Source organism: Jaculus jaculus, chromosome 3 (assembly GCF_020740685.1).
Source record: "Jaculus jaculus isolate mJacJac1 chromosome 3, mJacJac1.mat.Y.cur, whole genome shotgun sequence".
NCBI lineage: Eukaryota > Metazoa > Chordata > Mammalia > Rodentia > Dipodidae > Jaculus > Jaculus jaculus.
Genome location: NC_059104.1, coordinates 31,697,838 through 31,769,926, shown reverse-complemented (window position 1 = coordinate 31,769,926; position 72,089 = coordinate 31,697,838). Strand labels below are relative to the sequence as shown.

At 42.5% G+C, this 72,089-nt stretch overlaps 2 protein-coding genes across 3 annotated transcripts; both read right to left on the bottom strand.

The window, feature by feature from the left end:
• Positions 1–12,199: 12,199 nt before the first annotated feature.
• On the bottom strand, positions 12,200–14,256 carry Pou4f1 (POU class 4 homeobox 1). Its single transcript, XM_045146551.1, has 2 exons — positions 14,134–14,256; positions 12,200–13,351 (listed from the first exon to the last, which is right to left on the bottom strand). Exons 1-2 carry the CDS (start codon positions 14,254–14,256, stop codon positions 12,200–12,202), a joined length of 1,275 nt encoding a protein of 424 aa, XP_045002486.1.
• A 9,334-nt stretch (positions 14,257–23,590) lies between these two features.
• On the bottom strand, positions 23,591–68,434 carry Obi1 (ORC ubiquitin ligase 1). Of its 2 annotated transcripts, XM_045146473.1 has the most exons (7): positions 68,249–68,325; positions 67,796–67,867; positions 51,546–51,681; positions 49,657–49,748; positions 48,206–48,454; positions 44,213–44,301; positions 23,591–26,301 (listed from the first exon to the last, which is right to left on the bottom strand). In XM_045146473.1, exons 4-7 carry the CDS (start codon positions 49,723–49,725, stop codon positions 24,765–24,767), a joined length of 1,944 nt encoding a protein of 647 aa, XP_045002408.1. In that variant the 5' UTR covers positions 49,726–49,748; positions 51,546–51,681; positions 67,796–67,867; positions 68,249–68,325; the 3' UTR covers positions 23,591–24,764. The 2 variants fall into 2 exon arrangements, with proteins under 2 accessions (XP_045002408.1, XP_004651095.2); XM_004651038.2 differs by lacking the exon at positions 67,796–67,867 and having other exon boundaries at positions 68,249–68,434.
• Between the last annotated feature and the right edge of the window lie 3,655 nt (positions 68,435–72,089).

The window sequence follows — 72,089 nt, the reverse complement described above, 5'->3', positions numbered from 1 at the left end:
TAATTAGATATATTTTCCTTTTCTTTAAAAAAAAAAAAAAAGACAGACTAAGGGAAAAGGGCAATTGAGTTTCATCATAAATTTCTTCCTGACCTGAAGATCACTCACTATTAGATTGGAAGGAGAATGCACTGAATGTTTTTTTTTTTTTTCTTTCTTGTATTTAAGGCCTTATTTTAATTGAGAGTTTTGATTATATGCTGCCTCGTCTGTCCTCCCGATTTGATAAAACATTGCACTATGAAAGGTTTGAGGACATGGGTCCTGTCAGCATTCCACTCTCAGATTAGAACCCACTGCTAAATAATTAAATCGCCCACATAACTTCTGGAGCATGTTAGATGTCACCTCTCCCTTGTCACTGGCCACACACACACACACACACACACACACACACACACACAAAACTACATCTGGCGCTGGCCATGGTGCTGGAAATTTGACTTGCATCTTGTTAGATGGGCATCATTCAAGGAGGCTGTAGAGGAATTACTTATCTTTGCTCCTTAAATACTTGAGACCACATTGAAACATAAAATAATTCACCTCTGTTCTTTTCATTGAAGAAGAAACTAATCTACTCCTTGTGCGAAAACTTTTTACTTATTCTGTAGGGGACAACCTTATTGTGATGGAAGGGTGACTCAATTTCCATTTCAGTCCTATTGAGCCAGTCATGAATTCATTCCTTCCACTTATTGCATGATTTTCAAAGGTTGATTGACTTGCACTGTAGTTTATGGAACTTCTTGTTTCATAGAGGCAAATCTATTTGATTTTAAAGGTTCATCTAATTAAGGCATGAGCTAACTTCTCTTTGTAACTAGAAACTTGCTTTCTGGATAACCAATAAGAGATCAGTAGAGGTAACAAACTGGGACCAAATCTTTATTTAAATACAATAATTCCACTCTCTGAAATCTAGCACCCATTCAGACTTTTCCCCCAGTTTTCCATGCTCCCTTTCCATCCAAGCATGCAGCCCTAGCCTGTATATATGCTCTCATCATACTGGATTTTACACCCTATTGTGCAAGGTAAATGCACCTAGAAACCCAAAATTGTTGACTGTGTATTAGCAATAGATTCACTAAGTACCATAAAAATTTGACAGTCACCACTCACTGCATGAGGAGTAAATAACAATTTATGCAAATGGAGCCCTTCTATAAAGGAAGGTGTTCTTTTTCTTCTTTTTTAAAATAAATCGAATCATATCTTCAGTCCAAAATAATGCTTCTGTTTACTCATCTTTGGATTTATATTTCAACATGCTCTTTAGGATGCAAAATTCCTGTCAAATTAAAGAGTGCCTATGTCTTGCCCGCTTCCAGCAAATCACTTGCAGCTCCTAATAAATCCAGCTGAGGTTCCTTCCATGGCCGGATGCTGCTGAAGTCATTATTGTCCTGCCTTGTTTCATGTCAGAGGCCTCTTCGCCTCATCTGTCATGAAACCAATTTCACTTTATTTACATCCATTTGCTAGTTTAATTACTGTGCTGATGAATAGCCTGAAGGAATTAAGTTACGAGTCTTTGGAAACCCAAAGCGACAGATATATGGGCTACCTTTTAACTGCAGGGGAAGAAATAAAGGCTAGTGGCATGCACCAAAATTTAAAGATAATAAGGGATTCTCCCTACCTAGCTACTCTTGAATTTCAGGATGCTCCCTTCTTTATGCATTCATCATCTCCTGGATGAATTATACTGCTTCAATATCCCTCATATTTACAGTTGGCTTCATTTCTGTACAATGCAATTCTCTATTTAGGAATGAACCCCACTTTGTTTTGACTGTCATGGATGATTTTCCAGCCAAATCAAATAGTCTAAAGTAAAAAATCTTTAATTAAAGGCATGTACCCATGTTCATATCTCCCTTTATCTGAGAACTCCTTTTGGACAAAGCTAGATAAGTGCCTTTTCCAATGTATTTTTTAATTGATACCTCTAATCTAATATATAGTACAAAGTAATTCCCCTCTATACTATACATTCTGTAATAGCTCTAATATTATTTTTTTATCATTAAGTACAATTGCACCCTTGCGTTTAATGCAATTTTAAATCAGAAGCAAAGACATTCTGCTGCCTTTCTACTTTACACACCTAGCATAATGGAATATTGGAAGTGTATGTTCATGACAGTGGGCTGAAGACATAGTTGAACAATCTGTGCCTCCAAATATACATAGGTAATCAAGTATTTACACTTAAAGTCACTTAAAGCCTAAGGTCAATGGGTTTTTATTCAGTCCATTATCTATTACATTAATGTCTGCCGTATAAACTACTAATTATAATGATATTTTTTAATTCCAACAGAACTTCTCCCTTAGTTATATAACTGATGCATTTTTAATTTACAAGTCTTCATGTCATATCTTCATATCATAACTTTCAATTAAAACAAGTCCACCCAACCTGACTTTTGATTATGTTTTTTTTTATTCCCAGGCAGAATTGCACATAAAAATTTAACTTTTAAATTTAAATAACTAGGTGTTTTGGTCTTTTGTGGCTATTTCTTATATAGGTTTTTGACCTTTGAAAATCTACTCTCTCTCAAGTCCAGCCTTAGCTACAAATAGAGTATCAGGCCAGCCTGGTCTAGAGTGAGACCCTATAAATTAATTAATTAAAATTCTTGAATTTAACAGTAAACAAAATATGGAGTCTCATTTGATTTACCTAAGAATGACAAGTTTTAGCCACAGGACAAATGTATTCGTCACTTCAAAAAAACTTTAAATTTTTCCTTCATATTAGCATGTGTACACATTTATAACTTCTCCATGTTTAGTACATAGTTACTTCTAAGGCTCTTCAAACTTCCTTAACTAAATATCTAACAAAATTCTCTTTGAATATTAGAAAGCAAGAGATACATCAAAACAGAAATAAGAAATAGCAGTTTAAAGTGCTTTCTTATTTAGTGCTTTTGCCACCCTGAATATTCTGCAGTTTTATTCATTATAAAGCCAGCTTAGATGAAAGGACAAATTGCAAATGAGTTACATTTCCTACAAAAAGAAGTAAAGGTGATTAAAAACTCTGTTGCTCATATAGACATAAATTACTAAATTACAAATTCATTATAAAGCTGCCATGAAACCTCCCCTCCACCCCTCTCTTGCATCCCCAAAACATACGTGTCCCTATTCTCCTTCTCATTGCTTTTAATATAGCTCATCTATTTAAAAAAAAGCATCATAAAACTTCTTAGTATCAAAAGAGCCTTCTATAAAAGTTTTACAATAAAGAAATCCTTAAAAAGAAAGCTCCAGGTAAAATCTCCTTCTATTTAGTACAACCAGATACTATGCTAATTTTTAATACACATTTGGGTATCATCTTTAACATAATAGAATGGAAATCTGCATTGGGTTTGTCTTTTTCTGGTTTTTTTTTTATTCCTTTTCTTTTAAATAAAAGGAAGGGGAATGGTGGAGATTTTAAATGCGTTCTCTTTCCCTCCTCCCCTCCCCCATCTCCCTCTCCCCCCCCCCCATTTTCCAAGACCTTCTCCTCCCTCTCCAGCTCCTTTTGATTAATAGATCCATGTGGCTAACGGCCTGACATATGGTGTGCGAAGCAGCTTGAGATAGTACCTTAGGCATCCCCTACGGCCATTAACATATTAGGGGCTTATGTGCAGTCAGACAGTCAGACCTCATTGAGAGCCAGCATTTGCAGAAAGGCTGCACCCCAGAGCTGTTTGATAGAGAGTTTCAATAATGTACCACTCTTCCATTTTAAGAGAGCAGCTTCTGGTGTTGAAAAACTGAGACAGAATCGAGTGAAGTTTAGAACTAAGACTCGGTTACATTCAGCAACAATAGAAACAAAATGTGCTTACATCTGTTTGTATATGGATATTCACTTGGGGGCGGGATCTGAGCTCACAAACATAATGGCTCCTGAGTGTGATCAGCAAACACCCAGCATCAGCTGCCCGGATTTATTTTGTTTAAAGATTTATTTCGTTTAAAGTCTTCTTTATACCAGAAAATTAGCATTACAGTAGCAGTACGCTTGTTGATAGTGATGATTTTAAAAAAGCATAATTTTTCTAAAAGGAAGTTCTTCTGAATCAGAATGTAGCTTAATTTAATCCCAGGTAGAAGAAATAAGTGCAATTTTACATCGCTTACCTTTACAAAAGAAGAAAATAATAATAAAATAACTTTAAAGCATGTGAAAAATATTATAAATAGCTTGGTAGACCAAATCCCTGGAAAGGAATCCACCTTCCTAAACAAAAGCTGAAAGTTTACTAACAAACAAAAAAAGTCTTAACAATTCTGAAAGGTGGGGAAAGCCTTTAGGATACACACACACACACACACACACACACACACACACACGCACTGTGAGGGGTGAGGGAATGGTATTGCAAATCAAAGCATACATCTCATTGGAAGCTTGTTTCATCCACTTGAACCTCGGCAACTGAAGCTTGAAATTCACTTTGCCCACGTTCTTCTCCCAGCCTCCTGCTGATAAGCCACTACACCCCTTTTGAACTGTACCCTGCCTGTTTGCTTGGCAAATAAATGCTGTTCCACCCTATTAAACCTTTTAGATAGTTTCATCTCTGGATCTCTCAAATACAGAACTAATAAGGAGGTGCTTTGATGCTGTTTAACTTTCAAACTATAGCCCGGAGGCTTTAAGACGTGCAAGAGGTAGCTGGAAAAGTAAATTGCCAGAAGCGAGACGCGCCCTCCCTTTCAAAACCGCTCTGACCCTCCACCAGGCGCTGCGGTGGTCACCCAAAATGGTCCAGGTTCGGTGCAGAAGGAAGTTCCAGTTAGCGGTCCCTGGGGTTTTGAACAGGTGCCACCGTACCAGGGGAGTGGAGACTGGAGAAGAGTCACTTTTAAGTTTTAAAATCTCTGGTGTCCCCTGGGGGATGGCGAAAGACGGGTGGTAGAGGCCAAAAAGCTTTCCAGAAGTGGATGCTGGGCAAACAAGTGTCACGTAGGAGGTGAACATTCAGAACGGGCAGCACGTTTCAGCGACTTCTGCATGAGGCATGGCGCGGGGCTCACAAGCACTTAAGCTAATTTTAAACCTTGGATTCAGGTTACACTTTGGAGGGAAGAAACCCCCCCCCCCCTACTCTCAGAAGCCTGGAGTAAATACAGTTGTGCCCCCCTCTCTCCTGGTAGCAAGACCTCTCTTACAACCCCCTAAGTTTAATTTAAGCAAAGGAAACAAACACGTTTGATTTTCAAGTGGGATGAAAGCGCCTGCCGCCGCAGTTTGCCTCATTCAAGTACATCTTCCAAAGAAAAGCCCGTAAAATGCCTTCGCAACGTCAAAGGTGCCCTACCTGTCTACTTAAATGATCACATTTCCACGGTTAACCCATAAATCGCATTTTTTTTTTTTAAGATCTCTCAAAGCGCAGGAACGCAAGCTCCAGTGCCAGGCAGCCTCTGAGCGCCTCATCAGATTTCTTCTCTTTCTTTCGCTTTCTTTCATCACGACGATTTGGTAAAGTCGTATAAGTGATCAAAATTAACATAAATCATTATTAGTTATTAGGATTTGCTCTAAATTACATTGTGAATACATCGCACCAGCCCCATCTGCCGCCCCTGCTCGCTCAGCAATAGATTGCAGATAAAATAAATGTCCTTACCCCATTAGAAGGTTCCTGTCTCTGTAGCCAAAAGCCAAACAAAAGCAATAAATACCAGGCTTTTTCTCTCCACTATTCAGCTGTGACTCTTTTCATCAGCTCTTCCTCTAGAAAAAGCTCAATAGCAGCCTGAAAATATTGCATTTTATATCACCAAAGGGCGATTAATATTGCATTAACTGTATTTAACATTTTTTAAGCGCGAGTAATCTACAATGAGTTAGTTGCTATTAGGAAGTACGGGGAGGGGGGCATCAGGACTGCAGCAGATCGCTTAAGATATCTTTATGAACGGATTATTTGTCTCACACGTTTTTTCTTTCTTTTTTCCTTTTTTCTTTCTTTCTTTTTTTAAAAATAATGTAAGTAAGGCGTACCGCGTGCGATGTTTGAAGTGGAAGACGCCGTGCTAATGGTCTGCTTAAAGAATTCTGACACTGTCTGGAGACAGGCAGGTCTCTGCCTTCATTAAATGTTTATTGTCAACACTTGGCGGGGGTGGGGAGGAGGAGAATGAGGCCGGTGTAAGTGAATTTCCACGGCTGGAAATTGTCAGCACTTTTGTGTCATTCTGGACCATGTCTACAGAAGTTTGTACGCACTGAGGCTAGGCGGCAGAGTCATCAAACAAACTTTTGTTTGTAATTCGTTCATCAATGCAGAGCCCTAACCCCCACATCCTTCCCTCTCTTGGGCCAGCCTATCCCGTGTCCCCTCGCAGGCTCAGTCCAGATCCTTCTCTCCATCTGACTGAGGCCGGGAACCTCTCACCCCACCCAGGGTCCGTGGGCGAAGGACCCGAGATCCCCCACCTTCGCTTTGATATGTAACTTCCCGCTGAATTCCGCAGGACAAACTCCTCAGCATCCCACCATCCTTTGGCCCCTGGGAGGCAATTCTCAGCAGACTTCGGTGTAGTTTGCACTTTTGCAACAAAACAAGAGCAGAGGGCGCATCCCACCCCCATCTCGCCCCCATTTCTTCCCCAAACCCCGGAAAACAAACGAAAGTTTTGTGGCTTTGACATAGGAACCTTGTGTGGGGATGTGAAGGAGCATTTTTTAACTTCTGTTCCCTTCACACTGAGAAGATCCTTAAAACTACAGCAGCGCCTCATTTTGAGATGGTGGGGGTGGGGGCAGATACTGCGTCGGACACTCGGGGATGGTGAGTGGGGGGGGGTAGAGACTGGGCGCACTCAGTGCGCATGCTCGGGCTCGGCGCGCGCCCCATCCCCACCCGCCCGTTACCGGTGCGCACGCGCGCGGGACGCGGCGGCCTCGGACTATTAACCCGCTCGCGTCCTGCGGTGCCGGGCTGGCTGAGCGCTGGCCCCCCGGCCGGCGATCGGATCGGAGCTGCGACGTTGGCTGCCACTTTTGCAACAAAACACGAGCGAGGGTGCATCCCACCTGGGCCGAGTCTCCGGCCACGGTGGCACTTGGTGGCGCGGGGACCGCGCGTGGGTGGGCGGGGGCGCGGGGGAGGCGGGTCCTCTCCCAGCTGTGACAGTGCGACCCCGTTCGGCTTCACCTGAGGCTTGCTGGCCGAACAAGCCATCTCCCACTGGGGGAACCCAGGCAGCGGCCGGACCTCTCCCCCCACCCACCTGGTCCCCGTGCCCCCCGCGTGGCGCCCGCCGGGCATCGCCAACCGCCCTGCGCCCCCACGCGTTTTCAGGGGATGGGAGTTACCGTCACCGAGGGCTGTCTTCCCCATCAAGCTGACTAGACAACAATTAGGAAAGTTTTTAATTAGCTTCTGGTTATCATTCATTTTATTAATTTCCAGAAGTCTCAGGCCATGAATTATTGAGAGGGCAAAGCCAGCCCGAGCCTGGCGGCCGCGCGTCCCCACCGCACGTGCCCGGCTGGACTCGGGCCGCAGAGGCGCGAAGGTTTGATCAAATATTAAATCACGTAATTATTGCAACAAGGCTTATCGCGCAGGTGGAAAAGAGGCCCCCCGTGAGAACTAGATTTCAGCTGCTATTTTGGAAGAAAAAAAAAAAATCAATTAAGCTTGCGGTCTCCTTTGAAACAGCCCGCAAGGATAGTGTGACTGTCACGGTGGGACGAGAAATGTGGTGGCGGCAATAACGGTCGTGGCAACACAGTATTAATAACAGTTGCGGTGGTCCCCTTTATCATGCCTGTGGCCATCACCACGACCCTCAGAGTAAGGGGCGGAGAGCTGTTTTCTAGCAGGCAAGAAGCTCGAATTCCAGTTCTGAGGACACCCACTTGTGAGATGGAAGCAGGGGTCAAGGCAGGTGCCCAGGCCAGGGGCTGCGGCTGACCTGAAATTCAGGGCATCTGGTCCTCTAGTCACAGCGGCCACGTGTACGATCTGGACCCAAGGTATGTTAATACCTCAAGAAAGTAAAAATAAATAAATAATCAATAGAGCCAATGGAAGTGGGTGCCTACGGTTTATTTGTGAGCGTATAATCGAAGTTGAGAATAATTTAGGAACACGCATTAGACAAAAATCTACCCACAAGTTGAGTGGTGGATGTTGAGAACATCACTGATTAGACCCACAGAAGGAGCAGGACCCGCACCAGGACTGCGGAAAATACAATTTAACAGAGGGTGTGTGGGGTGGATGCACTTAATACTTTTCTCTTTGCCTTTCCTACTCTTGGGTTTCTTGAGAATCCAAAACTAGAGCCCAGTTCCACTCTCTTAAACTTGTCTTGCGATTCTTCTGTAAGAGCCCAGAGTCACACATTTTATTTCCACCCACTGGCAGGTATGGAAATCCGCTTAGCATGAAGTTCCAATCTTCAAAACCAGAGAACTTTGAAAGCGCAAACTACCATAGACCAGCAAGCTTTTGCATTCCCTCCAGGAGGATTTTCAAAACATTTCTTCATGGATGGAGAGAGCCTTCTTAGAACTATCTGCTTACTCCTTTCAGACTCCACCAAAATGCAGAACATCTTTTTGTTTTGCAGTTTCCTACTGTACAAAATAGGAAACTCTGCAAAGTATGTGTTTTCATGTTGTTTTATTAACATAATAAATAATAAAGTCTTTTACTGGGTAAGGATTTACTTATACAAAACAAATGCTTGAAATCTTAATACATTATCCATTATCATATAATACAAATGTATTTGCCTGCAACGTTTCCGTGTGAGTTTTTTTTTTTTTTTAGAAAAACCTTTGTAAATCTTTTTATTTGTTCATTCCTGGATCTCCAACAATGAAATCTGATCATACTTTTCTATAAAATAACGTGTATTTTTTTTACAAATGCATTTTATTAGAAACTCTGATGATATTTCAAGTCAATAACAACAGAAACAAATCAGTTTTGAAGGAAGAGATCTATTTTAAAAATACCTCTAGTGCTTCTTTTTAAACATTAACAACTGCTTAAAATCACAGCTTTTAAAATGTACTATTCCTTTTTGAACATCAGTTTTCTTTCACAGATTTGCCGGTGAAATTAAAACGATTTAGCTAAAATAGGATGACTTCAGAAGATATAACCCCAGCTAATAAGATACTTTGTACATTTGGCATTTGATCTGGTCCCGGGTCAACAAACAGAACCTCTGGTCACTCTGGGGCAATAGGTGGTATGTTAAATGTTCAAATGAACAGAGGCATTTGACAAGGTATCTGGACAGATCAGTGAATGGTTTTGAATTTTATTAACTGTCAATGAAAAGTCATTAGATATTACATTGCTAGAAGCAGTTTTAGAATACAACATATACAAACCCTCAAGTACCTCTGTCCCTGACCTCCAACTTAAAATGCTTTTTGGGTGCCTGGCTACTTACTACTTTCCACCACTCTGAAGGGAGAGCTGTGGTTTAAGAGTTTCTGTAGTGGAAAAAAAAAAAGAATTTTTTTTTTTTATAAACACAGGCAACTAATATATACAATTCATTTTTATTCAGTGCACTCTCTTTTATATGAGTTATCTAAAAGTTAATTGATTCTGTGAAAAACAACCTCCTTATTTAACCTTTCCTTTCTTTCCGGGTCCTTCTTGAACATCCCCTCCCCCTTTTGTGTGTTTGGCTGTTTTTAAATATGTATTTTTGTTGTTGTTGACTTTCCTCATTTGATGAATGGTTCTACCAGGATTTGGCCTGGTAAACACAAAATATAAACACAAAAATGCACCCAAATCATAAAACTGCTCTTCTTTCAGTCATGTTTTATTTTTAAGTGTGCTGGGACACATCCCCCTGTTGTATGTTGGCGCACAGAAGTGGTTCTAATAGAAGTGGGAGAGGCAGAAGGTAATAGAGTGACCACACAGCCAGGGAGAAAGGTCAGCAGACAGACATAGACAGGTAGATCAACCCCGTGAGACATTTCAGGATGAACACTGGCAGATTGTAACCACTGTGTGAGTGTGTGCATGAAATAAAATATTTACAATAATCTCCCTTTCTTCCTTTTCCTCTAAATACAAGAATAGGACGAGAATGTTGTGTTTTCAGTGGAAACAGGCAGTAGACTGTGAAATCACACTATCCACAAAACGGTCTACCAGAAAAAGCTAGCCCAGTTTAGTGCTCAGTTTCAAATGCATAGAATGTTTGCGTTGCAAACAATGATATACAACATAATTAAGTAAATAATGCCTATCCAGAGTGAGACCTAACTGTGTTTCTTTCTGCACCTTTCAAATCATGCATGTTTTCAGTCTTGTTAAACAGCAGGGATTTTCCCCCCTTCATTTGTTCTGTTATTGTCTTTAAAGTTATGGTTACATGATAGTAACAAACCACCTTTACATGAGCTCCAAACAGTGTTTTGTACACAAAGCAGGCATTTCACCAAACCACCTTCAACTGTCTTTCTCGTTTTTTGTTTTTTTGTTTTTTTTTTTGTTTTTTTGTTTTTTGTTTTTGAAAATCCATCAGCAGCTTATAAAGTACCTGGATTACTACTATGCAATACCATACATGATTTTCTATTTGGGAAACTCATAGTGCAAAATAAAGTTTTTGCTACCCAACATTTATTCCCAGTAATAAATGACCCTTGAATAACCATAGCAATAACAAAAAGGAAACAATTGTTCTGCTTTCCCAGGGAACATGCAGACCTCTTTGAAACGAACAGGATGGTGGGGGTGGGGGGGAGAGCCTTTAAATCTGTCTTCCTCTCTTCTGGGATTTTAGGTGATTTTCTCACAGCCAACGCCTGCCCCCAACAGAAAGCAGAAAAGTTCTAAGCATTTTAACAACTCCATGTTCTCCAAGAGAGGAGGAAAGGGGACTTTGAAGAGCAAGATGAGTCTTATTCAGTGGAGAAAACCAAAGATGGAAGTCTCTCTCCTAATACCTGCCACCCTATTTATAGTAATAAAAAAAAAATAAACCCCAGTAGGTATTTTGATGTTCGACTCTGAAAAAGGAAATGAAAGGACAAGCTAAGTTGAGGTCCTTTACATTTTTTTCCCTTCAATAAGCTTATTTTGAGTCTTTTCGAGATACTTTGTGTAAACACAGATGAAAAGAAAAATCTTACTATAATAGTCATACTTGGTTTATTTTGCTGGAGTACTTAAGAGATTCTGACTTTTGCCTTTGAGACAGCCCATGAACTCTAATTCTCACTTCCTAAGGATTCTCAACTGCCCAGGACCAGGCCACAATACTATAGTCACTGGGGCACTGGACAACTTGGACTTCATCTCAACAGGCAGCCCAGCCTCCCAAGACATTTTTGAGCTTGACCTACTCACTTCCCAGAGGGGGAACAAGGCCATTGGAGTCTCTTTGAGACAGAAGACATAAATCAAAGACCATAGGAATGGGGTGGACAAGAAATTTGTTTGGGTGGGGGGAGAATTAACCACTCCAAACTAGTTTTGTTCCACAGAATTTGACATTCTGGTTCATTTGGTTTTCGGTTTTTGACTCAGTTCCTGTGTTAGGTTAGGGCGGTGGTAATGGCATTGCTCTCTCGCTCTCTTCTCTCTCTCTCTCTCTCTTCCTTGTGGGTAAATGAAGCTGCAGGTTACTGCTCCCCAGAGTTCAATTTCTAAAGCATCTTTTTGCTTTTTATTCGTCCACTTTTTTAATGCTTTCTTTTTTGTAGTGGTTGGTTGTTTTTGTTTTTGTACATAGTTCCTTGGTCCCCAGAATATTTTAGCAAATGTTTCTGGTCAAAACAGTTCATTTTCCAGCCCTTCCCTCATCTTCCCTCCCACCCTAGCCCCCAGAACCATCCTGCTCCTCAAACCCTTGCTCCAGCCTTCCCTTTCTTTCCACCCACTCCCTGGTTCGACCAACCGCCTCGGCCTCCTCCTCCTCCCCAGTCATCCCGTCCCTTTTCCACACCCAGCACCCCAATCCTCTAGGCTGGGGAGAGGAAAAGGGTCAGGCTGACAGGGCACCGAGGAAGGGCAAGGAGGAGGTCCTCCAATGCAAGCAGGATAACGGACACTCTAAGTGCAAAGGGGAAGCAGGCCAGAGGAGACCCTCCCCCATCCCGCCCAAGAAACAGCACCCCTCCCCAATCAACTCCCCCGCTCTGCCCCACCCGACGCCTGGCCTCCCACCCTCCTCAGTAAGTGGCCGAGAATTTCATCCTTTTCTGCTTCTGTCTCTGGTTGCAAAACCACACCCGCACCACGTTCTTTTTGAGGTCCAGTTTCTCGGCGATGGCGGCGATCTTCTCGGACGAGGGCCGGGGTTGCACGGCAAAGTAGGCCTCGAGGGAGCGCTTCTCGGGCGCGGCGATGGAAGTCCGCTTGCGTTTCTTCTCTCCGCCGTTGAAGAGCTCGGGCTTGTTCATTTTCTCGCGCTGGGCGCCCTCGGCCTCCTCGAGCCACGCCTGCAGGATGGGCTTGAGCGCGATCATGTTGTTGTGCGACAGCGTGAGCGACTCGAACCTGCAGATGGTGCTCTGGCTGAGCGAGCCCACGCCCGGGATCTTGAGGTTGGCCAGCGCCGAGCCCACGTCGGCCTGCGTCACGCCCAGCTTGATGCGCCGCTGCTTGAAGCGCTCGGCGAACGCCTCGAGCTCGCGCGGGTCCGTGTCCGAGTCGCAGATGGACGCCAGGCCCGCCGCGCCCACCACCGCCGCCGCCGCCGACGCCGCCGCCACCTGCCCGGCCGCCGCCGCCGCCGCCGCCGCCGCCGCGCCGTGATGCGCGGCCGCCGCCACCAGCCCGGGATGCGGCAGCCCGGACGGCATGTTCATGGCCGCGGCCGCCGCCGGGTGCGACAGGTGGCCCAGGCCGTGCATGTGCGGATGCGGGTGCGCGGAGCCTCCTAGCAGCCCGCCACCGGGACCGCCGCCCCCCGGGCCGCCGCCGCCTCCGCCGCCGCCCCCGGGGCCGCCGCCGCCGCCGCCCGGGCCACCGCCGCCCCCCGGGCCACCGCCGCCGCCCGGGCCACCGCCCCCGGGACCGTCGTGGGCGCCGCCGCCGCCCGCCGCGCCCGCGCCCCCGGCCATGAGCGCGAGCGACGGCGACGAGATGTGGTCCAGCAGGTCGCCGGGCTCGAGCGCCTGGTGGTGGTGGTGGTGGTGGTGGTGGTGCGCCAGCGGCACGGTGGACGTGGACGTGCACGGCACGCTGTTCATCGTGTGGTACGTGGCGTCCGGCTTGAAAGGGTGGCTCTTGCCCTGGGACACCGCGATGTCCACGGCCGCCAGCGCCTCGGCCCGAGCCAGCAGCGTCTCGTCCAGGCTGGCGAAGAGGTTGCTCTGCAGCTGCAGGCGACACAAACCAAACCAAAAAGAAACAAAACAAAACAAAACCACAAAACCAAAAAACAACAACAACAAAAGGAAACAAAGCAAACAAAACAAAAACACACGCCAAGACAGCACAACGAGGATAGGTGACGGGGGGGGGGGCACAAAAAAAACACAACCAAAACAACACAAGGAGAGGGAGGGTGGGAAGAGCGGAGATGGGGGTGGATAAGGGATGGGGACACATTTGGGGGTACAAGCAGGTGGGACAGGAGAGAAGGGAAGGGGACAGGGGAGCACAGACGGGTAGAATGTGGGGGAAGACACATTCCGGAAAGGAGCATGGGAGACGAAAAAGGAGGGCAAAAAGAAGAAGAAGAAGAAACGGAGATGTCACTCGCAGCTGGGGACCCGTGTCACACACCCGAACACGCACAGAGAGCGCCTTTGCCAGGCGTGAAATTCACAGAGAAAGTGCAGGGAAGTCAAGAGTCACGGTCGGTCCTGAACTCCCCCACTGCTGCCTGCGCCCGACACACGCTCGCCGAGGCACCGGGCAGCAGGGACCACCACACTAAAGCGCCGCCGGACACAACACCGTGCCACCCAGTGGGCTTCCTCCAAAAAAAAAATAATAATAATAAATAAATAAATAAATAAATAATGAATAAATAAAAACTCCCGTCCGCAGCCGGCCGCAGGACCCGCAGCACGCCTGGCACCGGGCACCGGGGCACGGCGGCATGCAGCGTCTCGGACAGGGGGGGGCAGAGGAGGGGCGGGCGCGGGGCGCTTACCGGCGGCGTGGGCAGGCAGGCCCTCCGGATGGCCTCGGAGCTGGAGTGCAGCGACGGGTACTTGTGCTCAGGGAGGGTGGGATGCATGGCAAAGTGAGGCTGCTTGCTGTTCATGGACATCATCTTGACGGCTTGGCATGTAAATCCACAAACACTCCGAAAGTCCGCGGGAAAAGTGCGCGCGCCGGTGCCACCCCCGGGGGGCCTCTCTTCCGAGGCTGCCAGCCCGCGCGGATGGCCGCAGCCAGTGGCCGGTGCTTGGCCTTCGCCACGGGGCGGGGGGGTGGGTAGCAGCCAGCCGCTCGCGCAGCCCGCCCGCCCGCCCGCCGGCCGGCTGGCTGCCTGGGACCCGCGCCGCGCGCCGGCCTCGCCGCGCCGCTTCTCCGAGAGCTCTAGCCCTGCGCGCCGACGGGATGCACTCCTCTTTACACCTGAGCCTCACTTCTCGCGGCCGGCCCGGGGAGCTCTCGCGAGAGCTCGCGGCCCCGCCGCGCTGCCGGGCATCAGCTGTCTCCGTCTGTCTGGCGCGCGCTCCCCCGCCTCGGCCCGCGCCGGTGCGTCTGCGCGCTTCCCATCGCCCGCCCGTGCGCGCGTGCACGTCGGGCCGCGATCGGCGGGGCGCGTGGGAGCCGCTCTTAAGAGTGACCACCGGCAAGGACAACGCAGGTGATGCACCTGTAGCTGCCGGGGCATGCGCACTGCACCGCTGCTCCCTTCTGCTGAGGGTCTGGAAAGATCAGAAGGGCCCGGCTATTGTCTCTGCGCAGACAGACACCTTTTGGAACGAGGAAGAACTGGATGCACGCAAGCCCCCTCGGTGCGTGTCTTCCTCCCCCCCCTCTCCCGTCGCAAACCCTGAATATATGCGCATCACTTAGGCACACCTCCTCTTCCCAGATGCCTAACAAGCTGTTGTTATATAATGCATGCAGCTGGGCATTTGTATGTTAAATTATGCCCCGTGCATTCCTCTATATACGGAGAAAAATAACAACACAGACATGCATGCAACTGGGGAAGGTACTGTCGTTGGTTGCAAGAACCTATTTCTTTCAAGGTTTATAAATAGGGTTCCCGGAGAATAACAGCGGTGACAGACGTTTGTTTGAAGCAGTCAGACGCTATTGATTTCCACATAATTTAATTTCTCCGCATACTTTGTTGTCTCCGTGAATATAACTGTGTCAGGCACCGCCGGTGACAGTCACTTAGGAGTCACAAGGAGCGTGTGCTTTCTACTCTAGAAAAGCTGTTGAAATTGTGCATTTCGCTTATTGTTTGTCTCCTTTAACTGTGTACAAACCCACCTTTCAAACGAGAGCCTGGTGATCTGAGGGTTCGAGTAATCAAAAGGAAAAAATAGTTAACAGGGTGTATTGGGCTCTTTCCCTCTCCTCTCTCTCTCTCTCTCTCTCTCTCCCTCCCTCCTCTCTCTCTCTCTCTCTCTCTTCTCTGCACACACACACACACACACACACACACACACACGTGCTTGGGTTTTTTTTTTTTTTTTCTTTTTGCTGGAAACTCCAGGAAAATAAAACCGCTTCAGAGAAAAGAGAATAAGATGTCGAATAGAGTACTTTCTTTCCTATCGTTTTGGCTTTTTTGCCTTTTATCTTTGATGCCAATATACTTTTCTCTTCGATGGGATACAGGATGAAGCCAACCTACAGGAAATTGTGATTCAAAATATTCAAATCAATTTGAATTAACAGGCACATGGTCTGTTCCAGCCTTCAATTTAAAAAAAAAAATTACTGTGAATCAAGGCCTAAGAAGAAATCAATTAGCCAACCCGTGATATGGCCCTCGTGTAGCAGGAAGATCAAGGGGCCTCCCTGGGGAGCATCAGCTCAGGTGCAGGAGTCCCTAGGGATTTAGTGCCTGCCCAGGGTGATAATAACTGCCCAGATGTTATCACATCTGCCGCTAGAGAGCTGGGGTGCGGCAAGGGGCTGCTTATTGGAAGCCAAGATCAGATAAGTAATCTTTTTCAGCTCACTCCCACACCAAGGAGGTCTGTGTTTTCACCAAAGGGGAGATTTCATTTCTATCATCCTAAACCTGCTTCCCTGAAGATTGTGTTTTTCTTTGGCACAAACGCGTGTGTGCATTCAGCATACTCACCTATTCAGATTCCAAGAAGAGCCCACAGGCATCACCGTGGCCTTTTCTTTTATTCTTTTTTCCCCCTTTCTGCCCGCCCAACCCCTCCCTTTCGTCAAGCCCGAAAGAGAATCGAGAAGGATGTTCGCTTGCTGGTGAGAGGAGCAGCGTCTCCATCCATTATGTGGTCTCCTGGGAGCACTAAATGCAACTTTATCTCAGAGGGGAATGGACCAGGAGCGAGATGTCGCTGGAGGAAAAGAGTGAGTCCGAACGGTCATGCTCGCACCACCGGGTGTGCAGGCTTAATCTAATTCTTCCTGACACCCATGGGGTCCTGTGGGCTGTAAGACCCTCACCCCCAAAACAAGTACCAGCAGCCTGTACTGCACCTCTGGGAATACTTGCCTTTAGAGAACTTAAATGTTGCAGGACAGAGGAAAACAACATGGGTATGTGGCCAGATGGATGGATCCCCATGGGGGGAAGGGAAGTTCCTACCTACTTAAGGAAACCTCAGTTTACCCTTCTAACATGACAGACCCCTGCACGTGGCTGGGAGATGCGACGGCCTGGAGTCAAGAGTTTACCATTCCTCCAAGACTTTTCTTCCCAGCTCAGTGTATCTCTGGATGAGGCTAGACCTCTGCCCTGAATGTCTCCTGTTTTTGCCCCAGCTAGAAAGGCAGTCTTTCCTTTCCTCCTCTCATGTCTTGGCCACTTTTTTTTTTTTTTTAATATGCAAGGGCATTTGTAACATAGCATTATCAAACAGTACCTGTGTTTAGCAAAGAGCAGAGGAGAGCTGGCCAGGGCCAGAAGAAAAACACAAGGAGAATTCAACAAGCCAGGGGTTGGGGGGGGTCATTAAAAGAAGATCCATGGAGGGGGGATATTTCCTTAAGAAGAAGGTGGGGCCTGGGCAGAAGGAGTGTGCTAGCCCCAAGCCGATGAGTCCAGTCTAATGTTTTATAGAAACCCTTTATTTCACCTCTACTGCATTTACTTCCTTAAATGTGTGCTTGGCCTTAGTCTGAGGAGGCATAAGTCACTGGAGATGAAAGGAGATGAATGAGTAGTACTTGCCCACCATAAGGTGACATCTGTGAACAAGAAGAAGCCACAGGAAGAGGTATTTGTGGGGAGGGGCAGCCGATGTGGTGAGAGGGCAGTACAGAGACATGCTTAAAGAGCCATCCTTCACATAGCTGGGGGAGTCAGCCCCAGGCTAGCGTAAGGCGTCTTGTTGATTCTGCAGCCTGTACCCTATTCCTTATGATGGGTAAAAGGAAAGGGTTGCTGGTGGGCCTAGGTGCCCCGCTCCCATATGTCAGTGCATTGTTTCCCTGGCTTGGCAACTGCTGTAACTACTTTGGCCCCTGCCTGTGCTAATGGTACCCACATGGAGTCTGAGCCTTGGCACAGATTCCAGGGCAATTTTCTCGTACCTTCTTGTTTGATGACCAACACGGGTGCCTACTTCCAATCTCATAGCTTTGCATTTTATCAAGAGAGGGATAATGAATGCACAGCTATTGATTTCCAAGGAATTTCCGCCTCTAGGGACCAGGGAGTCTATCCTCTGGATCAGAGACACATTTTTCCCCCTCATTAATTAATTTTCTCCTACTCCTCTGGCAGCGCCCCTTTTCCCAAGCTAGAGTGTAGCCTGGTTAGCTGGAGTGAGAACCAGCGAGAGGGGTACTATGCAAAGGCTGGCTCAGTCCCGTGTGAACTCCCCTTGCCTAGCCCTCCAGGGAGTATGCGTCTGAAGGTGGCTGCCCGTGTGGCTCTTCCCTTCCAGTGGAACTTGGGAAAGTGAGCTAGCTGGCATAACAGTGACTATGCCCCTCTATGGGACGGGGGGGGGGGGGTTGATACCAGGAGCCACCTTGGTATGTGGAGTTTGTATATATACCAGAGGACCAGCTGTAGGTGCCCAGACAATCTAGCCCCACCTACAAGCTGGTTTACCGCCTCCCCAGGGTCTTGCCTGGCCTGCTTGGATCTCCCCCACTTTTCAGAGCTTCTCCCAGAGCATCCCAGTATCCTCGTGTGTATAAATCCAGGGTATGGCCACCGGGCTCCTTGCCCATCCAGCCTGGAGCTATGGATCTTTTCTAGCACCCCGGACTCCTTGTCTCTCAGTGCCCATTGCTGGGCAGAAGAAGCCTTGCCCTGTGCGGCCCAGCGCAGCCCCCAGTTGGAGCCCCACAGATCTAATTCGATCTCGGACGCTCCTAGAAGTCCTGGAGGTCACTCTCTTTGCCCACTATTCTGCACTGCCTCGTAGCAAGAGAAGCAGCAGCGGTGGCTGCTGACGACCTCCCTTGGCCTCTCGGGTCCAGAGGTGCGGTGTAGGTCCTCTGGGATCCCTTCTAGGTAGGTCCCTGGCTATGCACTCAGACTCCATTGGGTCCAGCAAAAGAAGTTCTCAAGTGAACCCGTATGTGTGTGTGTGGGGGGGGTGGTGGTGGGATAATCCACGTTTTGTCTCTCATGGCAGTTTAACTCAAGTGTAACTTCCTTTAGGAACATTTCTGGATGTGGACCACCCCACTCCAGAGTTGTCCCTCGTGGCCTTGCGACCCGGATGGCGCGTCCCACAAAGCTGTCTTGCCAGTCCTCATGCTGTTAGCGATAGATACATCTATGCATATTTGCGCATCTCTCCACTTGAATCCGTGGACATGAACCCCACCTACTTTGTGAAACCCTTCCGAGGGAGAGACCGGAAAGCGACCCTCACAGGAGCTGAGCCTCCCCTGCCAGACAATTGCCAGCACCACGTTCGCAGCCCAAGTGATGAGGGTTGCTCCTCCGCCACCCACTAACCTTTTCCCCAGGTGTCCTTGTGACTTAGGAGCAGAGACTCCGCAGCCCCGCCAGAGCCCAGTCCCTTCCAGGCTGGAAGAGTGAGCGGAGGGGAGGGGGAGCAAAGAAGGGGCGTCCAGATCCCTGGGGTTCAAATAATAACAAACCCACAAAACTCAGATATGTCAGCAGACCCGTGACCCCACACGACGAGACAGAAGTAAGTTCTGTCGCCTTCCTGCGTCCCTAGCCGGCCGCTGGTGTCCCAGATACGGACACACGCTGGCCCGGGTGGCCGGGCGCGGGGATCAACCACGGAGCATCCGCAGTGCAGCCCGCCCGGGGCCGCGGCGAGGAGCGCGGCTCGGGCGCTGACCTCCTCCGGCTCGGCTCGGACCTCCCCAGGCAGCATCCTCCCCCGGGAGCGCGTGCAAGCGGCGGAGGAAAGCACCGGGCGGCGAGTCCCAGCCCCGGGAGTGCAGAGCCGGGTCCTGTCGCCCGGGCTCCACCGCCCACAGCCAGCCGCCGCCCCTCCTCCCCACCGCCCGCACAAATCAAAGCCCCTTGCGAGGGACTGGGAAATAGTTGCCTTGTCATGTAACACATTGCCCTGATTTATTATAAAATTTTAACGAAATCATGCATATTTTAACAGCCTTTAATCACTGCATGAAAATTTAATTCATGGACTGTAGCGCGTTTAAATAAATGAAGTGTTAATTCATTAGGATTAATTAATTTGTTAAAGGATTGTGTGCAAGGTTAAGGTGGAAAGAAAAACTCTTTTGTTGGTTTCGCGTCTTAATCGCCAGGTTTCCCGAGTGATAATGAAATGAGAGGAAGGCGCCGCTGGAGCGCGGCCTGGCCGGGACCATCCGAGAGCGCGGGAAACTCCGGCGGCGGGGACCCCGCGGGTGGGTCCTCCCGGTGACTGGGAGGGACCGCGAGGGCGGAGGGGGACGCTGGCAGGAATCCCAGGGAGCTGACTTTCCCGGGACGCGAGGGATGGACTCGCTCAGAGCCCAGGCTGGCGGGCCAGACTCCACCCTCCTCAGCCTAAACGCTGAGATGAGATGACCCCTTCCAAACCCTCCGAGGGCCAAGTCTCCGCTTAATGGACAGTTGATGAGCCAGGCCTCGCCACCTCCTAAGCTTTCCAGCGCCTTGGGAGTCACTGTCTCGCCATCAGGCCGCCGGTCCGGCCAGCTAGGGCAAGACCTAGAGCCCCAGGGGACACTGATAGAAGGCGGAGCATAGCTCAATTTACAGGATCTGGCTGGAAACCTACGGGAAACCTTTTGCAGCCAGGGGCCTTGACTGTAGATCATGGCTCATTCAGCATCATTTTTCAAGAGCTGCTAACTAGGACCCCAATCCAGTATATACTGGCACACAGAAGAAATGACCTCCTTCTACGTCGAACTCTTACTCGTCCTTCAAGACCCAATGCAACAAACAAAACAAAACAAAAAACCACTTTCTCACTGCTAACTAACGCTAACCCCCAATTTGGACACTTCTGTTCACCAATGTTGTAAGACTCAAACAGGACCATCCTATCTCCTCACAATAGGTTCTAGCAAATGCCTGAAGCAAATCTTAGCCCCTTGGGAAATGGGTCTTTGCACTCACAATTTACAAACACACAACAATCCATGCATATGCACACCCATTAAATCCAACAACCCTTCATTCATGGGATGGACACTGCCAACCTATGCGTCAAAAGGCGGACCTGCAGGACCTGGAGTTGCACTCCAGGCGTTGTAGACCGCCTCAGTCACATAAAACTGAAGATCACCCTGCACTCCAGATAGATTCTTAAAAGAAATCTGTACCTTAATAGCCGCTTCCTCTCTATGAGCGGGGTTCCGAGAATTAGGCAATAAATGTTCACTTGTGCACTCTGAGATCATTGCTTAAAAGGTTTTCACTCTGCCAAGTATTATTAAAGGGATCGGGTTACATCATGATAGGCAAAGGCTGTATTGTAGGACTCCCACAAATAGGAATGGAAAACATGTGAGGCTTTGGGAAACTTCTCACAGGCTGCTCACCCTGGAGCTGTTCGTTTCATTTTGAAGTTCTACAAATATGACCCGCAGGTAGGAAAATAAGGGCAAGAACCTGCACGTGTCAAAGTTGGAATAAGTGAAAACACTCAGTCTAGAGAAACAGCAAGCTCCCTAGACATGTCATAGCCAGAGAACAAGGCCTTTTCTTGTGCAAGAGTGCCTTGGATGGAGATACCAATGAGAAGAGAGCAAAACAGATTTGAAATTAAAGGACTGTAAATACACTACTTTCAGCTTCTGTGTTAGCTGACTCATTAAAACAAGATTGTAACTTTTGGATGGGTTGAAAATTTTAAACATTGACAGGAATATGATGATATGACAAGTATCTCATTCCATCCTTGCATCCATAGCTTTTTAGACAGGTTAACAATCAAAGGCTATTTAAAAAACAAACAAACAAACATGAACTGTCTGATTAACTTACCACAGGAGTATGCTTTCCTCACACAGCCTCAGTAAAATGAACCAACAGGGAGATTAAATTTGTACTAGCGTCTGTTCGTGTGAACCTTTAAAGTGACACACACTGTAAATTCCATCCTTCAACTTGCAATTAACTAGTCAGAGCCAGGAAAACGTGCAGAAACTGAATGCTACTTAAAAGCGTGTGACTGCTCCCAAAATATTTTTGTAGAAATTAAGAAATTCCTAACCCATTCATCAATTTCTGGGACAAGTGAACTCATATACCTGGGAGACAAAGATCACAAGCTCTGGAGGCCCAGCTCCAAGTTACCCCTTTCAGATGTGCTGACATTAACCCTGTTCTCATTTTGGTTTCCCCAAACTGAGGATACCAGTTCTTTTCTCATAGGGATTGAAAAGTGGATTAGATGAGATAGGGGTGTGTGAGTGTGTACTGAGAGGTCTCATGTATCCCAAACTGGCTATGAACTCTGTTGCTCAATGACCTTGAACTTCTGATGGTCCCGTCTCTACCTCCCATGCCTTTGAGCATCACAGGCAAGCACTCTACCAACTGAGCTACAATTGAGTCCAGCCCACCCATAGTAGTTTTGGAGTATGTATTTTAAAATATGTCATGACATCAGAGGGAGAGTGAGAATATTTGACTAACACCCAATCCTACATCCTCCTCTTTACTAAGGAGGACAGGCTTATTTCTATTCATGTACAAAATGCTAGTTCAGGAAAGATGGGAGGATGTGTTGCTTTGGAAGGCAAAGAGCTGGAAAATGCTATAGCCCATGAGCAGGTCTTATAACTAGGCTAGTTATTGGTGAATCAGGCTACATAACTTCATGGCATAGTGACATTATCATTTGGATTAAAGATGGACACATCTTGGTTACAGAATTACTTTTCACACTTTTGTCTTAGTCCATTCAGGCTGTTGTAACACCTCACTTTAATAAGAACTTCGGTGTCACAGTTCTGGAGGCTAGAAAGACCAGGATCAGGGCACCAGCAGTGACAAGAGCATGATGAGGGCTTTTCCTCTGCTTCAGGCAGGGCTGGTGCCCACTAGCCATATCACCTGGAAGAAAAGCAAGGAAGCTCCTGAGACCTTTTTTCCATGGGCTCTCATGCTATTTATGTGGGCTTCGCCATTGGGACCTCATCTCTTTCTACAGGCCCCGCCTTTTAATACCATTACCTTGGGGGTTAGATTTCAACATATGTATTTGAGGGAACACATTTATCAGGTTATAGCACTCTTAAATTTACTGTAACAGGCATTTTCAGATTTCCATATTGTCGTTACAAATGTATATTATCAAATATATTTAAAGTGCTACTGGCCCTGAAAAATCCATTAGCTTCAACATAGCAAAGATAAAATAATAAATTATTGGAAAATATGTATGATAGATAAAACAAACGTTATGCTTTATGTTAGCTTTTCTGGCTATTATTAATTCTAAAAGTGGAGAACATGATTCTCTAGATCATAAAAATGATTTGTTATATCTTTATGGTTTCATTGAATCCTTAGAGCCTGTTATAACAAGGGTCAGCAAATTTTTCTGTAAAAGGCCAGACAGTACATATTTTAGGATCTGTGAATCTTATGGTCTCTATTATAGCCATGGAGTACTGCCACTGTAAGCAGTCATAGCCATGGACACTACGTAAACAAATGAGGGAGCTGTGTTCTCTAGAGACTTTAATAGAACAGGAAACTTAATTTCATACAATTTCCCTGTGAAAAGATGCATTATTCTTTTGACTTTTACAAGAAACTTTTGAGAATAGATAAACACCTTTTACTCACAGATATTTCAAATATAGATACAGAGCGAGGCTTAGCTCACTTGCCTAACATTCACTAGGCACTGGGTTCATGTCCAGCACCACAGAAAGAAAAACAAGCAGGTGTGGTCCAAATTTGGTCCATTGTTGGTCACCTGCTGTATTTTTAAAATAAATAAGTTGTCCTAATCTTTACAGGTTAATTCAAAATCTGAGACAATATCAAAGACATACACACACAATGCATATTGCATCCTTTATTCAATTCACATAGAAAAGCATGCAGTATTAATGTAAAACAATACAGTTTTAATGTAAAATGTTCAGTGCACATTAGATAAACAAGTTATTAGCATACAAACCCATGTTAAGGTCTATATAGGCATACCAATCATGTTTAGAATAATATGCTTTTTCAAAGACTAACTAGAAATTGTGCTTAGCTCTTAACTATTCTTAGCCCCCCCCCCAATTATTTTCCATGAAAAAAAAATGTCCTACACAACGGTATTCTGTTACCCAATTGGAATTCCTTATTCCTATGATGGAAAATGGAACAAGCAAAAATGTTATTATGCATACAATTTCCACAAAGAATTAATAACATGCAAACAAGACATTCAAAAAGCCTCTTTTTGTGATTTAAGTGGATCAAGACCTTCCACCTATTCTTGTGAAAAAATGAAGCTAGATGTTTAAGCTCCTCCAAACCCAAATGATTCATATCTTCCTTTCAACAAATACTCAATTTCTGACTTAACAAACACACATAAAAGTTGAATGTTTTCCTATAAGCATGTTCTTTAAAAGCTAGAACTGCACAAAGAACAATATTAAGATACACAGACATACACAAAATATAAAAAAAAATTTAATGTAAAAAAGTAAAATAGTAAAGGCCAAGAGTGCTATTTCTCCATCATGGCCTACCATAAGTGAGGCCATCACAAAATATAAATTCAAAAAAAGCACACAAAATAATCTCCCCTCTTGCAAACAACTTTAAAGAGACTCAAGTGTGCTGAGTGCTAATACAGACACAAATACTAACAATTTTATTCAAGAAGTCCCAGTTGTGACTCAACTGGACCTCATTCATAGGCCATGGTACTCAACAGTTAAATAAGATCTGGAAACACACACATAACAAAAACACCCAACCCAGATACATATAACATTCATTAAAAAAAAAAAAAAAAAAAACCAACCAACCAATCCTACCTTCTGTGGTCAAAAAGATTCCCAAAAGACAAGACCCACATCTTTTCAATCTGACTTAAGGACACTAGTTACAGGTAATCCCACAATTCTGACTTGACACAAGGGCCACACAGAACTTTTATGAAGTGAATAAAGACAGTAAAAACACTTATCCTCCTTTTAGGATAAAAACAGAAAGGACACATAACTAGTGAGTCAGCTTTTAGTTGCCTTTGACGGACTGGCGTTGGAAAGGCTACTCTGGATCTTTCTTTTCGTTGACTGATTCACACTTTTATTCCTCTTTTCAGGAACAAAGGAAGTAGACCAAGGAGACTGGAGGTGGTTATGAAGGCTGTGCACCTCTGAAGACACCTTAAACAGAGATGATCCGAACCTTTGATCTTCAAACAGTCGGTGGGAGCTGCTTAACAAAACATCCTGGGAGAACTCTGTCTGGAACAAACAGCTTGGGGGTTTGATTTCATTAGTTCCTGAACTAGAACTGGTATGAAGAAAAAAATCTTCATTCAGCTCATGGTCAGATGAAGAGAGGAGAAAAAAAGAAGTGGGTTTCCACTCATTTCCATTTTCTAACTCATCTGTAGTTAGAGAACTTTTAGAAAGATTCAGTTTAGTTCTCTCTTCCAACTTATCGGATTCCTCAAGAAATTCACTTGCTTGAGATGGCTTTGACAAGCCCTCCATATCCACTGACCTAAAACCATTATTATAAGGGCTCTTGCTATTGTCCGACTCTGACATCATGGAGTCTAACTCAGAGATTTTGTCAAGGTAAGCAGCATCCATTGATGCTTCACTGGATGTTCTTGTCCTGTTGATTTCAAAAGAGCGAATACAATTCAACCTCTTAGATAAGCATGAGCCTGGTTTCTCGCTCAATTTTGAAATTTCCCCAACAGAATTTGCTATTACATTCCCCTCTGAACTTTCAAAATCCAAGCTCTGGGCATAGCTTGTTGAGCAACAATCCCAAAATCCTGTCTTTGAGGAAGTAAAACATTCTGATTTCTTTTCATTTTCACTTCTGCTTACACTGTCCTCTGAAGAATCTTTACTACAGGCATTTGTAGAATCACAAAAGTCATCAAACACCAATTTTCTGAGATGGTTTGAGTGCTTTTTGGAGGTTCCTGCTTTGATTACAGAGGTCTCCCTATTTTCTGGAGTATTTAGGTGAAGGCAACTAAGGGACAAAGGAGTACATGGAGCTGGGAGATCATACAGCCCTTCATCTTTGTAGGGCACACAATCACTTGGCTTATTACCCCACTCTCCTTCCAAATAAGTATCCATGCTTGTCTCTGTGACATCTAACATTTCTACTTGCTTGGAGTACAGGTCGTTGTTCTCAGGACAGTCTGGCTCTGTCTTGCCATCACTTTCCTGTCTGACAGAACTGGTTTCAGAGAGCCGGCTGCTGGAGGGCATTTCCAGGAGAGGAGAACCAGAGGTAGCAGAGCCAGCCTGCTTTCTGGTGCTATCACTCTGACTCTGTGATGCCACAGTCTCCTCACTGCCTTTGTCCCTCTTGCCGTCTGCAGAAAGTACTCTCTGGCAAACTGCATCCATTTCTTCCTTCTCTTCACTTGACTGTTTGAGTTGTGCCACCTGAGACTCCAGTTCCTCTATATACTTGTCACTTCGTTCGAGAGCTTTCTTGAGGCGATTGGTTTCACGTTCATACTGTTCCACTTTAGACTGAAGTGCAGCAACTGTAAACCTTCCAAACCTACAAAGAATGAAAGGATGGTTAATCTTATAGCTTGGATTGTTTTCTTCTTAAAAGTTAAGAGTGTAAATTGTCCCAACCTGTGTAACAGTTAAAGAGTCCCAGTCACACAACAATGACATTTCAGATCACAATAGGAAAAAAAAAAACAAAACAAAAACCAAGTGTAGTATCTTCAGAAAGAGTATCCCACTGATAATAATAATAATAATAATCACAGGATAACAGTAATGATCTAATAGGATATTTTAGTGGTAAAAGTCAGACTAGTGGTAAGAGAAAGGCAGAAACCTACTGACAGTCTCCCTTTCAAGAGCACCTATCAATGTAGCTCATATATGCATGAAGAGTTATCCCCTAAAACAATGGCAAAGATTTATGATAACATTTGAACAGTGGTCCACATCTTGAAATATTTACATTCAATCATTTTCCTATCGCACAGCAGTGCTTTACAATACATTTCTTATACAATGTCACCTTGTCAAACATAAAACATCAATTTGAAATTCAGAAATCTTAAAAATCCCAGGAGGGGAGGTCTTAAATACTTATTTGGACCCTTTCAATTATAGTCACTGTTGATATGAAGCTTTTTCATGGTCTTTCTGAGCACTGGGCTTTAATTCATTTTAGCTCTACCTACTTGGGCCATTTTACAACTGTGTATGATATCAATCTCATTTCTTCCAACTCTGAAATATAAAGTCAGTGCTTGTGATTCTGGTATACTATGCATAAAAACAGTTTTACATTTTCTGAAAGGGAACATTTTGGAGAATAACTAGAAAGAACATATGAAAAATTCACTCTTTACCTGGTATTACCCTTTTTTCCATTATTCTGTCAAGAATGGGTACTGAGTTCAGCTCAGCAAACAATTTTTCAGCAGCTAGGACAGAGGCATATTTGGGGCTGGGGATACCAGGATGATTAAGACTAGTCTAGCTCTAAGAAGCATGAGATGTACAAGCTAATCCTATCTGACCTCTAAATATAATTCTATTGTTCAGGAACCTGCTTTTTAGGAGACAATAAACATGGACCTCACATTTCAACTCTTATGACAAATTCCTTCCCTGTCTCACACATTTTTTTCAAGAGTTTTAATCTTCTTGATGACTTCTCTACTGATGTATCTCATCTAACCTAGACGTTATCTACATGCAGGAAGATAGCTGAGAGAAAAAAAAAAATTCTAAAAGTAGCTTTTACATTGGGCTGCACCTTGTTCTGACTTTTTCCTGTCACTATAAAATAATGTCAACTTTAAGAATGTATCAATATTTACAAACCTATGAAAGAGCCCAATCTCACCACCCTTAAAACCCTCAGAATCAACCACAACATATTCCAGACAGGCATCAGATATGCATCACCCCTAAACCCTTCCCCAATTTCTTCTCAGCACAGCACCTGCATGATCTCTGCTCTCACATCACTGAGGGGACACAAAGCAGGAACAAAAGTAAATACAGAATCATACAATCTCAGGACCAAAAGGGCTTTAAAAGACATGATTGCTACATATTGATCTATTCATTGCAATTAACTGAACTTCCAGAGAACTACTCCCTTCTACTTCAAAAACAAAGGCAAAAACAATAGGTATAATAAAAATGAGAACAAGTCTCCAACTTAAACACAAAGTTTGCTACTATGAGCATTTGCGTAATGAAATGACATAAGATTTTCTTGGCTAAAAATATTTGGGCTTCTGCACATCATTCTTGACAGAGCTGCAGTTCTGGGGGGGAAAAAAAACTTTTAAAAGGTGGTCAAAGACTGAGTACATTCTGTAAAAATGTTTGTAAGTTCTTGTCTGCAGCTATGTTGGCATAATCAAACAACCCACGTGTTTTTAAATGGAAAAACTGTGTAGCATGTTTATTTAATGTGCAGCAAAAGTGACAGCCTTTCATTTACTCACCAAAATAAAATTTGCTTTTTCAGTGTAGGTTGTATAACACAGGTATCCTCACATGAAAAATTGAAATGATTCAAAATCAACTACTACTACTAGACTGTACATCCAATGTTACAATAGGAACTCAGGGGTGGACATGAGACTAACACCGAATCAGGAATGCTTCCTACAATGCATCTGAAGACACTACAGCTCCCCCTCCCCGCTTTTTTTTTGGAGGAGGAGGGGGGTAATAGTTAGGGATTGAACTCCTGAACACACACTCGCCTCTTGCACTTTGAAGAGAACAAAGGGCTTTGAGCTGAGATCAACGCTCAGTCCTTGTGGCCCATCTCAGCATTCGTTCTCAGAGCACAGGCCTTGAGCACAGGTAAGCAGAGGTTGCAGGTGAGTCAGGCATTTTGCTAACCTTCTTAAACTCAAAGTTTAATTTCAACATTTAGGAGATTTAGATACAGTGAGTACTGAGAACTTTTCCCCATGCCAATGGACAAGCTGACAAAGTTACAGTGAAGGCCATAGACTGAGTTGTCTTCTGGCTCCTCTAGCACAGTGGACACTCCAGGAGGGCAAGGAGTTTGATGGTCTTATAGGCACTGCTAGATCCTGAAAATGATTTCTGGCAAACAATAATCCCTTATTAAATATTTCTTGACTAAATGTCAGTCTGCAGTAAGAGGCAAAACCACGGGATAAGTGAGCTAAAGGTGTTTGCTTCTCTTACATGTATTATGAAGTCATATATTAAACTAAGTATGTTTCATACATTGACATCAAGGAAAGCAACAGAAATGGGCATATATACACTATATTCTTACATTTAGAGGCTTAGTAATTTGTACAGCTCCATCCAAAGAGATAAGTTTTTTTTTTTTTTTTTTTTGACATAGGGGTCAGGGGATTTTTTTTAGTGCATCAAGATATTTCCATGAAATTTGGCAAAGATCAGCTGTCATGTAGAAATATAACTAAGGATACATATGTGGAGCTATACTTCCATGAAATAAGACAACAAAGAGGCTATCTCTGGGCTTTAATACTCTAATTATACTAATTTCCAGATATTTCCAGAGCACATAACATTAAATGAAGCAATGCCAAAGCAAGCCGGAGGGATTTCTAAATATCATTTAACATTACTTCCTTTTCCTGAGCAAATTTCAAAATGGAGCATTTTTATAAACATTCCATTAGAGACCAAAAGACTTTGATTTTCAAAGTAGTAGTGATGGCCAAAGGCTTCATTATGCCAGAGAATACTGTAGAGAAGTCTGGGAGCTACAACTGATACTGGATATACACTCTGCCAGCATCTAGCAGAAGCTTAGAGTTCTGAGCCTGCCAATGTTAACTGAGCTGTACATTCAGAAGACAGAAGAGGAGGAGGGTTATCCTTGTTCAACCAAGGCAAATAATTTTCCATGTCTCTACCAGAAACAAGAAAACTGAAGGTCTTATTCTCGCTTTGACTTTTGAGGCATGGTACCTAGAATAACAACATCTCTAATAACACTAAGTTCCTACCACCACAGTTTTTTCATAGTCTGTGACACAAGATATGACTGAAGGAGAAAATAAAACAAGGCAAAAGAATAATTATCAGAAGCAAGTGTGGAAAGAACTAGACTCCGTTGCTATGTTACTAGTTGGCTGGGAAAACTTTGGCTTTCATTCTCAACCCTACAAAAGGAGTGAATGCAACAAGGTCAGGGAGTTGTGAGAACCTCCACACCCCAAGAAGGACTGAGGAACAAAGAAGGGGAAAACAGATAAAGCCTGCTTTCCTGCCTCCTGAACCTTTGATTTTATACCTGATCCTTACCTGCTAACCAAAGTCACAGGGAAACTAAGTAAGGCAACCTTTGCGTGTGGATTAGCTTTTGTGGTCTGGCCTATCTAACAGGGCTTTCAGTCCTGATATCCTTGCTATTGGGTCCCAACATGTACATAGTTCAGTTGGCCTGGTTTAGTTAAGTAAAACTACTCACCTAACAACATGGCTCAAGTTTTAACTGCCACACCATAATAACCAAGAGCAAGTGTGTAAGGTAAAGTTCCTCCTCCGAGCTTTTCAGTTCACACAAAACTATGTAAATAACACGTGTAGGTCATGATCAGTACCCAGCCAGACCACCTCTTTCAAACTCTGTCAGTGACTAACAATATGCATGTGCCATGCACTTAATACACAGCCAATAAAGAGTGTAGCTCAAAACTTTTCTTTAAGAGCTGCCACAATTGCCCTAACAGGAAGATCCACTCATAGATTTTACTGCAGAGCCATAATTACTGTTTTGTTTTCTTTTCATTTGTGACAGGAGGCTCCTTATTTAGCTGAGGTTGGCCTCAACTCACAATCCTCCTATCTCAGCCTTTTGAACGCTGGGATTACAAGCATGGCCTGGAAACAAGTAGCTTTACTATAACAAAGAGATATTGCCTTTCAGAACATATCATTGTTTCTTTCCTCAGTCTCTTGGGTTTGTGTGCATACATGGGCACATGCCATGGCCCTTATGTGGAAGGCAGGGGACATCTTTTAGGTGCTTGTGGGTCCCTGTCTTCCACCTCATTTGAAGCAGGATCTCTCATTCTTATTGTTGTTACTCACTGCTGCATTTTCCAGGCTAGCTGGTCTGTGAGGAATTCTCCTCTCTGCCTCCTATCTCACGAGCATGCTAGGGCTATAGAAACTTGCCAGTTTTCAGTTTTTAAAATGGGTACTGGGGATCCAAACTTAGGCACTCAGGTTTAAGCAGCAAGCACGTTTTCCACTCCTCAGACCACCCTTTTTAATTTACTTCTAAAACACAATCAACTAATGAGGAGACTCCTTGAGCTCACTTTTTAATTAGACACAATCTTAGTGAGTAGTCTGTATGAACTTTTCAGGAAAGAGTTTTGTTAGAAATACAAAGAAGGCAAATCCCTGGCCTTGTGTGTGTGTCACAGGGTTGATAATCTGACACATTTTAGGTAAAGAGAAGACTGGGAAAACCAGAACGGTTGGGACCTCAAAACTCTGTCGGTGGTGGGATGACCTGCTTCCTGTAGGTTGTTTGTATAATACACCTAACAATTTCATCCTCTGTGTCTGTTGGCATGGTGAAGAGGAAGTATTCTATCTTTACACTACTATGGAAAACTTCAAAAATGGCTGCAGCCTTTTGTCCCCAACTCCTGGTTCCTTCCCAAGTCTGGGCATAAAAACCAAGTGCCTCATAAATGTGAGGCACAGAGGCACACCCTGCTCTTTGAGCTGTATACTGAGCTGGTCCACACACCTTGGTTTACACTAAGTCATATTCCTAACCATGCTTCTTTAAGGCCTTTCTTGTATTAAAATTCAGCACTCAGTTATGAAGGTATCTACATTCCTAGATAATCATCAATCTACAAGCACAATATATGGCAATCCTAGTCACAATTAGTTCTATAAAAATGTTACATAAGGACATTTTAATAGAGATCAGGAAGAAAAATCTTTGCTACTGAAAATGTAAGGCAAAAGATTTTTGTTCTTTGGTGAATTATTCAAAGAACACTAAATTAAAAGGAAGGTAAACTTTTGCCTGGAACTTACCAAAATAATCTAACAAATCACACATAAATGACTATTCTTGGCAATGAAGGTAACACTAAACATAGCAACGTTTTGTTTTGTATTTTGTTGAGTATTTACTGGTATGAACAGGAGAGCAACACAGAGGCTACTGAAATTGTACCTCTTCCTCTTCATCAACCAACAGTACTGTTTAATAGGCAAAGCAGAAGCTGGGTGTGGTGGTGTATGCCTGTGACACCAACTACTCAGGAAGATAAAGCAGGAGGATTGTAAGTCTGAAGATTCCTCGGGGAGACCAACTAAGAAGAACACACACACACACACACACACACACACACACACACAGTAGAATACACTTGGTAAGATTTCAGTTAGAATCGGAATAAAAAATATTAGTTAACATAATTCTTAAGGAAGTTCCTTGGTATTTATTTTATTAAACTAACCATGAGTTTATGGCTCAGGATTAAGTGTTGAAACTTGAATCTAATTCTTAATCAAAATGACCTGAGTGGGGGGCAGCATATGTGCAACAAAGAATAGATTCGTACCTTCTGTGGCAAGTTTGTAATAAAGTGTGGCTGCCACACAAGGTCAGATGAGGTCATAAGGAAAAATACAGACCCAAACTAGCTACTTTCCTTCTCTGCTTCCATAGTGACTTGGTCTCTGACCCTCTACTTGGATGTTGTAACTAGCCGGCTACTTTTTCCAAGGCCCTTGTCCTTTTCTCTGGGTAGCACGATGGGGAAAACTGCTGGAAATAGGATGGTAACCCTAAGCAGTATTCTGTGCTAACTGAGACAGAAGTCATCCTATGGGATATGCTTCATGCTACTTGAGAAATAATGAGAAAACTGACCTTGAAATCTATAAGGTATCAATGCCACCCTAATCATAAGAGAGAACATGCTATTTCATATCTTTTTGTATTTCTAGGAGTAGCAAAAGATATATACCTTTTCCAAAATACAATAACTTTTAACAACAAAGTATCACTAGTATAAGATTACTAAAGGGGGCTGGAGAGATGGCTTAGTGGTTAAGGTACTTGCCTAAAAAGCCCAAGGACCTAGGTTCAATTCCTCAGGACCCACCTAAGCCATATGCCAAAGGTGGTACATGCACCTGGAGTTCATTTGCAGCAGCTGAAGGCCCTGGTGCACTCATTCTTTCTCTATCTGTTTCTTTCTTTCCTTTTTCTTTCTTTCTCTCTCCCTCAAATAAAATAAATAATTTTTTAAAGTCTGTTTAAAAAACATCTAAAAAAATATTAAAGTATTACTATCTTTCTTCAAATTCTTTGGACTGGTATCTGTTTATACATTTTTCACTTCAGCTATTTTTTCTCTCACATTTGTCTCTATTTCTTTTCTTTCTCTCTGAATGGGAAATATTCTTAAGACAATGAACTATGACGTGGTTACCCTGTAATTATTCCTCAGATGAGTGACTGAGGACTAACGTGTACTCAGGGCGATGAGGAAGGAAAACAAAGAACGAGAAGTCTTCATCTTTGTTCTCAAGCAGTTCATCTTCTCTCTGACAATCACAGTGCTCAGGTATTAGCATGCACTGCAGAACCTAAATATCTTATCGGTTCAAGAAAGACAAGCTGACACAAAACTGCAGCATCTGTCTATCACCAATTAGCTGAATATCCACAGAAGGGCCCCTCAGGCTGCTGGCCAAGGGGCCTGAACACAACTGGTTGTCACAGTCTGGCCTCAGGGTACCAACAGGCTCCCCTGACAGTCTACAAGTTCCCCTTCTGGGAAAACCAAAGAGCATAACAGAACCAGTCATCAGACCAAGCTGGGGTCAAACATCAGGCACCACTGTGTTTGTCACAGCAGAATCCTGAGAAGCAAAAGAAGCCAGACTAGGTCAAGAATAAGAAGGGACAGCAGCCAAAGCCATCCAGAGCAGCAGGGCTAAGGTGTGAGTGTACTGGCATGTGGTTCAGTCTAGGAACAACAGGTCCATGAATCCGAACTGGGTTATAGCACAGAGTCATGGAGACAGATACAGACATGATAATTGGGCTCAACCAGAGATTCAGACACCCAGGACCAGAGCTATCGACCCCTAACACAGCCTCCTCTGGTCCCCCCTTCTAATTTTTGAACTTTGACATTCCTTACAGGACCGCTTCAGGAAATGTCAGGTTCTCTCTCTGATTTGACCTTCTCATTTAAAACTCACTCACTTGAAACTTCAAGGAAACTCAAAATCTTAACACCCTGGTTCTAGTCTTCAAAGTGACGGTGGGTGTAGGTATTAGTGTATAAGGATGTCTTCTTTCTGCTATGCCCAGCAAAGAAAGATACACATGTTGTGTGCTCCATACATGTGTACTTAAAAAACATGCCTTAGTCATAAGCCATGGGTTGGCAAATTAATTCAGCATGAACCAGGTATTGGCTGGCATACAACCAGGAAGGAAACAACATGAGACTAGTGGCAAGGAGTAGCAAAGGCAATGGAGAAGGCATGAGGAAAGACACACAGCACAGCCAGTATCTACTGTGGACTGGAAGAAACTGCACAGCCAGAGCAGAGAACAGAGGGAGGCCAGAGAGGAAGCAGGAAGATTAAGCTGAAAGTCATACAGGCAAGAGTCTTACATACTATGGTAAGAAATTTGAATTTAACTACAAAGGCAATTGGGGAACCACAAAATGATATCAAATAGAAGTGTGAGAGATGAGAGTTATAATCTAAAAATTAGGCAACAATAAAGTAGATACTCAGGAGTTTAGCAGATACTCATGGGAGAAGAAGTAAGCAGAGGGCTAAGCAAACATCAGGCTAATGGGAATGAGAAGATGAGTTATAGATGCATTTAAAAGATTAAGGTAGTTGGGCGTGGTGGTGCATGCCTTTAATCCCAGCACTTGGGAGGCAGAGGTAGGTGGATTGCCATGAGTTCAAGGCCACCCTGAGAATACATAGTGAATTCCAGGTCAGCCTGGGCTACAGTGAGACCCTACCTCAAAAAAAAAAAAAAAAAAAAAAAAAAAAGATGAACATTATGGGCTGGAGAGATGGCTCAGCACTTAAGGCACAAAGCCAGATACAGAGTGCATGTATCTAGAGCTTGTCTGCAGCTGCTAGAGAGTCTGGCATGCATGTTCCCTGTCTGTCTTTGTGTCTCTCTGCTTACAAAGAAGTAAAAATATTTTTTTTTAAAAAATTGAAAAAACAATGTAGGTTACAAAGAAAATTCTCAGCTACCAGGTATGGAATGAGAAGAAGTGATAAAAAAAAATTGAGGTTTTATATTAGACAACTAGATAAATAGTGAAGACAATGAGAAAGACATCAACAAAGCAAGAGGATGAGTAATCTCTTGAACAGGATGGAGAAAGGATAACAGATATGATTATGATTATTTAGACACACACACATGGAAACAATCCCCCTCCTACCTCCTCTGTGTCACATACTATGCCAAGGGACAGCTACCTGAAATATGGAAACAGAACACTCTAAGCAGAAGAAACCAACCAACATGTTCTGGACACATAAGGGTAAAGACAGATGGGCAAAGATGACACTGAAGAGGCAAGTGTAAACTAACTTACAAAGAGTCAGGATCGCATGTCAGGAAAATACTGCACACTTTATACAAAAGAGATAAATAACTTGATTTATACTTTATTAAGGATAATTTTCATAAGTATGTTGGACACTGAATTAGGACAGAGTGAGTAGAAACAGAGAAATTTGAATTTACTTGTGCAGTCTGTTTCCAGTGCTCAGCTCTTTACCACCAAGCCTTATACTGATGAGCGTATATAAAACAGATGGAAACATGAATCAGCAGTTCAGGAGGGCCAAAGATGGAGATTTTATTTGATAAACTCCTATATACCATAGATATTATCAAAGCCACGGTAGTAGATAAGATGCCTCAAGAAATGCAAACCCAGTAAAAAGGAAAGGAGGCCATATCTATGAAGAGTATTCTTTCTCTGGAGCACTCGTTTTCATAAACTAATAATTTGCAATGGTTCTTACTGCCCAAACTTCTCCTAAAAGGAGGGAGAGTGTGGGTGAACACTGGCTGACAATGACAACCTTGAGGTTGCTGTATAACACAATGAGCTGCACACAGGGAGATATTTTCAAGATCACACATTTCACAGAACACATAATGTTCCAAAAACTTACGGTCACAAAAACTATCAACTGAACTGTAACCATGTTTGACATAAGTGATTGCCAGTCTTATACCTGGACCATTATATTCATACTATTGAATAGCTGAAAGCAAGAGCTGCTACTCTGATATCACTAATAACCCGACACAATTCCTGCTTAACATGGCATCATGGTTCCACTTTGAATGTGTCCCATTTGCTTGTGTTTTGAATGCTCAGCCCACCTATGGGGCTATTATGAATGCTATGGAGCCAGTAGGTGGAAGTAGGCCCCTAGGGGAGGCTTTTGAAGGTCACACTCATCCATACTTCTTACCTCTCTTGCTTCCTGGTCCATATTCTGAGAACAGTCGCTGTCTCATGATCCTATCCTATACCACAAATGGAGCTGCTCCTACCACTCTGCCTGATGGATGAAAATTGCTCTCTCTCTCTCTCTTAAACAGTTTCTGCCAAGTTTTTTTTTTTTTTTGACAGCAATGCAAAAATAACACAGAAAATTGTCACTGACTGGAATTATTTCTATAATAAATTTGACCATGTGGGTCCTAGGCTTTGGACATTGGTTTGTGGGATGAATGTGGAAGTGTTAGGAGATATGGGCTAAAAAGCCCTCAAATACCGTAAGCAGAACATAGTGAGTGATTCTGGTGGGAGTGCAAAAGACCAACAGGCTGATAGAAAGCAGAGTAAAAAGAGTATCCTCACGAGATTTCAGACGGGAATAAAGACAATTAGGAACTGAACTAGAAGACAGCCTAGTATATCCTGGCCAAGAATCTGGCTGAATTTTGCCTGTTTCCTGAAAATTTCAGTGAGACTGAATTCAAAACTAATGGAATAATCTATTTGGTGAGGAAATTTTAAAGAAAACAACATTTGGGCCATGAAATGGTTATAGCCTTATAATTTTTAGCCAGGCTCACAGTGAGAACCAAGAAGAGAATAAAGTAGGATTTTTAAAAACATGTGGTTTGATGAGAAAAGGGGATGAATTCAGTTGAAGATGATACAAACAATGTAGCTGTTACTATTAAAGAGATTTGTTGTCGTTAGTGCACACTTTGCTCTGAGAACAGGAAAAGTACCTTGAGGGTGAGAAGTGCCCGTTGACGTCTCCAGGGTATAAGAATACAAACATATTTGAAAGGTGGTCTTTTAAAAATAGAAAGCTTCCCAGCACTTGGGAGGCAGAGGTTGGAGGACCACTGTGCGTTCGAGGCCAGCCTGAGAAGACATAGTGAATTCCAGGTCAGCCTGAGCTAGAGTGAGACCCTACCTCCAAAAAAAAAAGCAAGTTCAAGGGGTGCCATGCTAGAGGACTGTTCACCCAGGGTTCAGCCAAGAAGACACACAGAGGCCTTTATACTTCCAGGCACTACTTCCCCCAGTTACTTCCTGAACTGGTAGCAAAACTTGTCATGCAAAGTTTAAGACTGAAGGAGTCATTAAGGTTTGTACCAAGTTTCCATGAAGAAAAAAATCCTGTACAGTCCAACAGTATGGAGCAGGGCTGGATTCTCTGGAAGGGAGCCCCTGAGCAGGCTACGTATGAAACTTTGAGGCTGAAGCCTAGGCTGCACTGGAGACCCCAGGATGTCAGAAATGTCAACAATGTGAGATGAGTATCCAGAAAAACTGCAGATACTGAGTGGAGCCAGCCCAAGAGAAAGGTCAGGTGTACAATGCTTTAGAGACAGGGAAGTCCAAGCCCAGTGCAGCTCAGATAATGGTACCACATATCCTGGCAATGGACATGAAGCCATAGGATTTTAATGTTTGGTCTATTGTGTTTTGTTCTTGCTTTAGTCCTATTTTTCTTTGCTATATTCTTTTTTCCCTGCAACACTTTTTAAGTTTTAAAAAAGAGGTGTCAGCATGAAAGCAAAAAATATGGATGATAATCTGTACATGAAGAAGAGCAGAAAAAGGCTGCTGCTCTGAGGGAACAGCGAAGATGCTATTGCAATGACAACCATAAGAAGAGGCAAAAGAAAAATCAAACTTGCATACAGGAAAGCCAAAGGCAGTGTCACGAAGTCTCATTATCTTCAAAAATTCTGTTAACTTTTTTCTTTTTCTGCTACAATATGAATTGCCAAAAAACATCCAAAAGGTGAAAATGCTATAACTAGGTATATTAGAATTACTCCTCTGGGAAAAGGTATCTATTTCTACAATAGCAGTTTCTCCCATGATAACAGTATAAGTAGACTCCAGCTCCTTCCAAAGAGAAATACTGGACACTTCAAGTGTATAATGGCTACATCAGTGGATGCCTGTAAAACTAGGAACCCTGAGGACCAGTACTGAGGTACCTCACATGACTGAACAGCCAGCTTTTGAGTCCATACACACAGAAGACACTGGAATCATATCAGAAAAGAAATGGAGCTCACAGGACATGAAGTCTTTAAAAACCACACCTACGAAGTTGCTGGGCTTAGAGAGATTGGACACTACCATTTCTTTTTACTTGAGTATTCTTTGGTAAGTACAACGTCAAGTAGGTACTCTCTTCATGGTGCTGCGTGTAACTTTAGTCAAAAGAATGAGGGCAGGCAGCATCAACTTGCCCATAGGATTAAGTTCTGTGCCAGATACTTCTTCGTATTTCTTATTTGGATGCATCATGCTAATTAAGATTAGTCACAACAAAAAGAACAGTGGAAAGAGAATTTCCTGAACACTACTTTTTTTAAGACCTGCATTTAATTAGGTAATTTTTCAGTAAAAGTGTTCTGGTCTGTTTCCAAACCCCTACATCCCTAATGGCAGTGGCCATGTTAGTCTAGGTCAGCTTATTAAAGGAGAACACACACAAGAAGGTGTGGGACGGCAAGTTGATAAGGGCACAGAGATGACTCCTCTCAAAAATAAGGATGATCTGTTCCACCCTCCTATCATCTCTGCTTAGCACTGTTAGTGACCGCTTGGATGCAATTGCTTGGAGGAGAATGCCCGAGTGACAGAACTATGAAATAAGTGTGTGTGTGTGTGTGTGTGTGCGCGCGCGCGCGCGTCAGGAGTGTGTGTCCAACGCTAAGCCTCACTGGGGGGGGGGGAAGTGTCCCCCCCATTGCTATATTCTTTTTTTTGTTTTTTTTTTTTTTGAGATAGGGCCTCACTCTAGCCCAGGCTGACCTGAAATTCATTTGTACTGTCAGAGTGGCCTCGAACTCACACCCATCCTCCTACCTCTGGCTCCCGAGTGCTGGGATTAAAGGTGTGCCAACATGGTGCGCTCTTTTTGCTATGTTCTTGTTCCACCTTTTAGAATGGAAATATTTACTCTGTGCTCTTTTTGCTATGTTCTTGTTCCACCTTTTAGAATGGAAATATTTACTCTGTCCATTTTATGTTGGAAGTATGTAACTTTCTTTTTGATTTTGCAAGGTCTCACAGATAAGAGGTTGTCTTGAGTCTCAAAACTTTGAACTTCTGAACCGATGTTGAGACTATGGGGACTTTTGACACTGGATTGAATGCATTTTGCACTATGAGGTAGCTACTGAATCACTGGGGGCCAGGGTCCGAATGTTATGACTTGATCTGAAATGTCCCCACAGGCTCATGTTTTGAACTCTTGACCCCCAGCCTGTGACATTGTTTTGAAGATTACACACTTCCAGCACAGACTTTTGACACAGTGACATGATGTTGTCATCTACAAAGCTCACACTCAAGAATAGCTCAATGAAATTACAAAACATAAAAAAATCACACACACAAACTCACTCTCTTTCCCAATGTTTTAAGTAAGCTTCTGTTGGGTGCTGTTGTGGTTCGAATGTGAAATGTACTCCCAGGCTCATGTATCTGAACTACTGGTCATCAGCTGCTGGTACAGGCGGTAGAACTTTTAGGAGGAGGAGCCTTGCTGAAGGAAGTGAGTTACAGGTGTGGGCCTTGAATTTTATACACAGGCCCCAATTCCTGTTCGATCTCTACTTCTGGATTGTGAATGCAATGTCAACAGTATGGCCTCCCACTGCTGTGATGGAATGTATACATACCCTAGCAGGGTAAGTCACACACACACACAAATAAATAAAACATCTTCCTTAAGGTGCTTCTTGTTAGCTATTTGGTCACAGCCACAAGTAAAGGAACTAATACAGGCCACATTCATGGTTACGCTTGGCTGCATGAATCCTGTGGGATGGGCACACTGTTTGTCTGACAAGAGGTCACTAGGGGCAAGCCTTTGACAGTTCACCTGCTCTTGGTTCCAGTCTCACACTCCATGATTCCCGTTCTGTCCATGTGACGTGGACAGCAAATTACTTCATGCTCCTGCTGACATAGACAGTCTCTTAAGCCACCATGCCTCCCCTGACACGATGCACTTAAAGTTCTCTGAAACTGTACAGCAAAATAAGCAGGTCTCCCTGAGGTTGTTTCTGTCTGGTATTTTGGTCACAGTGATGCAAAAGTAACTAAGCAAATAAGTGGCTAGAGCAAAACAAACCCGACAGAGGCATAGCTACTAGACTTGTGAGGTAAGCTGGGGAACTTCTGAATGCTTCATTACTAAGTTATTCAACTTCAATAATTACTAAGGAACTCCCAAGTCCATGAAAGACAAATAGCACCATGTTGGGTGTAAACTGAAGTCAAAGGAATCAAACAATATGAAAAGTTCAGTATTAAACTGATCCCTTTCACCTTCTTCTCATTCTGTGTGCTTCCTACTATGTGGAGCCATGATGCACCTTGCATTCTCCTCTACATACTCAGACTGAATACAGGTCTTTCAGCTTGGAGCACAGGACTGCACACAGTGGGGTGCCACTATCAGCTATAAGGTATGCCATGACAGTCATAATGGAGACAGAAATTACAGAGGATTCTGGCTCTGATGACTTTGAAAAGGAAGCGTCTGTTTCTTGAACATGGTCATGAAATATGTCTGCTACTGAAGAAAAGGGACTGTGGTAATAGGAACCACTTAGCATTCCCATCAATTCAAACTGGTTCCTCTTTCAGAAAACCTTCCTCCTTGCTGACATCTTCATTCTTCAAAGATAGGCACAGCTCCCATCTTTGATAAAGACTATTTTAAATCATAGCAACCCACTTTGCATTCTCTAAACCTGTATTGTTACCTGCTGTCTGTCATATTATCTATTTAGTAACCATCCCATGTTTAATCTCTTGCCTTAAACAGATGATGAGCTTCCTGGATTTACTGGTTTTAATTTTAAACATTTGTACAAGTGTATCATATAATTAATCCTCATATACTTATCCTCAAAATTCAACAATTAAGATTTTTGCCTCATTAGCCTTGCAGGTATGTGCATTTCTTTGGCTAAGATATTTGATAATCCATTCTAAAGTAGTAATTTCTCAAAAGAAACATGGTGCCAAAGCCTGAATGCTTGTGTTTGCTCCATTCTTTTTACATGACATTACGTGCACAATGTGGAATTGAGGGCCATTGGGTCATGAAGGTTAAGCTCTTGAGAGAAGGGCTCAAAAGGTCCAAGAATGCCCCCTAACCCCACCATGAGAGAACACAGCAAAAAGACAGCCATCCTTGAATCAGGAAGTGGGTCCTCACCCACTGAGCTAGCCAGCACCTTGTTCTTAGGCTTTTGAGTTTCCAGAACTGTGATAAATTTCTGTTGTTTGTAAGCTTCCCAGTGTGTGGGTATGTTGTAATAGCAGCCCCAAAGGATAAAGATAAAAGTGTAAATTCTTTTAAAAATATTTTATTTATTTATTTATTTGACAAAGAAAGAGAGAGAGAGAGAGAGAAGAAGAAAGGCAAGATAGAGTGAATGGGCCTGATAAGGACTCTATCCACTGCAAACAAACTCCAGACACATGTACCACCCTGTGCATCTGTCCTCCTTCCCTCCTTTCTTCTTTTTTCCTCGAGGTAGACATCTGTATCTGTCATGGGTACTGAGAAACTGAATCTAGATCCTCAGGTTTTACAGGCAAGCTCCTTAACTACTAAGCCATCTTTCCAGCCCAATGAATTCTTAAATAATTTTTATTTGTTTGTTTTTGAGGTAGGCTCTCACTCTAGCCCAGGCTGAACTGGCACACACTGTGTAGTTCCAAACTGGCCTCAACCTCATAGCGATCCTCCTACCTCTGCCTCCCAAGTTCTTGGATTAAAGGTATGCACCAATTCACTCATTTACTCAATCAAAGTGTATTAGGATCAGGAATGAGTCAGAGCTCTATAAAGCACACAGATACAACAGTGAATACAAAAGCAAGTCATGAAACAATGACAAGAACATCCATTATTAGCAGGTGTAGAATGAGCTAAGAAGGAAAAGTCCAATCTACTCCCGGGGTCATACAGAGGATGTATTTTGTAGAGGTCCAAGTATCCCTTCCCCACAGTATTTTTTGTTGTTTTTTTTTAGGTAGGGTATAACTCTAGCCCTGGCTGAACTGGAATTCACCATGTAGTCTCAGGCAATCCTCCTACCTCTGTCTCCTGAGTGCTGGGATTAAAGGAGTGCACCACCACGCCCAGCTCCTTCCCCACAGTATTAAATAAAAGAGAAAAAAAGTTAAGTGATTCTTGGCTGTCGGGGAAGTGTTCTTATAAACTCCAACATGTATCACTACCCCTTCAAGCAGAAAGACAGTATTCAAAGAAATGATAACCTAGACCTTCATTTAAAAATATTATAATGCTGCCTCTTTTGCCCTTGGGGGAAGAGACAAGAGGGCTCTCATTGCCCTCTCCTTTCTCATGTGAGGATACAATGAGGTGGCCATCAGTAAGTCAGTCAAGAGGAGAGCCCAAATCAGAACACAACCTGCCAAACCCTGCCCTGGGCTTTCCAGACTCCCGAACCATGAGAAAATGGATCTCTCTTGAAGTCAGCCTGCGTATGTGTTTTGTTCCTAGCCTAAGATACTAGTACATCTTTTTTCTACTTTGGTGTCTAAATTTTAAAGCTATCTATTCTGTGTGACTTCTAGAATAAACAGGCCCAATTTATAGCAGAGAACAAAACTGTTCATAGAAGAAAAAGCATTTCTTTATACTTGAACAAGTAGACACGAGTTTAGTATTTGGTCAAAGCACTTCCTATATAGAGGGAATAAAACAATTTTGATTTGTTTGCATTTACTTTTAAATTTTTGAAATTTCATATTCTTTTCTACAAATAGGAGTACTCCTTAGTGAACCATATCTGGGTATTTTCAGCTGTGATCAGCTTCTCTCTGAATCCCACAAGGGCTTGCTGATGCAGAGTAAACAAGGCTATAAATCAAATGCAATGCATTTAATACCTCAATGCATTGAAAATTGATCTGGAATAGGGGTCAGCTCAAATTGCATTCCAAGTGAAACTATTTCCCTCCCATGGAAAGAAGGAATGAAAGTTAAAGTTGGTGACCAGTAAGGTAGTACTGCATTCAAACGTGTGGCTGTTTGACAGCAGACGGGCCAGATTTCCTCAGGTGAGATTCTGCCGTCATTTACTTGGTACATGTCATGGATATTTAAAAGCACACATCTTGGTGGTGGCATTAAATTTGAAATCTGGTGGGCAGCTTTTCAAGAAATAAAAGCTACAAACAAAATAGCTTTAGTTCCATTCATCATGCTGTGGAAAATAGCTAATGGATAAACATTACTATGACTGGCAAGGCAGGCTGCCAATAACAGAGATTCAAACCACCACACAACAGCAACATTTCCTCAGCTTATTTCACTAATTTGTCAAAAGTAAGACATTATCTGTAGGGAAAGAAAAGTGGGGAGCTATTTTAAAAGCTATGTTCCTCCCCCTTTCTCCATTGGTTAGTGCTCTCTCTTTTGTATAATTAAGGTTTATTTCTACCATTTCCTAATAATAGGTTTTACACAGTGCAACCTTATTTCCCTTCAAAACAAGAAGCAAAGAGCTACTTTTAGTAGGACATATTTCCACTATTTGCTTGTTCCTGTTTTGGCTTTTTCCAATAGAAATCAATTCTAGTGCATGGACGAGAAGAAATGGGGAAGTTCTCACAGGCCATCCCTCATAGAGGCTGCTGGACCTTTGTAGCCATGTTGTAGGTAACCGTTATAAATAAGAGATGGATAAGAACAAAAACGAAATCCTTTCTTTTCAAGTAGCTTTAAGTAAAACTCAAATTTTACCCATAATACTAAGTACGTTCTTGGCTTTTATAGGCAAAGACTTTCCTTAAATGAAATCATACTATACACAACAGTCTAGTCTAAAGCAGACGATATGAAAATTTTTCTGTAAGTAAAATACATACTTTTGGGGTGATCTGTTATCAACTTCAGCTTTCAGCCGCAAATTCTCCCTCACCAGGCCACCATTTTCCAATTTCAATTTCTTATTTGCCTTAAAAAAAAAAAAGAGATAAAAAAATTAAGCACAAGCTAAAATAAAAGTGTCTTATAAATGCAATGACATGAGGGCTGGGCGTGGTGGCACATGCCTTTAATCCCAGCACTCAGGAGGCAGAGGTAGTAGGACTGCTGTGAATTCAAGGCCACCTGAGGCTACATAGTGAATTCCAGGTCAGCCTGGGCCACAGTGAAACCCCTATTCAAAACAACAAAATCATGACATGAGCAACTGTTTTTCCTTTTTTTTTTTAACAATAATGACATCATAAAACTGACCAAGAATGGTCTTCAGAAACTTTAAATCCCTACTGAGAATAACAGAGGAAACTGAACCCTGCTAAGGATGCTAGATCTATATTCCCCCAGCACTTTCCAATCACACAGAAAACTGTGAACCCCAGTAAGTATGCTAAATGCAACACTGCCCGAGCTATGTCAGTTAGCTAGCTCAAAGTCACTAAGGGACCATATAATGGCAAATACTTTTGTCTTTTTTCATTTTTTTTTTAACATAAATGAATGCTCTATGCAAGGTAATATGCCACAGAACTATTTGCAAATAAATAATAAACAAAAATAAATACAAATGAATGAATGTTAGTTCTTCAATTAACATTCATGAAAATGATTTCTTGGTTACTATTCAAAAATCTATTTCTAGTGATGGATAAGTGTTTTCTTCAAAAGACTTTCACAGTTCTCTTAACTCCTCAATTCTTGGACCCTCAAAATTAAGGCAGTATTTACTAACAAGTAAATACAAATTCAAGATTAGCCTGAGTTAGTGAATTCCAGACTCACTTAGGTTACACAGGGAAATATTAATGTTATTAAATTTTTAGAATCTTCTTAAAAGCTCTTTCATTTAAATTCCTAGTCAATGTATTTGTCTATAAAACTCTACAATAGCCATCAAACTCACTTATATGACAAAGCAAATTATTTGACTAGAATACTATTGTCAGGGTTAATGGTTAAAAAAACAAAAACACTGTAAAAAATGTTTTAAATCAGTTTAAAAAATGTATAAAAAAATTTGACTGATGTTTTTGACTAATTTCTGCAATTTGTGATTTATTAGCCCACTTACATACAGATATAACTGTACAAGGTTAACTCTTTAAGTGATATCATTACTGCTCTTCTGAAGAAGCAAAGAAAGCCATGTGCTTCCTCACACATACAAACAACAAATTAAACTTTCAAGCACAGCACAATGAAGGGACACAGTTAGTGAACATTTTTTTGATATGACAATAAACTTAAATAGAAACCCCTTCGATTTCCTTCCCCCAACCCTCAACCTTGGTATCACTATCACCAGTCTGATAGCTTGTTAACACTTTTCATTATTGGATGAGTAGTTTTTTTTTTAATTATTTATTTATTTATTTATTTGAGAGCGACAGAGAGAAAGAGGCAGATAGAGAGTGAGAGAGAGAATGGGCGCGCCAGGGCTTCCAGCCACTGCAAACGAACTCCAGACGCGTGCGCCCCCTTGTGCATCTGGCTAACGTGGGTCCTGGGGAATCGAGCCTCAAACCGGGGTCCTTAGGCTTCACAGGCAAGCGCTTAACCGCTATGCCATCTCTCCAGCCCGGGATGAGTAGTTTTTCAACTCTTAAGAGGTATTCTCAAGTTCACAGAATTAGGTGAGCAAAGATTACAAAAATTACATTTCAAGCTACAGAAATGGCTTAGTGGTCAAGGCACTTGCCTGCAAAGCCTAAGGACCCTGGTTCAATTTGTCAGGGCCCACATAAGCCAGATAAGGTGGCACATGTGTCTGGAGTTCATCTGCAATGGCTAGACGCCCTGGCGTGTCTGTTCTCTCTCTCTCTCTCTCTCTACACACACACACACACACACACACACACACACACACACACACACACACACACACACACAGAGTTTATTTATTTAGTTAAACTAGATTTCTGCCAACTTCTAACACTCAGTGCCTGGAAGACTTCAGCTATTCTACTTTCTCAGCTCCGACTGGGTAGTGATGTTTCAAAACTCACCAGAAAACATCAGGAAAGAAGAAAAAAGTTCGTTAGCTCACATTACACATTACTTTGCTCTGAACCATCTGTGTGCCTACATCTAACTTCCACTATGTCATTACTGTGCACTTCACATTTGAGTTTTGCCTCTCTTGTCTGTTTTCTTTTTCATTTCTGTTCCAGTTTATAGCTTATTACCTAACACTATCATCAGGCAACCAAAACAAGCTCATTAAATATCAGAAATAATCCTGATGTCTCAGGGTGGAGGTGGGTACTGAGTTTTAAACCACCTGTGTTTATACCATCTCCTTTTACACAGAGTTCTACCCCAACCTCATAAGCCCACAGGAGTTTTGACAGAAAGCTTCAAGCTTTAGGAACCATTCTTTCCAAAAAGACCAGTGCTTCCTGATGGCTCAAGAAAAATGACCACATCACATCTTATTTTGCTGGTGTCTTCTTTTCTAATAAACTAGCACGCCAATGTTGGCTGCCAATACACAAACTACATGTCCCCTTACAACAAACCCAGTGAAAGCCGTTTCCTTCTTTCTGTCTTCTTGACTTTTTCTTGGTCTTAAAAGCATTTATTTTGTATGTGAAAAATGGTTTACACTGGGTTGAAGCTGTTTCTCAGGTACTGAACTCCAGTAATTGAGAACAAGTACAATATTTTAAGGAAATATAGATAGAAGGAAAGGGAGGTGGTTGAACTGAGGACCTTAAATTCAGCACAACTGGACTCTGGAGCAGATAAGCCTAAAGTCAAGTTAAAAGTTGGCCTTTGGTCTAGGAAGCAATATAGTACCTGAACATCACTGATAGATGCTTGATGGCATGGGCCTTATCCTTTTCTTAGACTAGAAAATCCCAGGGCTGGAGAGATGGCTTAGCGGTTAAGCACTTGCCTATAAAGCCTAAGGACCCCAGTTCGAGGCTCAATTCCCCAGGACCCACTTTAGCCAGATGCACAAGGGAGCACACACGTCTGGAGTTCATTTGCAGTGGCTGGAAGCCCTAGTGCACCCATTTTCTCTCACTCTCTCTCTCTCTCTAAGTGCCTCTTTCTCTCTCTCTCTGTCACTCGCAAATAAATAAATTAAAAAAAAAAAAAAAAAAGAAAAGAAAATCCCAGAAGCTGGCTTTTTTCCCCTACCTACGTGGCTTTTTATCTTGTTGGATATGGAAAAATAATTGAAGAAAAAAATACACCAGCTTCATCAGCCACAATACAGGTGCTCATACCTTTCCTAATTAGCCATTTAGCCTTTAACTATGCACTTATGATCTTAAAAATCGAGAATGGTAGTGCTAAAAAAGATATGGTCAAAACCTTTTCTTTGGATGAGCATGGTAGTATACACATAAAGTCTCAGCACTTGGGAGTTTCAGGCAGGAGGATGGTTACCTCAAGGCCAGACTGACCCAAAGAGCATATTCCAAGCTATCCTGAGCTACAAGGTGAGATCTTGTCTCAACAAACAAATAAAAATTTTTATTTAATAGGGAGGAGAATGGGAATGTATTTTAATGCATATAAGACAGCTACTGTCATAAGCTTAAAAAAATTAAGGTGAACCACTAACAGGGGAAAACAGAAATGCATCCTTTAAATTGATGTAACTCTTTCAGAAGACAGTTTTATATGGAGGCACTGTAGTGTCTCCAATTATAGCCACAAATGGAATCACCTGATTATTTCTTGACATCTAATGATATTTAATGAGAGCAAGTTTTCCTACTGCAAGTGAACGCTTATTCTGGCAGTCAGTGCTTTTTTCACAAATGACTGAAATGATGAGTCAAAGTATATATTTTGACGGAGCTTAAACTATTATACAATTTTTACAACTGTAAAAGGTTTATTTCAAAACCACCACCCATTACCTCTTTTAACTTATCCACATCATCTTTGACTTTCTCGTAGATCTCATTAGCTGTTCTGAGTTTTTTCTTCCACTCTGCTACGACTTCCTGGTCAATCTTACTTGGATTATCTGCAACTGGATGTTTGTCATCATTCTGGCTGCTCTGCATCGAGGTCAAAGGGTCTAGAATGGTCTTGATCTGAGACTCCAAGCTGAGATTTTTACTTTTAAGTTCTTCTACTTCTTTCTGCAAGCAATCTATTTCATCCTGAAAACATATTGACTAGTCAGTAGGCAGGCCCAGACCATAAAAACATGTATATATAGGCTGAACCAAAGCCACTGTGCTTCTGAATTGTACACTCACATTCTGTAGATACACAGACTGTTTACACGTCATAATTGTTTTGTAAGAAGAAAGTCTCATTGTTTTAAATCTCAAATGATTCCTAATTTAAAAAAAAAACAGTACTTACACTGTTTACATTTGTATAAAGACAGCTGTGGTTTCAAAGAAAGTCATCTTTCATTTTGCTTAAGATATCATCAAAAAAAACACATGCATTACAACACAAATGTAGAAGAAACATTTGGTGCATGCTGAACTGCTTGAATGAGAGCGATTTTTAAGAGTACAGTGATTTTGACTGATGGTTTGTTTAAAGTATTTCTGCTTCTGTATTAGAAATAAAAGTGAAATCCTTCCATTTTTCTTTCCAGGTTAATACCACATTCTGACCCTTCACCAGATGCATATTATTGCAAATAAATGTTTTTCTACTTTGGTGTAACTGCTGATCCTGCAGTTCACCAATGCAGCAAGATTAGCTAGCCCACAACTTGGATGGATCTTGCTTGGCTCCACCTCCTCAGCCTTAGGAGTACAAGCATAAACCTCTATGCCGGTTTTCTCTTTCTGGTTATTATATGAGTACTATGGACCCAGACTCACATCTTCATGCTTGAACTGGTTGACTGAATCATATTCACAGCCCTTATCTTCCAATTTGTTAAAGGGAGCAAATACATGACTGCAGAGGCACAAATTATTAAAACAAAGGAGGGGAGAGAAGGAAGAGAAATCTTAAAATGGGTTCCTTTCTTCCTTTCTCTGAAATGTTATTCTCCCCTTCTTGGTACTTAAAAGGAAAACAAATCTTTTCTGTATTTAAAATAGGAAAGGAAAAACTTACTTTCAAAATAAGGACTGGTGGTGAATGCCTATAGTCTCAACACTGGGAGGTAGAGGCAGGAGGATTGCGAGTTCAAGGTCATCTTCCATCATCATCTGGAGGCCAACCTTGGCTACATGAGACACTGTCTCAAAAAAAAAGGGAAAAACATGTCTTGAAAAACAGAAAAACAGTTTCATCAGATGTTGACTCGAAAGTATCTAGGGCATAAGGTAACTCAATTTTACCAGAAACATATTTCTGACATAATTTTAAACAATTAAACATTATTGATTACCTCATATTCTTTATGCAGTAATTCAAGTCTAGTTTTCCGAAGGTGCTTTCTGACTGTATGGCTTAGCATAGGCTCACTTTCACTTGTTCCTCCTACAGGGGGAGAAAAATGCTAAGTTTTGTTCTGATTTGAGTAGAATGAAAATGAACCTTTTTCTTATTGTTTCAAATAGTTCCCCAGCTTAATGCCTAAACTTTCCCTTACACACACCCGGGCTCCTTCGATGTCTGTCTCCTAATCCTGAGGACAAAAATAAATATCAACATAAGAAATACATTTAGTACTTACCTATATATCTTATTATAGCAAACTCAGTGGAGGAAAGGGCTGTATGTCATTAATTATCACATTCTCACTATTGCAGATATGAAAACAATTGTTAAATAATAACAAAAGCAATTACTAAATATTCAACCCAAAGACCATATACAATGTATTTTATATACTCATATATAATTATAATCAAGATATTCAAACAGAAATAGTTACTGGTAACAGAACTCAAAAGTTAGTATAGATTTTCACTGATTCCAACAACCTAGTTACAATGGATTCTGAGCCATGGCATCAATTATCCACCATGACTTGTTACAAAGGTGCTCAGCACAAATCTTCCCAAGAGCTCTGCCTCAGTGCTCTGGTATTGTGTTTCTATTCTATCCAAATGTAAGAATGGAGAAAACTCTACTCAAGAGAATCTATGAAATATGCCTTAGATATGATAGATGGCAGGAGAAGAGATATAAGGAAAAGCTACAGGGAAAAGATATTCAAATCATTCCAGTTGTCAATGTTCATATTCTGAGAAAAACCCTGACTCCTTGGTGAAGCTCAGTAGGTAAAAGGGCAGAAGCTAAGCCCTGGAATGCAACCCAACATCATGCCACAGAGCATAGGGACTGTTGTCTGTAATCCCAACACTCAGGAGCCTGAGGCAGAAGGACTGTCACAAGCTCTGGTCCAGTTAGGGCAACAAAGTGAGTTTTAGGTCAGCTTGGGCTTCAGGGTTATAGAGTGAGACCTTGATTAAAAAAAAAAAAAAACAAAACACAAAACACCAAAAAAGAAACAACACACACACACAAATGAATACCTCATCACGCCCTCCTCACCCTTCTTCCCACCCAGAGACAGCTTGTTAGTTGTGACTCCAGTTTTGAGACACGAAAGTCTCAATTTACCTTTCTAGTCTTGTGTTAGTAGTGAGATCTGAAATATACTACTGGTCATTTCCAACAGGACCTAAACTGCTTATGTTATTCTCAGTGCATGAAGTGTCCTTCCTGAGTTTTTTTAAAAATTAATTAATTTATTTGTTTGAGAGCGACAGACACAGACAGAAAGACAGATAGACGGAGAGAGAGAGAATGGGCGCGCCAGGGCTTCCAGCCTCTGCAAACGAACACCAGACACGTGTGCCCCCTTGTGCATCTGGCTAACGTGGGACCTGGGGAACCGAGCCTCGAACCAGGGTCCTTAGGCTTCACAGGCAAGCGCTTAACTGCTAAGGCATTTCTCCAGCCCCTTCCTGAGTTTTTAAGAGCAGAAACTTAATTCATCCTTTATGCCCAGCTAAAGGCCACTGAATCCATGAAGCCTTTTTCCATGTTGCTGGCTGCATCTTCTTTGCTAAACTCTCTGTCTCTCCACTTCTTCCTTTAGCAGCTGTGGCTTTAAACCATTAATATTTTGGTTCACATGCAACATCTCTAACAGAACATATGTCTCATGTAGCTCTGAGAGTTATTTCTCTTAGCATCTCTCAGTGTTCTATACTCTTCAGATTGTCTATATATATTTTAATTTCAGTCTTCCCCAAAATAAACATTTTGGGAAATTTGTAGATTGTTTCAAATCTATTGTTAGGCATATATAGGAGAGGCCCTTACCAATAATCTCTTTGCAAGGATTTTCAGGAGTGATGGGGACTCTGCAAGCTGGACATTGGTTATTATTCTTCAACCACAAATCGATACAAACAGAACAGAACACATGGTTGTTGATGCATATGACAGGTTGGCGTACCTTTGAAAAAAGAAACAAAATATTACTTTTAGTAAAAGGCAACAGACCTACCTAGATTCCCTATATGGTTCAGTTCTGATCTGGTCCTATAGAATATAGCAGAAGTAGTTAGAAGACCACCTGAGAGTTTCCAACATCTTTCTCTTGACCACTCAGCTCGTTATACGCTAGTTGACTGAGCTGGTCATGGAGACGGGAACTTTGACATGTTATGAAATGTTTTCATTTTGGTTTTTGAGGTAGGGTTTCACTCTAGCCCAGACTGAGGTGGAATTCACTATGTAGTCTCAGTTTGGCATTGAACTCATGGTAATCCTACATCTGCCTGCCAAGTGCTGGGATTAAATGTGTGTACCACCATGCCCATCGAAAATGTCTTAATATGTATTTACCATTCATGGTCAAAAAAGAAAATGCCATCTATCCCACTAAAGCTGGTACATTTCTTACAAACTATGCAATGTTGGAATTACAGGAGTGGCAGGATTTCAAGGCTCTTTCCTTCTTACATAACGTGGGTGTGCATGCATGAGGAGGTCAGAGCTTGGTGTCAAATACCCTCCTTATCCACCTTATTATTTGAGACAAGGTCTCACTGAACCCAGAGCTCACCAATTCAACTACACAAGTTAGCCAGCAAACCCCAGAAATCCTGCTGCCTCTGCTTTTCCAGTGCTGGTATTCGGGCATACCACTACCCAAGCTTTTATGTGGCTGATGGAGCTCCAAACTCAGATTCTTTCCTATTTGCTCAGAAAGCACTTTACATCTTGAAGGTAATGCTCAAAGAACATTATTGAAAACTTTTAATATCCATCCTCCCCCACATAAATATTATTTGTAGATTGTTTCAAATCTATTGGTAGGCATGTATGGGACAGGCCCTTACTGATAAGCACTTTGCAAGGAATTTCTTTACTGCCTGAGCCATCTACTCAGTTCAGGTGATAAGGGTCTGTTGAAAGTCACTTGCCCAGCCATCTAACTGACACTTAGATCCTTTCTTCGATGTATTCCACTGTACCACAAAATACAAGCAGCCAACAATTAAGTACTAACATCTGCCATGGCTTTGATGTGATTTGTTCAGCCAAAGCTCATTGTGAGGCTTCATCCCCGACACACTGGTATTGGGGTATAAGTCCTTGAAGAGAGCGAGTCATTCCTGCAAGAGTTGATTGTTATAGAAGACCAGGCCTGGCACTGAGTCTCATTTCCTGTCTTACTTCCCTTCCTCCTGGGCACATAAAGAAAAATTTCCAAGACCTCTCCCACTGTGACCTACAGCAGGGATGCTTACTAGTACCATGCTATGGACCTTCCAGTCCCAAATGTGGGTGCTCATAGACTCATTTTCTTATATATCCAAGTAAGGTACTTGCTGCAACAAAGCAGAATGGACTGGGATGACACTATGTGACTAAGGATTGTAAATCCATGGAAATCTATGATAGGTTACTTCAAAACACTGCTTCAGCACATGATAGGGGTGGGAACCTAACAAGAAGATGACAGAAAATGGAAGATGAAGGATGAAGACAGATAATTGGATGGAAAGAAAAACAAGCTAAAAATGAGACCATACTTAGCAATGTCACAGGGACCCATATAATAAAGGGAACACTAGTGATGGGGAGGGAAGGAAGTATCATAGCTAGAGAGCAAAGCACCGAAAAAGTCAAAGGGGAGGGGGCCCGATCTCAAGGGAAGACTGTCTCTCACTACAGGAGATCCAGCTTACTTTGTAACTGATGCGGGGACTGTGGTGTGTGAGAACAGAAACACGTTAGATGATCGGTTGACAGGAAACTGACGGCATTTATGCTCCAAAATATGTCAGCTACTTCATTTTGCCTTTAAACATGAAGTAAGGTTATCAGCTAAAAGTGTAAAGGAAGGTAAGATATTGAGGAAAAGAAAATGAAGTAACTATTTTGAAAAGAAACTAAATTTATTAGGAGCATGTACTTAGACAGTTTTATACTGCCGAGTTCCTAGTTGAGGTCTGTGATTTTGAATGCAAAGTAAGGCAAATTAACACAAGGTATGTATTTTTCTTACCAATATTTAGCTGCTCAGGTTTAGGTAAGAAGTGAGTAGTGATTTGGTTTACTCAGAGTTGGCATTTTGCCAAGGAGGAAGGGAGAAGAAAGAAACTGATAATAAATGACTATAAACAATAAGGAAATGAGTACGTAAGTGGTGATGGCAGTAGAAAGTTGGCACAGCATCAGTGATGGTTCTGAATAATAGAGAGGACATGAAAAAAATAGGACCAGTGAGTGAGATCTTACCTGACATGGTTTATTTTCTTTCCTCTTCTTAATTTCATGTATCAAATGGAGCTAATTAGATCTATGCTAACAATTTTTGAGTCTTTACAACTGGACCTCAGTAAAAGGCTGAGAGAACTTAGGAGACTCAAAGACAAACCTGGGATAACTCCAGCTTTTTGAGTTGTCAGACTTTGGCTAACCTTTCACTACCATGGGCATCATTTCTGTCTCTGCAAGTTATGACCTAACTTCATATCCTTCTGTTTAGCTGTTACTTAAAATTAAATAACAGATGTTAGCACAGATACTCTCACTTCACAATCTGCCTCATGTACATGGGAACAGGTATGCTCACTCAACCCCCAAACACACCCATGTAAAAACAGTATTAAGATAACCCAGGAGCCAAGTTTGTACCAAGATCCTAGTTGCCTGAACTCCAATTCTCCCAAACCAAGGGTCTATATACCCATTGCTCTTCTTGCACTTAGTCTAAATTTTAGGTGTTATCTCTCTACTAGAGCTAAGGGAGAGCTCTCTCTCTACACCCCCTTTTACTAATCCTCATCACCCAATCTGTTATCTAGTCCTGGTATTAAATATGAACTATTAGAAGCCATAGACTTTTAAGATGCATCAATATTTTATGTTTCACTGAGAAAAGAATAAAAATACTGCCAGTTACAATCACAAAATGTAATCACATGAGTTCTAACCACAATTCAGAGAAGTTACAATACAGAAAATTGTGCACCTCAAAATAGTCACATAGCAAAACTGCCACCAAATGTTTTCAACCCCAGTAATGGTATATGTTTTCACTTTTTTGTTGTTTTGAAGCAAGGCTAGACTCTACTCCAGACTGACCTGGAACTCTCAGTAGTCCAAGCTGGCCTCCAACTCATGGCACTCTTCACACCTCAGTCATCTGAGTGCTGGGATTATAGGCCTGGGTCACCAACATCATTTTTACGCCTGCTCTGTGACATGTGACCTCTTTCCAAGCTTCCAGATGTACATGTCTGGCCACCTTCCAAACTGATGCCAGAGCAACCTTCCTAAAATATGGGTCAGCAACTTTTACTGCTCCCCTGCCCAGCAATGACCTCTTATGCCCACTGTTTAAGGGGCATTCAAAGGTATAGCTTAGTTCTTTAGGCTACACTTTTTAGACAAGGTTTCACTATATAACTCAAGCTACCCTTGATCTTGTGATCCTCTTGCCTCAGTCTCCCCAGTGCTTGGATTACAGATATGCTTACAACCATATCCAGACCACAGTCTAGATCTAAAAAACATTTCCCTTGATCTGCTGTTTCAATTCTTGAGACAACCTACACTTCAGCCACAATGATTGGTCATTCACCAAAGACAATGAGTACCAGGGGCTCTCTGTTTACAGAACTCTTATTACATATGGTTGGCTTTTTCATCCTCCCAGGCTATCAAGATGAAATCTCACCCATAGTTTAAGATGCCAACCAAAAGCTAACTCCTCTGCAAAGCCTTTGTTAATCATTTTTAAGTTTAATTAACACTATAGCTGGGATTAGTTTCCCCAAAGTCTCATCCATGTGTTTTTAAAGGTGGGATCACTGAGAACTTTTAAGGACCAAGTGGGAGCCTAGCATGTTCCTCTTTCCCTTGCTTCCAGGCCACAGGATGGAAGCTGTTTGCTCTATCAAGTGCTCCCTGCCAAGATTTGCTGCCTCATCATAGACACAAGCACCAAGGCTAGCTGAAATGCCCAAAATGTGAGCTCAAATCTACCCTTCATCTTTTCAAGTTGGTCACCTCAGGAATTTTGTGACATTGCAGAGCTGACAGAACCTGGTAGAGTGAGTCACTGATGATGTGCTTCAGAAGCTTTTGAAAATGAGCTGCGAAAGAGTTTGGGAAAGTAGAAAAAGCCCAGAAGGATAAAAGTGGAACTTACCAAGCAATTGTAGTAAGGGTGGAGAATACCAGAATGTGGATAAAAAGCTGGGGAAATGGCTCAGCAGTTAAAGGCACTTGCCTGCAAAGCCTGACAGCCTGAGTTCACTTCCCTAAAATCCATATAAACCCAGATATAAAGGGGTGCATGCATCTGGAGTTCATGTACTGGGACATGAGGCCCTGGTGAGCCCATATTCTCTTCTTTCTGTTTGTCTCTCTTAAATAAATAAAAATAAAATTAAAAACAAGGATATAAATGTAGATAGCAAAGGTTACACTTGTCAAGCTTCAGATGGAAATAAGGACTCTGGTGGACACTGGGCTAAAGGACCATCCGTTCATATTGATCAAGATTTGGCTGCACTATGCTTATGCCCCGAGACTGTGAGAGACTGAGACTAAAGGGGGTGGACTAGTTTAATTTCATACAGGAACTTTCAAGGGAGCAAGGATTAAGTATGTATTATTGGCAGTGTCTAGCCAAATATAAATAGAGTAGAAGAATCTGGAAAACTTACAGATGGCTGGAAAAAGAGCCTCATATGTGCTGCCAAGCAGGGTACTGCTAAAGATTAGTGCTATTAAGTGGATGTCAAGTCCTGTGGACTAGAGTAATAGAAGACTATATAAGTTACTTTCTCATTGCTATGACAACATCAGAAAACAAATTAAGGGTTCATTTTGCTGTACAGTTTGAGGATCCAGTATAACATGACAGGGAAAACATAAGGTGAAAGAGCCTCTGGTAGTAAAAAGAACATGAGATAGTAGTGGGCCACACTGGGTCTACACTTAGGTGAGGCAGTGGTGGCCACACTGGGTCTACACTTAGGTGAGGCGGTGGTGGTCACACTGGGTCTACACTTAGGTGAGGCGGTGGTGGTCACACTGGGTCTACACTTAGGTGAGGCGGTGGTGGTCACATTGGGTCTACACTTAGGTGAGGCAGTGGTGGTCACACTTAGGTGAGGCGGTGGTGGTCACACTGGGTCACACTTAGGTGAGGCCGTGGTGGTCACACTGGGTCTACACTTAGGTGAGGCGGTGGTGGTCACACTGAGTCTACACTTAGGTGAGGCGGTGGTGGTCACACTGGGTCTACACTTAGGTGAGGTGGTGGTGGTCACACTGGGTCACACTTAGGTGAGGCGGTGGTGGTCACACTGGGTCTACACTTAGGTGAGGCGGTGATGGTCACACTGGGTCACACTTAGGTGAGGCAGTGGTGGTCACACTGGGTCACACTTAGGTGAGGCGGTGGTGGTCACACTAGGTCTACACTTAGGTAAGGCGGTGGTGGTCACACTGGGTCTACACTTAGGTGAGGCGGTGGTGGTCACACTGGGTCTACACTTAGGTGAGGCAGTGGTGGTCACACTGGGTCACACTTAGGTGAGGCGGTGGTGGTCACACTGGGTCACACTTAGGTGAGGCGGTGGTGGTCACACTAGGTCACACTTAGGTGAGGCAGTGGTGGTCACACTGGGACTACAGTGAGGGAGCAGAGGTGCTGCTCTGTTCACTTTCTCTTCTTCCTTGATCCCAGCAGCCCAGCCCATACAAAGGTGCTTCTCACATTCAGAGTGGGTCTCCCTTGCAAAGGCTCTCACAGACATGCTCAGAGGCCTGTTTTCTAGGTGGATCTAATGAACATTAACCATCATAAATGCTCCAAGGGCATCTTAGAAATCAGCAATATCCCACCCATTACAAACCCAGAGATGTAAAATGTCAACTTGTTTCAAAGACTTCCCTTTAAGAAAGACAAGGCATTAGCTCTCAGAAGCTGCCACAGCCATAGCTGAAGCAGGTTTCACCCAGTACAACTCAGCCAGCAACAGATCTTCGGCCAGCTACCTTATACATGTTTCCCAGGCATGCAAAAGGCAAGTTATGGGGTTATGGAGGTTTCCAGAAGTTTCAAAGGAAATCCTGGGAAGACAGAGAGTTTGTGGTAGAGTGAAGCCCTGCAGCAAAGTCTTTATAGAAAGTTGTATGAAATGGTAAAAGGGAATTCAAGTCTGAAACCTGGGAAGTTACAGATGACAGAACAAGGAATACCATGCAGAGGGAAACTGCAGGCAGTTAGGAGAGCCAGCCTGAATGTGTGTCTATGTGGGCTGCCATCAGCAAGGCTCTAGGAGCAGAGCTGTACAACCTCATGGAAGATCACATTGACCAGTGTGTCCAGGACGCCAGACTGGAAGCACTATGATTTAGTGTTTGTTCTAGTGGATTCTGGTCTTGCTCTGTTCTGGTCCTTTCTGTGCTCTTATTCCTCCCTTTTAGAATGGTAGTAGTGATACAATACCATTGTGTCTTGGAAAGATGTAACTTGTTTTATGATTCCTCCCCCCACCAGCTACAAATCTCAGGGAAGATTGTGGACTTAGGCTTCAAAACAATATTAGAATAATCAAAACTTTGGGGTCTCTTGAGGATGGAATAAATGCAGTTCAGTTCAAGATGAACCTTTGGTGGCCAAAGGCAAAATGCTATACCTTGGATTTGGAATGTCTCCTAAAGGCCCATGTGTTGAATGTTTAGTCTCCAGGCTATGGCACTACTGGGAGACAGGGGAGCCTTCTAGAGGTGAGACCTGGTTGAAGGTAGTTATGTCGTTTAGCTGTGGCCTTAACAGGGCTACTAAAACCCAATCCTCCCTCTTCTATTCTTTGCTGCCTAAATGCCATGAGGTGAGCAGCTTCTTTCAGCATGAACTCTTGTCATGATGCCCAGAGCAATGCAATGTTAATCACTGGAATGAAATCTACAAATCTGTGAACCTAAATAAGCATTTCTAACTTGTAAATTGGCAATCTCAGGTGTTTTGTCACAGTGAGGGAAAACTGATTTGTATGACTATTCCTCCATTAATAGCAAACCCATTCATCTGTTTAATGTTCATGTCTTTCTGCTTTGTGTCTTGCTTAGACAATTACTTACATTCTGCCCTCCCTATTAAACTTCAATCTCCCTGGGAACAAAGGCAGTACAGTGCTCTTTTTGCTTTTCCTTTCTTCTTCTTATTCATTCTTTCTCCTTTGTCATGAAAAGAATGAATGAAAAACAGAGCACTAGGAATGTATGTCAAACACAGAAAGCCAACAAACTGAGTGCTAGCAAAGGAAAAGAACAATCACCTAAGAACCAGGAAAACTAACAAAACCACAAAATTTATAAATAATATTCAATAATAATACTTAGCAATAAAGAGATGCCAAGCTTAGACTCAAAAAGAAAAAAAATAAAATCCAACTACCTGTAGTCTCCAAGAAACAAACCACAACGGCAAAAATCACAAAGAATGTTAGTCAACTGGTCAAGCAAAGAGAAGCCACAAACAAGATGGAGAGAATATTCAGACAGCTCACAAACCAGGTAAAAGATGAAAATTGAAAAGATGAAAATTAAAGTTATAACAAAGGTTACTACTTATTAATAAAGGTGCTGTATGTTATCTCTTGGGGAGACATGAACAAATTTTATTCACTACAGATAGGGTACCAATGACAGACCAAAGAAATTCATAGTTGAATATTGGGAAATTATGCTACAGCAAGTCCAAGAGTTTCAGTAGATCAACCAGTTGAGTTTTTGCAGTAACAGTACCAGTAATCTCTCAATATAAACACATTGTATTTAGAACACAGCTGCACATCTGTCCAATCCTGATGGTCTTCTTGGGGCATTTACACTGGTTGATTAAGCTCAGGATCATGGATCAGGGTCACATTCTAGTCTGCTATAACTGCTACTGATGCTAGATCCCAAATTCTGGCAGAGTCCATGCCAGGACCAGGGCCTTTCCCTTTCCACTGTCCACACCTGTCTGCAATAGAGGCCCAGGCTAGGTGAACAAACTCTGACCCCCAGTGTACTTTCATGCAGGGGAAAATGTGCACAGTATTCTCTGGCAGAAGGGAGAGCTGTCCATCCATAGAAAAACTTAATTTTTTAATTCCTTCCAGGAACTGCAGCTCAGATTTAAAGCATTCCAGAACCTCAGTAGCACAACATTTGGCTGATGTCAATCTTTTCCCTAGGAACTGCAGTATAGCAGTTAGTGAATAGGACTGACCTCTTTGTCTACCTGCCCAGTGTAACGGCTTATACTGATTGTCTACTTGACAGGATCCAGAATAACTGAAGAAACTAGCCTCTGGGCAGGTCTGTAAGGGATAATCTTGATTAGGTTAACAGAGCCAGAGTGGTGAAGTGTGCTTCCTGTATAAGCATGGTCCTGAGGGGACCAGAAACTACCTGAGTTCAATCTTCGAGATCCCATGTAAACAGCTGAACATGGCCACACATGTGCCTATGACTCCAGTCCTGCAAGAGGAGTGGAGACCAGGGAATTGCCAGGGCTCACAGAAAGCAGCAAGACCCAGTAACAGTAAGAGACTCCAGTTCAAATCAAGCACAGGCAGAAGAGTGATGGAATGGGACCTCTGATGTTTTGCTCTGGCCATTGCAGATGAAGCTTCACAGAGGTACATACATGTGCATATATCACACATACATACCACATTACATACCCACATGCAAAAATATAAAAGAAGACATAACAAATTTAGGACTGGGGAATTAGCTCAGTCAGTAAAGTGCTTGCCTCACAAGTATGAAGTCTTGAACTTGATACCTAGTAACCATGTAAAATGCTAGGTAAAGTGGCATGTACCTTTAATCCCAGCAGTGGAGAGACAGGAACAAGAGGATCTCTGTGACTCAGTCCCCAGCTACTTTACAGGTGAGCATCAGGCCAATGAGAGATCTTGTACAGAGGAGGAGGATGGTGCTCTAAGGATAATACCCATGTTGCTCTGGCCTCCACTTTTGTGTACAGATGCACATTTTAAAAAGATTAAAAAATATATGCAGGGATGTTGAAGCTCTCAATTTCATAAAATAAACACTAATGGGTATAAAATATCACACGGTCCTGATACAATAAAGGTAGGTAAACTCAAGGGCCCATTCTCATCTTTAGATAGATCATCTAAACTAAAAATCAAGAAACACTTCATAGGTAAACTACATAATAGATTAAATGGACTTATCAATTATCCACAGAATATTCCATCAGAAACCAAATATACTTTTATCTTAATGATCCATGGAACTGTCTCTAAACCATTTTCAGTCACAATGCTAGTCTGCACAAATACAAAATAATCAAAACAATCTCTGGCATTTTATAAGGTCACAGAATATAACTGGAACCAAAGGCAAGAGAAGCTATAATACTACATAACTACTTGGAGACTGAACAATGCATTCTTTAAAAAATATTATAAATTTATACACATAAGTACATACATACATACATACATACATATATACATACATCAGAGCCTCGTGATACTGCAAACATCAGATGTTTGTGCCACTTTTTGCATCTGGCATGGGAACAGAACCTGGGCTGGCAGGTTTTGCAAGCAAGCATTCCTAACTGCTGAGTCATGCAAACAATACATTCTTGACGACCAGTGGATCACTGAACAAATCAGGAAATTGAGAAGTTGCTGGAAACAAATGAAACTAAAAGCATAGCTTATCAGATTCTTTGGGACACATCTCAAGCAGTTCTACGACCACAGTTTATAGCTATAACTTTTTGCATTAAAATAATAGACTCAGCCGGGCGTGGTGGCGCACGCCTTTAATCCCAGCACTTGGGAGGCAGAGGTAGGAGGATCGTTGTGAGTTCGAGGCCACCCTGAGACTCCATAGTGAATTCCAGGTCAGCCTGGGCTAGAGTGAAACCTTACCTTGAAAAACCATAAAAAAAAATAAAAAAAAAATAAAATAATAGACTTCTCAAATAAATTATAATGTTACCTTAAAGTCTTAATAAAAAAAAATCTATGCAGAAATTAATAAAATGATGACTAAAAGAACAATACATAGGATCTATCAAGCAAAAATTGGTTCTTTAAATAGATAATAAAGAAACCTCTAGGAAAACTACTCAAAAGACATAGACCGAGATTAGTAAAATCAGAGATTTTTTAAAAAGGAACATTACAACAGATTACAATGAAGTCCAAAAGTTCAATACTTGGAAAATTTATATTTGATTTAATTTATATTTATATTTAAATCTAGAAGCAACACATATATTTTGTTGCAATTTGAATATTAAATGTCTTGAAAGGCTCATGTATTTCATACTTGTTCCCCAATAAAAGGGCACTACTGGGAAGGCTGTGGATGTAGGCAGCAGAGCTTTGCTGGAGGAAGTGGATCACTGGGGATGGGCCTTGAGGTTTTGTAACCTGGCCTCCATTTACTGTTCTTCCTCTACTTCCTATTTGAGGATGCAATGTGGCCTACTCTATTCCTGCTGTTAAGCCTTCTTCATCACAATGAAACATACCCTCAAAACATTCAGATTAAACCCTTTTCCTTCCATAAATTATGTGTAATAGGGTATTTGTCCACAGCAAGAAGAAAGTAAATGACAAACATCTTTTAGACACACATGGTTTACCCAAATTAGGTATGAAAGATACAAAAACTTAAACATCTATAACAAACAGTGGATTAAAACATTAATCAGAGGCTCCCCACAGAAAATCCCAGGACCAGATGGATTCACTGTTGATTCTATCAAAACTTTAAGGAAGAGCTAACAATACTCCTCAAACTGTTCCAGAAAATAAAAACAAAAGGAACACTAGAACACTAGCGAATTCATTCTGCAAAGCTCGAATAAGATAAGGGAACAAGAAAAAGAGAAAAGTACAGACTAACTTTCCCTGATTAGCATAGATAAAAAGTTATCAATAAAATTCTTGCCAATCTTATTCAAGAACAAATTAAGATCATAAAATGATGACCAACTTGATTTCATCCTAGTTACACAAGGTTGGTTCAACATCCACAATAAATATAACACAACAGATACATTTAAAAACAAAAGTCACATGAATGAATAGAGAGAAAATTTATTGATAATATTCAACATCCCTTCATGATAAAAGTCCAGAAGACACTAAGAACAGAAGAAACACATCTCAATATAATAAAAGCTACACAGAGAAAAACTTGTACATATACTAAATATATGCTAACATATCCTAAATAGAGAAAAACTGAAACCATTATTTCCAAAATCTGGAACAGCTTTCATCACTCTTATTCATTATAGTACTTGAAGTCTTACAGCTATAAGAGAAGCAAATTAAAGGGATATATTTATTAAAAGAAGAAATCAAAGTATCCTATTATAGTCTGAAGGTAAAATGTCCCCCATGGACTCATGTATTTGAATGCTTGGTCCCCAGCTGGTAATGCTGTTTTCGAAGGTTGTAGAACTTTTAGAAAGCAGAGCCTTGTTCAGGAAGTGGGTCACTGGAAACTGACTAGCCTTGTGGTTTTATAGCCTGTCCCCACTTCCTCTTCACCCTCTGACTCCTGACTGTGGGTTCATGTGCAGCCAGGCTACTACTTCTGATATCATGCTTTCCCTGACATGATGGAATCTATCCCTTGGAAAAAAGAAATCAAAATAAATGCCTCCTTCCTTAACCTGCTGATCAGGTCACAGTGACAAATTACATACATCCCTCTGTGCAGATGATATGATCCTAGACTTAAAAAGACCCTAAAGACCACCTGGATACTGTCAGACCTAATAAACACTTTCAACAAAGCAGTGGGATGCAAAATCAACATAATAAACCTAACCAAGGAGACAAAAGACCTCTACAATGAAAACTTTAAGACAGGAAGACCATTTATGCTTATGAATCAGCAGAATTAATACTGGAATAATGGTTACATTACCAAAAGTGCTCTACATATTCAATGCAACCTACATCAAAATCCTGAAGAGGGGCTGGAAACATGGCTTAGCAGTTAAGGTGCTTTTCTGGGGACTCATAATTGACTCTTCAGATACCACATAAGCCAGATGCACAAGGTAATGCAAGTACACAAGGTTACACATGTGCACAAGATGGCACACACATCTGGGGTTCAGCTGCAGTAGCTGGAGGCCCTGGCATGCCAATTTTCTCTGTCTCCCATGAAAATAAATTCTACAGAGGGCTATGGGAAAAACAAAACAACATGCATCCTTCAAAGAAGTAGGAAAAAAAAAATCCTAAAATTTGTGTGACCAAACCAAAAGCTCTAAATAGGCAAAGAAATCCTAAGAAACAAAAGGGATACAGTGCTGGAAACATCACAATATTTGATCCCTCAAGATATGGGGATAGTCAAGGACTTTCTTAAAAGTACTCCAATTAGCACAGGAAATCCCAAAAATTGGCAAATGGAATTGAATAAAATTAAAAAGTTCCATAGGGTGAAGGAAACAATCCCCAGAATGAAGAGACAGCCTACAGAATGGTGGGGTAGATCTTTGCTAATTACACATTTGTGTTACTTTTCTCATTGCTACAACAAAATACCTGGCAAGAAGTAACACAAGGGAGGAAAGACTCATCATGGTGGAGAGGGCATTGTGACATGAAACAAATGGTCATATGGATATATAGTCAGGAAGTCACCAGATGCTCAGCTTGCTTAGATAAACTGAAATCCTATTTTTAAGTCAGTTAGTCTACTAGTATACATCAACCCTGGTCATTTAAAATATATCACCACTTCCAAAAGTTATTTAAGTATGTGTGATGGCCAATCACAACTTTCAACTTGACTGGAATTAGTTACCCAGGAGAAAAAAAAAAATTGGGCATGTCTATGAGAAAATGTCTAGAGTAGGTTAATTGAGGTGGAAAGACCCACAATGTGGATGGCACCATTCCTTGGGCTGGGGTCTGGGACTGAATAAAAGAAGGAAGCTAGCTGAGCATTAGCATTCATCACTCCCTGTTTTCCAAGGACTATATGTAGCCAACTGCTTAATGTTCCACCCTTCCGTGCCATGATGGAGCCCTCTGAACTAAGCCCAAATAAGCCCTTCCTCCTTGGAGTAGTTCCTTGTCAGGCATTTTGTCACAGCAACAAAGATCAAAATAATTAATGCAGTAGTATGTGAAAATAGTATCATGAAAATGAATATATCTTCAAGCTTAATTTGGTAAAAAAGAAAAACAGAGCACTTACCACATAGCAAACTACTTGTAACAAGACTTGTTCTTATATCCACTCAGAATGAACAATCAACATTCAAATATGTGCTCCATGTACTGAGTTATGATTTGCTGACAAACACTGATGAAGAATTTTCTCAAACCAGAGTGAAGACTCTAAATTGCCTCAGGCTTGGTGCTAGCTCTATTTTTGTAACACTTATAATATCTGAAAGTGATTGTTGACAGTATTCCTAGAAAAAAACACCACTACTAGATAAGACGGAGACACCCCAATGCTGCAAGGAAGCTGGCTTCATTGCTGGTTACTTCAGCCAAAAGATGTGCATGCTCTCAATATTTAACAGAAATCTTAATATTATAGAGCCACATAAAACTTGATTCCCTACTAAATGAAAAAGAAAATCTTTAATTATTTATCTACTACCCTATAAGTATAGTATGTGTGGGTGTGTGTATAGATAGGATTAGAAAAGGCAACAATAATGGAACAGTTAAAAATCTTGGATATATTACAGCAATTTATAGAAGTGTATTACCTTCACAAAGCAATTGGAAAAAGGTTACTGGAAAACTGATTTCTCCAGTTGAGAGCTTTCCTCAATACCCATAGTAAAGACTAACAGTGGCTGAACAAAATAAGTGTAGATGAGTGCATTTAAGCATATGCTAATCTTCCTTTTGTTTTAGTTGAGAAGCATTATCTAATCTCCATATTCTTTTAAATAGCATTGTTTTTGGAGTTTTCAAGGTAATGTCTCACTTGTGGCCCAGATTTGACCAGGAACACACCTTGTAGTCTCAGGCTGGCCTAGAACTCACAGTAATCCTCCCACGTCTGCCTCCTGAATGCTGAGATTAAAGGTGTGCACTACCTAGGAGAGAGGGAGGGAGGGAGGGAGGGAGGGAGAGAAGAGGGGGAGAGAGAGAGAGAGAGAGAGAGAAGGGATGGGAGGGAAAAAGGGAGAGAAGGAAGGGGAGAAAGGGTACACCAGGACCTCTAGTCTCTGCAAGCAAACTCCAGATGCATGCACCACTTTGTGCCTCTGGTTCTATGTGGGTATAGGGGAATCGGACTCCTGTCATTAGGCTTTGTAGGTAAACCACTGAGCAATCTCTCCAGCCCCTTAAATATCATATACCTTTTTTCACTTCATTTGTATTTTGTGACAAACTATTTTTTTAAGAATTATTTATTTGCTCATGTGAGTTGTGTGTGTGCATATACACAAGCCACGGTGTCTTGCTGATGAAAATAAATGCCTGTCCAGCTTTACATGGGTGGCTAGAGAACTGAACCCAGGTCAGCAAGCTTTGCAAACAAGTTTCTTTAGCCACTGAGCCATTCCCATCTCCTCCCCACAATCTCATAGCTCAGATGTGCCTAGAACTCACTAGGTAGCCCAGGCTGGCCTGCAATTCCAAATCCTCCAGCTTCCACCTCCCAAGTGATAGGACTACATGCTTGTGACATTACATGCAACTCTTGTTATTAAATAAAAAAGCAAGAGGTTTTGTAAATTAAACAGAGGACATTTCCAACACAATTATGAAGATGCTTTATTAACTAATAGAAAGTAGATGTAATATACACAACTTAAACAAGACTACTCCCCAGGACATTTCTGTCAGCTTTAAGATTCTGAGACTCCGTTAGAATTCAATGTCCAGGACTGCAGCAAATAGAAACGTGCCCTTCTCATTGACCACACATATATAGGCAGTGGTAGCAGATGCCACCTCAAATGCACCCTTTGACAAAGCCATCTTTGAGCTCTCCAGTAAATTATGATCAAGCCATCTCCTCTCATAACACACTGGCCACTTCTTTGGCATTTTATTTTGACTCCTACCAAGTGGGTGAGCACTTGCTTCCAATCCTGACCCCATCTACTTTTTTAAAATTTTTTATTTATTTATTTGAGAGCAACAGACGAAGAGAGAAAGAGGCAGCTAGATAGAGAAGAGAATGGGCGCACCAGGGCCTCCAGCCACTGCCAACGAACTCCAGACGCGTGCGGCCCCCTTGTGCATCTGGCTAACATGGATCCTGGGGAATTGAGCCTTGAACCAGGGTCTTTAGGCTTCACAGGCAAGTGCTTAACCTCTAAGCCATCTCTCCAGGCCCCCGCTTTTTTTTTTTTTTTTGAACTCAGCAAATTCACACCAAATCTCAAACATCTAATTGTATTGGGTGGCACTCCTATCTTTGCTCAATGAAGTCTGGATTTTCAATTCTAAGCCTGCAGTGTATAATGAAGTTAAACACATGTCTAGATACACTTAAGAAAAAAAAAATTCAGGGCGGAAAAAAAGAAATCGGACTGTGCCAGTGTCTTCTAAATCTTGATTTAAGCGGTAAAGGCATATTCTTAAATAATAATAATAATAATAATAATAATAATAATAATAATAATAGCTGGAGAGATGGCTTAGTGGTTAAGCACTTGCCTGTGAAGCCAAAGGACCCCGGTTTGAGGCTCGATTCTCCAGCACCCACGTTAGCCAGATGCACAAGGGGGCGCACGCATCTGGAGTTCGTTTGCAGGCCTGGAAGCCCTGGTGCGCCCATCCTCTCTCTCTCTCTCTCTCTCTCTGCCTCTTTCTCACTCTGTCAGTCACTCTCAAATAAATAAAAGTCACAAAAAAATTAAAAAAAAATAAACGCCGAGTGGCAGGCACTAAAGGATATGAAAGGAGGGATGGATGCATGAGGACATTCCAACACCGATTCTAATTCAAAACTCCTTTCCCCACATGGTTTCACAACCCCATCACAAAGAGAGAGTAGCCTATGTCATCACCGAGCCCTCCTGGGAGTTAAAGACCTCTCACCCGAGGGCATGTGCCATTTACTTCTCAAAGGCTGAAACCCACAGCGAAGGCCGGGAGGAGGACAGGAGAGGACTGAAAAGGGAAGCATTCGAGATCAGCATCGTGGAGCCCAGCGCTGGGGGCGGGTGGCACAGGAGACAGGGAGCCTCGGGCGAGGCTCCCGGGAAACGTGCTTCCACCGCTGGACGCATCCTCCAGGGGTGGACACTGCGGCGCGGGCGTCCGAAGGCGCCCGGGTGGAGAGCGAGGCCCCGGGCGACGTCCGGGCCGCAGGCTTCCCCCCAACACCCCAAACCCCCGGGACGCGGGCGTCCTCCCGAGACAGGCGCGCGGACGAGGCCACGGACGCCGGCCCGCAGGACGCGGCCTCCCCACGCCCGAGGAGAGCGCAGCGCATCCCCGCCCGCGCGCCGCGCCTCCCTTCCCCCCGGCCTCGGAGCTGCGCCCCTTTACCTTCCCCAGGCAAATATGGCACGTGATGGGCAGAGTGAGAGACAATGTAACGTTCTGCACCGTCTGAGCCATGGCAGCGTTCAGAATCCCGCCAACACGGAAGTCCCGCCGACAGCGGATCCTCGCCACGCTGGGAAATGCGCCCGGGCCGGCTACGGCGGCCTGGCAGGGCCATGGCATGCCAGGGAAGAGGCAACGAAAAACGCGCTTTTCAAACGCGCGGTCTCCCAGGCGGTCTCCCTTGCGCTCCTCACCCCCATCCCTCCATAACAACAATAATACGAATAAAATAGTTAAAACTTCTCGGCTCAAGCGTTGGGGGAAAAAAATGCCTGAGGATGGGATGGAAGATGGTTCACCACAGGTATATCGAGATTCTTGAAAATTTTAGGGGGGGGGGAATTGTAATAGTAACCGAGGGAGGAGAGAAAGATACGCGATAGGGGAGTTTAAATCCCCACATCCCCCCTCCCCCCACCAACCCAGGGAACTGAAAGGACCGGGGATGGGGGTCAAATAAGCTGTAGTAAAAACAGAGTAGAGGCAAGATAAAGAGAAAAGACGTTATCTGCACATTTCAGATTTTCAAAAGCCACTTTCACACCGCTCTCAATTCCCCGATTTTCAGTCTTACTAAATGATGCAAGCGTGTGCTTTCAGGAGACGCGATCAATCACTTAAGAAACAGTGATTTTTTTTTTCTTTTTCTTTTTCTACTTATCGTGAGTATCCAGAGGGTAATCTGAGTCAATTTAATCTCAGTTCTCCTTGAAGACCAACTTTCACTGTTTGACCTTCCGTGGTTTCGAACCCACAAAGGAGACTTTCGGGCGGACGCTCGCGGGGAGGGACCGTGCACCCAGCACCCACCAGCCACCCGTGCGAGGCGTGCCCGCGCCTTCGTGTCAGGTGCAACCTGGACCCGACGTGCACCGCCGCGCTGTGCAACTGCACGGGCGATCGTGGGGAGTTATACACCAGCATCCCCCACCCAGGAATGAATGCTTCGTGCGCGTGACAGATGTGGAATGGTAACTGCAATTTGTGATAAGTGAGGAAGGGCTGCGGTGATCAGCTAAGCAAGCAGATAACATCTGTATGTTGGGAAATTGAGAGAGCAGAGCAGAGGAACAACCTTGACTAATCTGTGTGAAAGAGGCAGTATAATGACAGGCAGCGGACACCTGAGAAACACCGGAGGAAATCCCTGCCTCCCACAACTTCCTGAGCTCTATGGCCTTAGGCAAACTTGCTTAGCCTGCTGACCCTTATAGGCTTTCTGGGTGTGTGTGTGTGTGTGTGTGTGTGTGTGTGTGTGTGTGTGTGTGTGTATGTGCGCGCGCAGCTAGTGATTGGTTTGAAGAAGTGAAAGTTCAATTTCAAAATTGCCTCACAAGTGGCACTGAGAATTGCCCCAAACAACTCAATAACCTTATTTCCTAAAGTTTTGGAGGCCATGTTGTGTTTGGGATTGCAGCAGGCAAAGTGTTCCTAATCTGCACTGATTATGTTCTATTTATAGTGGATTGTGTGTTTAACACCATAACAGACTATTTTTTTTTTTCTTGAAGTCAAGGATCACACCTCATTTTTTTTCTAGTATATGGTACTGATCATTCCACAAATAATAATATTTCTTTTAGCTACAACCTACCTTTATTATAGACCTAAGCTATTTTATTATTTTTTTATTATTATTTTTTAAATTATTTATTTATTTATTTGAGAGCGACAGACACAGAGAGAAAGACAGATAGAGGGAGAGAGAGAGAGAATGGGCGCGCCAGGGGCTTCCAGCCTCTGCAAACGAACTCCAGACGCGTGCGCCCCCTTGTGCATCTGGCTAACGTGGGACCTGGGGAACCAAGCCTCGAACCGGGGTCCTTAGGCTTCACAGGCAAGCGCTTAACCGCTAAGCCATCTCTCCAGCCCAGCTATCTTATTTTTAACAGTGTACTGTTTAGCTTGCAAGGGAATACTATAATTCTTTCTAAAAATTATAAACATAAAAAGGTTCATTTTAAGTTGGGTGTGGTGGCTCACAACTTTAATCCCAGAAGTCAGAGGTAGGAGAGTTCAAAGCCACCCTGGGACTACATAGTGAATTCCAGGTCATCCTCAGCTAGAGTGAGACCCTACCTCAAAAAAATAAACAAACAAAAAAAGGTCCATTTTAAGAAAATTAAAATTAAGCTAATAACATACAGAATAATAAGCAATAATGTCTATTTTTTTTGCCATGTCTTACTATCTTGTGTCATAATCACTGTTTCTACTCTAGGACATATCATTACAAACATTTTATTTATTTATTTTAGTTTTGAAGTAGGGTCTCTAATCCAGGCAGACCTGGAATGCTTTGTGTAGTCAGGTTTGACTCAAATTCATGGCAATCCTCCTACCTCTGCCTCCGAACTTTGGGATTAAAGCCATGCACCACCATACCTGGCCATTACAAATATTTTAATTTATGTATTACTATATGCATAAGAATAGGATCATAGGATGACATACCTCCTTTGCTCACTTAATGCCTTGTTACTAAGTACAACACACACACACACACACACACACACACACACACTTAGGTCCTGTTACAGTCAGGTTTGCATTGCTGGTAGAAATCACCCAACCAAGAGCAGCTTGTGGGAAAAAAAAAAGAGGTTTATTTTGCCTTACAGGCTCGAGGGGAAGCTCCATGATGGCAGGGTAATCGATGGCATGAGCAGATGGTGGACATCACCCCCTGTCCAAAATAAGGTGGACCATAGCAACAGGAGAGTGTGCCAAACAAGCATAGGGAAACTGGCTATAACACCCATAAGCCCGCCCCCAACAATACACTGCCTCCAGGAGAATTTAATTTCCAATTACCATCAGGTGGGGAACCTAACGTCCAGAACACCTAAGTTTATGGGGGACATCTGAATCAAACCACCACAGGTCAAGACTGATTCCAGGCCAGTACCCAGACTTTACTTTTAATAATGCAAGTAGCATAAGGTCAAGAACTGTCTCCTCTCTCTGCTCTATGAATAACATTTCCTAATTTTTGAGAAATCAAGTCAGAAATAGACATTCTTGGCCCAAATCGTTAAAAGATGCGGCCATTTCTCTAAAAGACAAACAAAATTTCATGGCTCATTAACTTTCTGCTTAATTTCTGCTTCATTTTTCTCAATGGCCTTATGAGAAGCACTGTAGTCTAAAGAGTCCCATTACAGATGGCATCTGGAATACTGAAGGCTTGACCTACACCCTTAGAAGTACAAACCACAGAACAAGAAAGGTTCTCAGAGGCTGTGATGAAGGCCTTTGCTCTCACAGATGAGGAAATTGAGGCCTGGGTAATGTAATTTACCAGATGATAGTAGAATTGGAGCAAACTTCTAGATCATACTTGAGGACTCTCTGAGACTGTTGGCCTAGTGCCTTCATGTGAGTGCAAGATGTATTCTTATTAATAAAGTAGTTCAGTAATAAAAAGTCAGTCATAATTGACTTTCTTTGCTAAGAAAACCATCAAATAGCTATAGGACACCTTTTACCCCTTGTTTAAACCAGATTCATTTTAATGATAAATTATTTAAAAGCAAGTTAAAAAAATATAAAATCTTAAGTGCTATTAAAAATTGATTAGAAATGCATTATTCTTTCATTGAGTGAGTTCAGATTGTTTTTAATTTTTTTTTTTGGTCAAAGCTAATAAATTTGAGCAGATGTTTCAGACAGACGTTTTGTAATCATTTGGTCATCAGTCAATTAATCACAACTTCATAAATATTGATTTCAGGTTACATTTATTTTTCATTCTGAGAGACAATTTTTTGTTTGTTTTAAA

Bases quoted from the DNA above. Each gene is read 5' to 3' on its own strand.
- Pou4f1 (XM_045146551.1), bottom strand. From the start codon at position 14,256: ATGATGTCCATGAACAGCAAGCAGCCTCACTTTGCCATGCATCCCACC. The intron at 13,352-14,133 runs GTAAGCGCCCCG...TGTCGCCTGCAG, and splicing joins CCTGCCTGCCCACGCCGCCG to CTGCAGAGCAACCTCTTCGC.
- Obi1 (XM_004651038.2), bottom strand. From the start codon at position 68,428: ATGCCATGGCCCTGCCAGGCCGCCGTAGCCGGCCCGGGCGCATTTCCC. The intron at 48,455-49,656 runs GTAATCAATAAT...ATATGTTTTCAG, and splicing joins TACTGCATAAAGAATATGAG to GATGAAATAGATTGCTTGCA. The intron at 26,302-44,212 runs GTATGTATTTTA...CATTCTTTGTAG, and splicing joins GATAACAGATCACCCCAAAA to GTTTGGAAGGTTTACAGTTG.